Source organism: Cupressus sempervirens, chromosome 6, assembly GCF_028749045.1.
Source record: "Cupressus sempervirens isolate cs-2001-9-10 chromosome 6, ASM2874904v1, whole genome shotgun sequence".
NCBI lineage: Eukaryota > Viridiplantae > Streptophyta > Pinopsida > Cupressales > Cupressaceae > Cupressus > Cupressus sempervirens.
The window spans coordinates 197,147,596-197,219,684 of record NC_143123.1 but is presented as its reverse complement, the minus strand read 5'-3'; the positions used below and the strand labels follow the sequence as shown (position 1 = coordinate 197,219,684).

General features: G+C 35.9%; 1 protein-coding gene across 1 annotated transcript; it reads right to left on the bottom strand.

The window, feature by feature from the left end:
• Nucleotides 1-14,073: 14,073 nt before the first annotated feature.
• Nucleotides 14,074-67,704, bottom strand: RPS9 (ribosomal protein S9). Its single transcript, XM_089787415.1, has 2 exons — nucleotides 67,317-67,704; nucleotides 14,074-14,764 (listed from the first exon to the last, which is right to left on the bottom strand). Exons 1-2 carry the CDS (start codon nucleotides 67,650-67,652, stop codon nucleotides 14,477-14,479), a joined length of 624 nt encoding a protein of 207 aa, XP_089643541.1. The 5' UTR covers nucleotides 67,653-67,704; the 3' UTR covers nucleotides 14,074-14,476.
• Nucleotides 67,705-72,089: the final 4,385 nt, after the last annotated feature.

Sequence of the window (72,089 nt, the reverse complement as noted above, 5' to 3'; positions counted from 1 at the left end):
TTCTACAAATGGTTTGACAGGTATTATTACTCGGCATCATGCTAATAAACTTACATAAGAAATTATAGCTGGTGTGGTTCAGAATGGGTGTAACATTGCTAATGTTTGTGGCTAAAGCAGCAAGCTGAATATGCTTGCGACAGGGTCGCTGTGGTGGTGACGGCAGTTGGTGTCGCAGCCACAGTGGCCTTGTCACAGTGCTTCCTTGGACATCACAATTGCGACGTCAGCGGCCCTTGGCATCGCCACCACAGCGGCGTCGTCGCACTGCTTGCCGAGGATGTCGCAATTACAACGTCAACGGCAAGCATTGCGGTGGACGTCGACATTGTCGATACAACGACCCCGTCGCCAACTGTCGTTGCGATCCTCATCGCAATTTTCCATGGACGTCATAATTGCAACATCCAGGGCAAGCATTGCGACGGATGTCAGCGTCGCCAATACAGCGACCTCGTCGCCAGCTGTCGTCATGATCATCGTCGCAATTACGATGTACGCCACAAGCATTGCGACAGGGTTCGTGCCATCATAAAGAGGTTTCATAGCGATGGATAGGTGTCATAATTGCAACAGTAGAGGGTAGACGTAGTAATTTGTGACTAAAAAACAATGACGTATAATACTATTGCAGTTGCGACACATTGCGATCGTAATTGCGACACTTAGCCGTCACAAATCGATGCCAAATGTATTATTGTTCCTTTGAAAATTTTCTCTTCCACACTTTTTTTGGGGGCTCTGGAAAGAAAGAAATAATAGATTATTTAGAGATAAAGAATGTCATGCTTGGGTGGTTGGCCACAAAATCCTTTGGGCTCTTAAAGAAAATTTCCTTAATCAAAACAACAATCATGGTAACTTTGACATTAATCACCCAATGAGATGCAAAGAAATTAAAGACAATACTAGTAGAGAGGGAGTGATATGGAAATCCCCTCCAAGTGGGTGGATTAAAGCTAATTTTGATCGATATGTTAAAGGTAACCTGGGGAGAGCTGGGTGTGGAGGAGTTCTCAAAGATCATAACTATAGAGTGGTGGATGTTGTGGTTGTTCCTATTAGTAAAGCTACTAGTCACAGGGTGGAAGTGGTAGTGTCTTTGTTTATTGTTCGCAAGGTTGTGGAAATTGGTATTCAAAAATTATGGTTGGAAGGGGACTCTTTGAATATTGCTAATATGCTTAATAATAATTATTCGGTCATGACTATTGAAGAAATCAAAAGTCTTCTTAATAATTTTGAAAAAGTTATTATCACCCATATTTATCATGAGGGTAATAGGGTTGCTAATTGGATTGCCAACAAAGCAGGGGGTACAGACAGATCACTCTTGTGGATGGATGACCTAAGAAAGGAAGTGAATTTAAAGGCAACCATTCAACTTGATGGGACAAATGAAATCAAATCTAAATTTAATGCAAACTTTAAGTTTTTTTCAAATATCAAAGGAAGTTGTAACTTTAATGATAGTGGTATTCTTTTTTCGAGGAGGTACCTCTTAATTATTAACTTCTTAGATTGGCACGTATTGTGGGTGATTTCAGAATGTAAAGAGAAAGACTTCTTCTTCTTTTTCTCTTGCAAAATCTTTCTTCATTACAGGAGTTTATTGATTGGCATGGGTTATAGAATGGGTGGTGAGTCGAGGAAGAAAGAGCTTGCTAACTGTAAGCATTGGAAGGAGAAAACAATAGTCAAGAAGGTTCTTCACAAATGTAAGGTTACTGATTACCTTAATAGATTGCATGGCTACAAACCCCATATTACTGAATATTTTTTTAGAAACTGGGAAGGGGAAATCATGACTTTGCATGGGGTTTTTGTGACTACCAAGAAACATTTTATTGCATAAATTATTGGACTCTTTGTTGGGGGAATAAAATTCAAGAAAGAGACTAAAATATTGAATGTTTCCCTAAAAAAATTTCAAAGAACCATGAAGAAAAAAGAAAATTGGTTAAGGAAGGGGACTTCTTCGATCTTGACCAGATTAAGGTCATGTGGCAAGATGTTCTATCTTGCATTCATGAGTATTTCATCCTTGATGGGAGGTCTAAAAGAGAGCATAATTTCCATTTTGTTTTTTTAAATCACTTTAGATATAAGGACAAGAATTATTTTTCGTTCTACTTGAAATATTCCTTGTTAAACAACCTTAGTGCACATAGGAAAAAACTCTAGGCCTATTCTCCATGAAGGACTGATCCTACTTATTGTGGAATATTGTAGAGAAAATGCTATGAAACTCTCTCCTTTTGCTAGAAAAAGAAAAAAGATATCTAGGAAGGAAATTATGGACAATTCTAGTGCTTAAAAAGTTAAAACACACAATGTTAAAATTGAGGAGATAAAGGACATGGATACTAAGTCAGATAGCGACTAGCCCAGTGAGAAGGAAAGTGCAAAAAAAAAAAAGAAATATAAGAAGGGTAAAGGTGAAGGTAAAAGTAAGATCAAACCTAAGGTTAGAGAAGATAGCTCAAGAGAAGAAAAGGGCACCACAGAAGCAGAGAATGAGGAAGAAGAGGACGGAGAAATGGAGATTAGAGATTTTAGCTCGAACAATGATGGGTACTTGGGTAGTCAAGATGATATTTTGGCTAAGTCTGGTGGTACATGGACTAATGTGGACTCTTTGAACCCTAGAATTAAGAACTTGGATGGTTCTTTGATCTCCTCAAATGAAAAAGATATTGAGGTGACAAATAATACACCTACCAATGAAGTTGTTGAGGAAGAGGGCTGCCAGATGGAAACCAAGAAGGATGATAATGCGATGCTTACTACCTATAAGCCAAATATTGTTGAAACTACCCAGATGATTGATAAGGAGGAAAAATATTTTGGTGGGGACATAGATTCTATGTCGGAAGAGGCCCATACTGACACTGTTCACCATGAGTTGAAGAGTGTGGATGAGGAGACTAGGGTGAAGAATATCAGAGGAAGGCTTTTGTTTCTTGATAAAGCTGAAATGAAGGTGGATGTGACTCTGCAGGCTGATACATGGCTATATAATGAAATCATTACCTTAAAGAAAAGTGTTAAAAGTTGCAAAAGAATCTAGATATTGAAGAAAATGAAAGAAGTAAGCTTGAAGGGAAAATCATGAACATTCCTAAGAAACTGATGGCCTATGAAGCTGGCCTGAAGCAATTGGTCAAGGATAAAAGACAATAGATGAACATGATCACTACCAGTTTATGTGCGGTGGTGGTTAGCTTGGGTAGGAGGAGCAATTAGGAAATTATTTCTCCTATGCATGCCTAAATGACTAGTGGTCCTAGCAAAAGGACAAGGTAGAGCACTAAAAGGGCCATTGAAGTTGCCCCTATTTCCAGTGCTGAGGATCTCCTTCAAGGGGTTGTTGATACTGCCAAATATTTGACTAAGGTTGTGGAGGAGCTCTAGTGACATTGCTTTTTCCTATTTTTCTTTACTTGGTCTTGGTAGCTGGTCTAGGTTTCTGGTTCTATATCTTTGTGCTGGTTGTCTTTTACTATAGTTTTTTCATTACAACTGATTTATATTTGTATGTTATTATTTAGGTTTCAGGTCCTTGTCAAACATGGTTTTTTGCTAATGTTACTATAGGTTCCAAGTCCTTGTTAAACTTTGTGGATACTATTTCGTAGATTTTTTGTATTTTTTTGTATGTAGTTTCAGGTCCCCTCAAAACTTGTATTTACCTTAATCTAAAATATTTGATATTTAATATTTATTTTTTATTTTTTATTTAATTTTAATTTTCTAATTTATAACTTTAAATTAAATCTTTTAAATTAACCACATCTTCAAATAATTCCAAAGAATTAAATATCATCTTTTTATAATAGTTTTCTCTTTTTAATCAAATAACATTTAATTATTCAAATATACCAAGCATCACCATAAAATCAATTACCAAGAAAAATTACAAAGTCAAAACCATATAAAAAAATATAAGGAAAACCAACCAAAGTGAAAGTCAAACAACATATGCAAGGAAAGACTTGCGGGTTTAGAAAGGGTAGACAATTAGATACGAGTCCTTTCAGGACAAGTATTTAGGCTATGGTTGGGATTGTATATGATCATTAACTTCACATTCTTACCATTGAGTTATTGCAATAGGGCATGATAATCCTAACAATTCAGGGAAGTCAATGCTCGATACTTGTAACTTGCATAAAAGACGAGCATGTACATTTGCATATATCTAAGCTAAATAGGCAATGGTAGGGAGTGATAAATTGTGTAGATCCTAACTAGCAAGTTACTGTGTCTCCCTCCCTTAATCACATCAAACACGTTAGACAGAAAGGTAAAAAATACGCACACCATACATATGCAAGTATAGGTAAGTATTATAATAAATCTTGAGTACAAATCATCACATATTCAAACATAACAACTCATTATCATTGATGTAAAATAATCATCATTTAGAGACTTATCATATGACATCATCATGCAAGTAATCACATTTACTAAGAATAATTACAACATCATTAATACACAAGTAATCATAATCATCAAATACAACTCATGAAATATAACCATCTAAGTAATTAGCACTGATATATAATCCAAGTCATGAAATAATGTCCTACCAAATATCTTTGAAACTAACACATGCATGAGAATAGGCCTAAAAGAATTTGGCAAAAAGAACATAAAAACAAACCATGAGTGGGCATACACAAGTCATGATGCAAAGTTATTTGGCACAGTATGTGACAACATTAGAGGAGATTTAGTGAATCTTGACTCTTGTGTCAAAGAGTTAAGAAGATGCCTGATAGAAGGGAAAACTTTGTATGGACAATGTGCCTTGTCACATGATTTTATCAAAAACATCATTGAAGCTCTAAAGGGTAAACAAGAGAAGTTGCAGAATATTGTAAATGAGCTACAATCACCCATGTACAGATTGAAGATCTAGAAAGTGCATTTGGCAAGGTAAATGATGACATTAGCTTGTTAGAGTTGAAGAGGGACAAGATAATGAAGAGATTTTCATTGTTGAGGAAACACCTCGCTCTAAAAATAATTCATATTCAGAAGTAGTTGGTGAATTTCTTAAGCCAAGGCATCATATGAAAAGTTTGTATACTCATATTTGAATACAATAGATGTAGCATCCCATGGGCTATGCACATTAATTAGTGTATCTAAGGTAGTCCAAGATTCATGGGATAAAAAGTTTACAAATTTAAAGACAAACTGTGTTGATTGTATCTCATTCCTGTCAAATCAGTCAGCTTAAAGACACGAAGGTAGAATTCTAAATTTTGATCTATAAATAGTTTTTGGCACTCACCTTTGTCATTGATGTCAAAGGGGAATAGTAGAATGGAAAATTGTATAAAGTATACTATAAGGGGGAGTATGTATGCAAAATGTAAAAGATGGTATATAAATAGAAATGATACATATTTTGAAATTTTTGGTATGGTCATGTGAAATACTTCATATTTTGTAATTTTAATTTTTTGGAGAAAGCCAATTTTTCCATATGTTGTCATCAATGCCAAAGGGGGAGATTGTTGGCAATTTGGCTAAGGAGATACTATGAGATTTTCATTTATGGAAACATATATGCTATATTAAGTGAACAAACTTTGGAGTTGTGCTCTGGAAAATATAACTTAGAAAATTGTCCAAGTGTTAGAAAGGTTAACTGTCAGCAAGGACACCTTTTTGGTTAGTGCACTTAACTAACAACATTTTGACATGTGCACACTTGATGGAAGATTGTACAAAGTATGAGGATTCTAAATCTCAAAGCACAAGTCATAATGAGTTGCAGGGATAGAAATATTAGTGATTTATCAATTATAGATTTGCACAAATAGAACAAGACATAATTGAGAAGAACGACTAATTGTGTTAAGGAACTCTTTTGGTTCACCAAAATAATTACTTAACTATTATGGGACAACATCCTAGATGTTAAGCTTAAGTGGAAAAAGGTTAATTTTTTATTTTGAGACACGTGTGAAGACTTGAAGGCTAACAAGACAAAATAGATGGGTATAAAGAAAAGATTTTTGGATGTGAAGTTATGTGATGACTATGTCATTATATTGTGTTGGTTATATGATGTGAACTTTATGTTATAGCAAAGAAAGGACACTACATTTGAAGTTTTGTGAAGAGAGCTACAAAGGACAAATCAAATATTGAAGATATTAACATTGTCAATTTTCTTATTGTATCTATACCTTTTGTATACAGAATATATTGTTGTATGTGCATGTATGAGCAATCGGCTCATCTTGCTACTTTTGTAATTGTAATGCCAACTCGTAACTAGGTTGAGGCTTCTAACAATGACAAAAACACTATACTTATGTAATAGAATCCTAAAAGGACAAGGTCAATGTTTTTCGTAAGATACTTTTGATTAGTGGATCATTTTGTGGGTACTATCCCGTCTACGATTTTGCTTTGGCTAGGAATTCTCTAGTTAACAAATAATGGTGTTATGACTTGCATTGTGTTGTTGTTATGTTTACTTTTCAGTTTAATCACATATACATGTCTAAAGATTGTTAATGATATCCATAGTTGGACAAAAGTTTGTGAAATATTGACTCACTCCCTCTTAGTATTACCTATTTCTAACAACTTATACTAACCAAAGAGAGTTAAATGAATGGCATGTGTTGCCTACAATGTGTTGGAATATTTTATCAATGTGTCCTTTATTTTGGTGTAATTTTATTAGTAAATTTCACATTTCACAAGGAGAAATATTGAAGAGTGCCATGAATTCATATCAGAGATTATGGCATAGATCTCTTTGTTAACATTGGCGACATTTATGAGGTAGTGATGTTCTTAGGAGCAAACAATGCATACATAGTGCAAATTGTGGTTGCAGCTGAGAACACAGTGTTCTATAGAGAATAAGTAGCAAAAATGTATTCTACAATCCCATGTGCCTTGATGTAGGCAAGTTGATATTCCTAGGTTTTATTTGTTATACTAGCAACAATGGGGTCCAACTAATGAGCAATTTTTTTCAGCTTATTGGTTTCTTTCATGTTTTTCTATTCACACTTTCTGTATTGTTGGATCCCTATGATCTTCTTTCATTGTGTGTGGATATCTACATATTTTGATGTGTTCTATGTTAGAGGTGTGCAAGCAAGCTCTAATAAATTAGATGTACATAGTATTCAAACTAAACATCTAGTGATTAAATGTTCTTTTTCTTTTTGAACAGGTGGTCATAGAGATCCTCTATGTATTATCCCAAACGGTTCTTTATGTTATTTTTGTCTATAGTATGATAGGTCTTGATTGGGCAGCCAGAAAATTCACTTGGTTCTCATTCATTTACTTCTTCTTTGTAACGTCTCGCTCAGGAACCCAAAAGAAATAAACCTAATATGTTACAAAGTTTATTGAACTATTTTTAAAAAAAGTTTAAACAACATCAAAGTAACAATGTAGAAGTAACATACACATACACAACATTTATACAAATGCAATTACAATATGGATTTCATTCCTAAAGGGTTCCTTTGCGTTGAGTCACATTTAAGAAAGTTTTATTAATAAGTTTAAGTCTCTATTACAATGTCCGTAATCATAAAATGAATAAACACATACATAGTCATATAAGCAAACGCATAAGTACCACTAATAATATGAAAGCACATATAATGAATAACATCTACTGCACATGTCAAAGGGTATGTGAAAATATATACAAGTACATCAATATACAATACAATCTCCCGTAGGATCTCGAAACACATGATATATAGATAGATCAAATGAATAGAAGTCTTCAAGATAAGAGGAAGAATGATAATGGTACCACTGTATCAAGAAGCATCCAACGTCTGTCAATCCGAGGGGAACCCAAATGGTAAGAAGACACTACCTCCTGATCGTGTGGTCACCTAATCAAGTTCTCACTCCCACCGTGCAGGAGAGATAATGTACAATTCACATAGATAATCAAATCATAAAACATTCTAGGCAAGAAATCCTAATAGCCAAATCTACCTCAAGGGTACACAAACTACTAAACAAGAAAGATAACCGAGTTGAAATAACACTCATCCAATACTAACATCTCATACTAAGTCAACACCTAGATACCAAATATAAATCAAGTATCAACACCCAAAAAGATAGAACCACCTCCAAACCAATGTCAAGTGTCACAAGCATAATAACCAACAAATAACAATTATCGTCAATAAAAGTAAACCACCAATTACTAACTCCAAAAATAAAACACCACCAATGAATAACTGTTCATTCATTAATAAAAGTCAACTATTAACAATAAATGACATCCAATCAATGAGTAAAAACTCACAATAAAAACACCATCAAAAGTACTATCCAACAAGTACACCATTAGAGGTAAATATTTAAAAAAATCATGAAGGAGACTTGGGCTACATACTATGGAGTGTCATCACATGAATCAACTTTAAGGTTACCCTGGCAGTCTCTCAAGACCCCGGCCTCCTAGTGACTCTATGCGAAACCAGGATACCCTCTCATGAAGATGAGAAAACTAGTCATACCTCTCAAGGTATCATCTTCATCTCACTATTAGTCTATACAAGCACTCAAGGCATAAACGAGGAAAAATCTCTAACTTATCTTTTTAATGTATCTTAAGGAAAGGGCTAGGCAAGATATTTTAATTACTATGTTATCACTTGTTACACAACTTACAATGAGTTACCCTAGTAGCCACTTTAGGCCCTGGCCCCCATTGCAAGCCACTCCCATAGACATGTACTTAGACTACCTTCCCAAAAATCACAAACTACGATAGTGTCTCATACCACAAGAGTAATATTGATCGAATTTGGTTCATTAACAAGCAACCCAAAAAATAACATTGATTCTTGAAAGCCAAGTGCTCATAAATGCTCAATAGCATAAAGTTCATAAAACATAAATCTCAATTCAAATCATAAATTTCATCATGGCATCCAGTCAAATAATCATAAAAGAAAATCTCAAAAACGCCTCTAGTGCACATCCTAACTTGACCAACTAAACAACTTACAAAGAAAAACTATCAAGAAAATAAACACCACAAGACTATAAATAGAATATTAGAAAACACATAGTTTTTAGCCACATGATTTAATTCCACTAATTGCTATTATTTAGTTTAGGTCATAAGGATGTGTTTAGAAATAAAGTAAGAATATACATATTAGTATTAATTGTTATGCTAATATACTTATTTAAAACAATAAGTATTTAAATATCCAATCTTTTTGTACATATAAAATATCATGCAATATTATCGTGTTATTAATTTAAATAATCTTAAATGATTAAATTAATTATATAAATGTATATTATTAGATTAAATACTAATATCAATTTTATTTTTAAAATATTAATCTGACTTCTATTTAAGTCTAATATTAACATATACTTTTCTTTTAATTCATAATGCAAGCAGAGATAAAATTATAAATTTAATTTAATTATTTATAATTTCTCTCATAATGTCTAATAGTTATTAACTAAATGATTACAAAGTGAACTCTACCACAAATTCTTTTAAAATATAATAAAATTCTAAATATTTATTTATTAACTTTCATCTTGCATTAATACTTATAAAATCATTTATATGCAACTAAGAGTTTAATTAGACTTAAATAATCACTAATACTCACATTTACTTTATAACTAAATGAATAATATTTATTTAATTTTAAAAATTAATAAATTATTTTTTATTTTAAAAAAATTAAAAATTAAAATAATATAAAATAAAAATACACATGCAATTAGTATTTGCACACGTCTTTGATCTCTTAAATCATGCAACCATACTAAGTTTTATATTTTTAGCATATTTGTTTTCACATGCATGTCACCATACTATACTTAGCTTTATATTTTTAGCATCTTTGTTTTCACATGCATGTAACCATACTATACTTAGTTTCTATTTTTAGTATATTTGTTTTCACATGCATGTAACCATACTATACTTAGCTTATACTTAGTTTTCTATTTTTATCATATTTATTTTCACATATATGTAACCATACCATACTTAGTTTCTATTTTTAGTGTATTTGTTTTCACATGCATGTAACCATACTATACTTAGTTTTCTATTCTTAACATATTTGTTTTTACATGCATGTAACCATACTATACTTAGTTTCCCTCTGAATTAATCTTTTTATTTTTTCAATAAATATTGCAATTAAATTATTTTAGATATAAGAATATTATTTATCTATATTTAGAAAATTTAGGATAATCTCATGATTTTAATGAGAAATTTAAAGTTAGAAACCTAACTGTTCAATTTGTTATTTTCTTCCAATTTTCTGTAATTGAATTTTTCCTATATTAAAAAAGGGGTTTAAAAGAATACTATCATAATAATTTTTTACAGTTTTTCTATAATTTTCTTCAGTCAATTTTTCTTAATTAATAAGTTTTTCCTTTCCAAAATCTACAACATAATTCTTTACTCAACAATCACTACAAAAAATAAATAAGCAATATGCAAACACTCAGGCAGAGACAAAGTAAATAGATCTTTCAATAGAATTCTAAGTTTTCAAACCCTACCTCAAAACCACAGTTTAAATCTAAGACAATCTGTAAACGCTGCAAATTTTGACCCCTTGAAACTTTCAACAATTCTTTTGATCCAATTCCGAATTTTGCTCCCCAGAACCTGTGTGTAGAAATGAGCTTAAATCTCCTAATAAAGAGTTAACTCTACTTAGGGTTTCTGATTTTGTACATGCAAAAGACCTCTTCTTAAAATAAATTTTTATTATTTAATCCTTTCATGCACACTTAAAGAACTTTTAAATAAAAATATTCTTTTATATTTTATTTTCCTCTAAATTATTAATTAGAATAAGCACTAATTAAAGCATGGTTTATTATTTAAATTAATAATAATAATCAAAACTCATTGTTTAAATATAATTCTAATTTAATTATTATTAAATAAACAATTATAATAAAACAACATTAAATCTTTAATATTTTAATATTTTAATTCTTTTTTTGTCCAACTTCTCAAATTAGACTTTTAAATTAAATCATTTAAACTGAAGTACATTTATAATTAATTAATAATTAATAATTAGTTAACTAAATATTATCATATTCTAATTTCTCTTTAACCAATTTTTTAAATTAAGACCTTTAAATTAAAGCACATATTTAATTAATTAAATATTCTCATGCTTTAATATTTTCTTTTTAATCAAATAATATTTAATTATATGATTAATCCAAATATTATAATTTAATCATTTACCAAATAAATCACATAGTCAAATCCACATAAAAGCAACATTACTAAAACAAACCAAAACTCAAAATCAAACAACACAAACAAAGATAAACTCGGGTTTAAAAAGGGTGGAAAGTCAAATACATGGTTGAGATTGGACCTGAACATTATTTCCTCATTCTTACCATTGAGTTAGTGATAAGACACGCTTATCTTGACAATTCAGAGAAGTCAATGCCTGGTACCTGCAATCCTGCATAAAATTCAAACATGTACATATATATATATATATAAACAAAATATGCAATGGTAGGGAGTGGTACATCATGTAGATCTCGATTGTTAGGTGACTACAACTCCCTTAACCACATCAGACATGTCAAATATAAAATTAAAGCAAACACGCACACCATACATATACAAGTATGGGGTAAGTACTATAATAAGTCTTGAGTACAAATCATCACATATTCAAATACTAAAAACTCATCATTCTGAAAATAAAATACTCATCATTTGATATCATTTAGAAAATAATCATATTTACAAATTAAAAACTATTAATGCATCATTAATGTGCCAGTAATCATAATCATCAATCAACATGTGAAATATAATCAATTAAATTATTCTTTATTTATATACATGTAATTCAAGTTAAAAAATATTTTTATAATTATAAATCCAATACCTTTGAAACTAACACATGCATGAAATAGGTCTAAAAAGAGTTTAGTAATTATAATGGAAAAGCAAACTATGGTTGAACGTTAAATCCTTCATTTACTTCTCCATATTCCTCTGATTTAGTATCTCAATAACACCAAAGCAGAGATGGCTGCAATTGTAGCATCGTCCTTTATGTCATATTCAATCTCTTTTCAGGATTCTTCATCCCAAAACCTGTATGCTATTAATGATTTTTCAGTTTTTGATAGGGTTTTCTTAGAGAGGAAACTGACTGAACTAAACATTGATTTTTTATAATCCAACAATCTTTAATATGAATATGAAGGTAATTGTTAACTTCGTATGTTGTAAATTGTGATGCAGAAATTTCCGAAACGGTGGCTTTGGTACTACTGGATCTATCCAGTTATTTGAACAGTTTACGGCCTCATCATAACACAATACGCAGACCTCACTAACCCAATTATGGTAAACAGACAACGGGGCATGCCATTAAATAAACACGTGGAGGAAAATTTTGGTTCAACAAGATTTTTTAGGCGCAGTTTCTGTAGTTTTCAAAGGTTTTGGAGTTTTACTTGCATTTATGTTTAGTATATGCATCAAGGTATCGAATTTCCCAGAAAAGATGAGCCATTGGTTTGCAATTTGTTTAAATCTTCACCTGGGAAGTAATGGTAACGGTTGAGCTAGAAAATGTTTCTTCCTCTTGCTGATAAAACAATGGCCTATCAGAGTCATTTCAGGGAGTAATACAAATTTTTCATTTTTAAATTGAGACTGAGCTATATCATTATGTAGTAGCTGTATATGTTTCCTGGCCATTACAGTAAAGGTTAAATATATTCAATTTCTTTGATCTTGCACACAGTTTTTGATACTAATAATTATGATAATGATTTTCAAGTTGATTCTTTATAATCATGGATCTGACTTACATGCTATGGAAGATACAATCATCAAGAACATATGAAAGTAGGTTACATTTATTTATTATCCTCAAAAAAAAGCAAATTCTATATTTTCTACATAAGATTGTTAGGGTTTTCATAAATTAAGGAATATTATGTATTTTTTCCTTATTCCCAACCCTTAATTCACTTTTTAACACTGCTGATGTTAAGGATTGTGGCATCCGAGTGTGTATAAAAAAATAAAATTTGAACCAGCTCCTTATCTATCCTGAAAATTGAATGCATTGATACAAAAGAACATAAATGCAGAGAACAAAGTAAAGATTACAAGCACTACAGCAGCGGGACCTGTGAAATCCATAATGCAAAAGTTTCTTAAACATACTGGTTTAGTGGCAGCCCTGATTTCTACCCATCTACTTCTCTCAGATCAGTTATGCCTCCATACTGAGAAATAATGCGTACATATACTGACTGCATTTTGGATTTTCTACATCAGTAGGAAAACAATTAATCTCTGTCCCTTGGTTGTAAATGTACGGCCTGCAGAGACGTGGCCAGGAGAGGAAGCTCAGCAACAATAAAATTCCCGTCACATGCGAGTGAGAGTACAATTGCATAAAAATTGTTTACTGTTTGCATGTTTTGGACATTCACATCAGCAAACCAGGTGCATACTGTTTTCACCATTTGGGCATGAGTCCAAAATGTAGGCGGTCCATATGAGAGCGAGGTTGCAGGGGAAGCCTATCTGCTAATTATAAGATAGTGCTAATGCAGAGTTGTTCGACTATACAACAAATATAATTATGAGATGGAGCCAATGTTCACATTTTAAACAATCAAGCACAGCTACTAACTCAGCGAAGGAAACATTCATAGAATATTTTAACTATGCAAAATTCAAAGCTGTCAACAATGAAGATTTAATGAGTTACAAAAGAGCCTTCAAGTACTTGAGCAAGTAGAATTAGAAAACATCTTCTCAATCAAAGAGAGCTTAAAATTCCAAAAGTTGATTATGGCATAACAAGCATTAACAAGGGAAATTCAAATGATGATGCAACTAAAGCAATCAGTGAAAAGAATGTTTCTGTATCAGGAATTAATAATTATCTTCTGATTCTGAACATTCACTTTTCTTTGATAAACAACATTGTAGCTGATGAGCACAAATTAAAAACATAATGGAGAACTTCTAAGCAAAAGTGATTTTAAATTTTTTGTCATCATTATTGGAATTTTGAGCATTCAGTGTGTTTTATTAACCAACATCCCCAAAACAAATACATACTGCAATACAATAGCAATTTTATCTCTTGAGAGCTACAACAATGTCAGAGAGGAACATAATGACTAATTTTAGAAAACAACAATTCTAACATCTTGGAACAATGCTCACATCATTCTTCTTGTCTTGAATCCGAGATCTAACCACACACCATCCATTAAATACAACCTCAGATAAGTTCTGACCATCAGAAGGGTGCTAGAGATCAGAATTTATTCTGAGTACTTACATGGCTATTCAAACATAATACAAAAGCCAATGCACAACCTTCCACGAAGATATTTTTTTTTGGTTGAAAAAAGAAATTCTATGTGGATGTACTCAACGTTTTGAGTACTGTGGAGCTTTGCGAGCTTTGTGTAAACCAACTTTCTTTCTTTCAACCGTTCTCGAATCTCTTGTCAAAAGCCCCTGCTTCCTAAGAGGGTCCCTGTTGTCTGGATTTGCAGCACATAAAGCTCGGGCAATTCCTAGTAAAATGGCCTGAGCCTGGCCAGACAGCCCACCTCCTTGTGCCCTGACAAATACATCAAATTTTTTTTCATAGCCTAGCAATGCAAGTGGATGTTTAAGATACTGGAGCCAGAGTGGATTTCCTTGCAGATAGTCCTGGACATCATAAACCAACAAACCAGACAATGTTTAGGTTTTATGTCATGTCAAAAACATTAACAATTTTATATTGAAAACAATAATTTTTCTATGCATTCTTAGACCATACGACAACTGACACATTTGACACACATAAATCTCTAATTAATTGATGCAAATAGATGTCACATGAAAATGGCACAGCTGCCCTACTCCATTTATGAAACTCTATTTAACCAATGTTTGTTCCAGTCTCTCAAAGTAAATTGACAGCAAGACTAATGAACCTACTATTGTAACTACAGGTAATGGAGGATAAGCCTTAGACAACCAGTAGAATTGAGTTACATATGACAAGGTAAGGAACAAAGAAATGCATTTAGGCCCCGTTTGGTTGCAGGAATTTGGGTGGAATAAGAAATTCCCAATTCATGCATTCACCAATATCATGTTTGTTTGCAATCCACCAAATCAGAATTAGAATTGGACTCTCCTCATTTGACCTCAAATTGGGCAGAGTGGGATTCCTAAAAAAACATGGAATAAGAATAGGCTATGCTTATTCCATATTTTTATAAAGTCAATTGAATTTCTTATCGGGTCTGTGATTTTGGTTCTTGTTCCTGCTCAAAGCTGTTTGGGGCTTTTTTCATTTCATTGGTCAAGCATTCAGCTTTCACCATGTTTCACCTTTCCGATCAAAATAAATTTTTATTTGCTAATGTGGAAAGAGGGTTCGCATCACTGAAGATAGCAATTTAAGTAGATCATAATAATCCAAAGTGCATGATTTTCTTGCGAAAAGCTTTGCAATCGATGTATTTTTGTAGTATGGCTAACAAATCAAAAAAGAGAAGAAACGTCTTCTACTTCAATGCTTGCTGCTGCTAATTTGTAAAAGATAATGGTTTTTAAATATTTATAAATATAATCAATGTAGTCTATCAATAGTTAATTGAGGTCTGTCTTTTGTTTTTTAAATGTGATGTATAAAATTTCCATTCGATGTACTAACATTGGATTGAATGATATTTAGAATAGAGTGCTTTCAATGTGATGGATACTGAAACTTAATATTTATAAAAGATATATGATAGAAAAAAATTAAACTAAATGTAATGTTTATTGTAAATATTTTTTAATAAATTCATTTTAAGATTTAAAAAAAAAACTTATTTTAATTCTTATTTTTGTTGATGCAACCAAACAAGGAATAATCATCTATCAATTCATCTTCCAGGATAACCAAACAACTCTAAATGATATTCCTGAATTTATTTTTAGAATGTGCAATTCTAAAAGAGAGCTTATTCCAGCATAGTTGAATTCTGCATTGAGCAATCCTTGCAACCAAACAGGCCCTTGCTGGAATAGGAATAGAAAATTTGGAATACATTTTCTATTTTCCGTTTGGTTCATCAGTTGGAATAGGGAATAGGAATACATATTCCTATTTTGCCTCGAAAAAGAGTTTATACCCATTCCAAAAAAATAGCTGTTATTGGAATAGCCATTCCTATTTTCACTATTGCATTCCTATTCTCCATTCCTATGCCTGAAACCAAACGGGTTAAAGTGATTAAAGATTAAAAATAAAAACATTGTATCTAGAAAAGGGAGTTCCATTTGTGGGTAAGTTATAGCTCAGAACCTGCCATTTCTATGGAAGATAGAGAAAAGGATAAGGCATGGCAACGATTGTGTCAAGTTGATTTAACTATTATAAAAGATACAAGTTAGAATTTATAAAACAAATGATCGGAAGTTGAAGCTTATTTTAAAGTAGGTTTCAAATGTTATTGGCAAAAAGTATAACAAAGCCGACGGGATTAGTTAGTACTCGAAAGATTGCATGATTGTTGAGTTGCCCCTTCAGAATATATATGTATATCATCCTATTGAACTATGGATCATCATTATCGTTGTAATTGTTACTGTATGTTCTGCTTATATGAATACAATACTATCTTGTGCTGTGTTATATTCTAGTCTCTAAATGCAATAAATCTTCGTTTACCCTATGTGGTGAACATTTGGTATCGTTGCCTATTGAACCTGGTATCAAAGATGTAATCTGAAGATTGATGCTGAATTTACTTAATAAGGATCGAAATAAAAGAAAATAAAATGATGATGTATGCACAACACATGAAACATTAATTTGCACACAAGCAGCGAAACGAAGGTATAGACTTCAACATCTTGCCGACGGGTACCGAGGGGGTGTCATTGAAGGTGACCATGGTGCCACAGGAGCACTGACCGAAGGAGTGCATTTGCCTAACCGTCCACGAGAGGACTTGATAGAAGAAACAAGGGATTAGTTCCAAAGACTGAGGTTTATCGAAGAATCAAGGGAGGAATTCCTAAAGTTGTATACGCCAAGGGTAAAGAATCCAAACGAAAGAGAAGGAACCAACACAACTCGAGGTGTCGAAGGGGCACGACCGTGGGGTGAACTCTTCGTTTCCAATACACCAAAGGAATGGATACAACTTGATAATCAAACAATTCGGCTTTTAGAAAAACCTATCACACTAGCACATACCAATGCAGTTGTGCAGAGTAACACGATTGTGCAAAACAACACAAGTACACAGAACAACGCATGTGCACAAAACAAAGTAGGAACACGGCAGAAGCTAACAATGGCAAGGCCGAAGGAGAAATTGTCTAAATTTACTGGCGACAAGATAGTCAACCCAATTCTACACTGTAAAACGTGTGAAATGATATGGACTGCGAATGGTGTAACAGATGAGGATGATTGGATTCGTTAGTTTCTAGCTACCGTAAGAGGCGTAGCAATCGAATGGTTTTCAAACATTGACCAAAAGAAGGTGGCCACATGAGCGGAACTAAAGGAAGAATTTACAGTAGAATTTTGACTACTAAGGGATGACAATGAGATCGTAGCAGAAATCTACAGTACAAAGCAAGGGAAGAATGAGACCGTCCGCGGATATACAAGGAGATTGAAGGGTTGGTGGGGAACATGGAAATCCCACCAGTTGACGGCTTGAAAAACGATGGTTTGTCAAAGAGTTCCGACCAGCACTTCGAAAGAAGATGAAAATAGTACCTCTGTCATCGTATCTAGAGGCATATAACTAAGCAATGGACTTAGAAAGTGAACACAAAACAGGTAAAAAGAAGAACAAATCTTCTGACTCAAAAGACTCATCCTCTGAAAGTAGCGATGAAGAATTGAATAAAAAGATTCGAGCATTACAAAAAGATATGTTGCGCATGATGAAAGAATTCAAAAGCAGGAAGAACCCTTGCCAAAACACAGAAGGGGAACTATGGTATACCAACTACAAAGAGGAAGGCCACAGAAAGGGCTCTTGCCCCAAGAACACGTTTTGCGATATCTACTAGATTGCCAGACATTCCACCAAAGAATGTCCATTCAATACGAAAAAAAAAGGTCACCAGCAAGTACTATTGACACAAGAAGTGTCCACCTTGGGAGCTACGGGAACAAACACAAATAACGACAGGACAACTTCAGGAGGGTATCAAAACAACAACTGCAGTGGAAGAGGAGGCAACAACAATAATAGGGGCCGCAATCGAATACGATATGATCTTAATCGGATGGCCAATGATACAATGTCACGCGTGCAACCTATGGGGCCACTTCGCCAGAGATCGTACCACTAAGGGAACACCGCAACTATTGTGCAGATGGTGTGGTCCTGGAGACCGTGATGACTCGAAATGTCGTAAGCCCGAGTTGAACTTATTGATTATAGAAAGAAGCGAGGAAGAAGTATTAGCAATCACCCTCGCATAAGCGAAAATGGTGACATACCCAGATCTTGAAGAGGAGAAGAGAAGGATGCACCAGGTAAAAGTAGAAATAGAAAAGGAGATGATGGCCAAAAGAATGCAAATGAATGACACTACGAGTACCTCAAGGACGACCCAGGCAGAACAAAACATTATACGGCAGGTAATGCAAGCTAAGGTTTCTATGAAATTAAATGACCTTGCAATGCCACAACTAAGAACAACAATCCTAGATATGACACCATCCCCAAAGACGACGGATGGGTCAAGGAAGAACACCCACAGGGGGAAGCAAAACCCCCACAACAGACCCAATGTTACTTGCACCAAACATAGGAAGACACCCTGCTGTGGTAGAGATGAGTATCCTTGGAACCATCCCGACAGACACCATTGTGGACAGAGGATATGGCATAAATGTATTATTTGAGGAAATGTGGAAGAAGTTAGGACAACCAACCCTATGGCCGCCTATATTCCAACTACTTAGCGTCGACCAACATGGAATCAAACCCCTCGGGACTTTAATGGTGCAAACTATAAAAATCAGGACACAAAACCTTCCTACTCAACTTTGTGGTCAATCCACTGAAAAAAGGGTTACGATGCCATCCTCGAAAGGGGTTGGCTAGTACAAGCAAAAGTGAAACATGACTAGAAAAGGAATACTCTTTTGATGGAAAGGGGGGGTCATAGGTTCATAATTGACCTACACACCCAGATGGTGGGAGAAGACGTGGCGTCCTCGTCGAACTCTGAAGACGAAGAGGGAGACGACGAAGGAAAGAAAAGGATGGAACTTGACGAAGAAGGAATCCTGAAACGAGGAGGATCCAATGACAACAACTTGGACTCATTGAATAGCCTACTCCATTGGCAAATGGTCTATGAACTCTTCCCAAGTTGTCACATGTTAGGGGTGGAAGAAGGAAATAAGGAGGATGAAAAGAATGAGTTCCCGACAAAATACAGAGAATTCAAGGAAGGGAAGGCACCGATAGATGAAACACCTGCACACACATTCAGCGAAGAGAAACCCATTAAATATGAAGAACCTATGGTGAAGATTGTGAACTTAGGGGACAAGGTCAACCCAAAAAACATTTTTGTGGGAGATGACTGGAATCTTGTACTAAAAGCAACAGCATTCAAAATATTCATGGAGTACAAGGATGTTTTTGCATGGATGTACAAAGACCTAAAGGAGTGCCACCAGAATTGTGTCTCCACTGAATCCCACTGATACAAGAAGCGGTGCCCATACGAAAGAGACCATACTGGATGAATAAAAACCATGTTGCATGGATCAAGGATGAGATTAACCAAATGCTCGATGCAGGCATTATCTTTCAAGTACTGACAAGTGAGTGGGTGTCTCCTAATCTCACTAAAAAAGGATACCAGTCAAATAAGAATATGCATGAATTTATGTTGTTTGAACGCAGTGACAATTAAGGATCCATTCCCAAAACCATTCACTGATAGTGTTTTGGAAGAAGCTGTCGAGCGAGAAATATACTCATTTATGGATGGATTCTTTGGCTACAATTAGATATCCATTGCCGAGGAGGACAAGCTGAAAACAACCTTTGTGGTGGAAGATAGAGTCTACGCCTAGAACTAGATGTTGTTCAGTTTGTGCAACGCCCCGACAACATTTCAAAGGATCATCCTGCACATCTTTGACAAGATGTCAGTAGGCAACTTCAAGGCTTTTTTGGATGATTGGCCAATTTTCAACGCAGAGGACAAATACCTGACCGCACTCAAGGAATGTATGGAGAGATGCAAACACACACGACTAGCACTAAATCCTATGAAGTGCAGATTCATGGTGCCTCAAGGAAAACTATCGGAACACATCATGTGCAAGGTAGGCTTGAAGACGAACCTGGACAAGGTCCGAGTGATATTGGAAATGCCACCTTCAACGGTCGTGACTGAAGTGGAATTATTCCAAGGACACATTCGGTACTACAAGAGGCTCATTAAAAAATTTGCCGAAGTGTCTTACCCTCTCGACAAACTGACTTGCAAGGGGGAACCCTACAAGTGGGAAGCAGAACAAGATGAAGCCTTTTAGGAGTTGAAAACAAGACTGATCATAGTACCTATTTTGGCTTACCCAAACTAGGACAAGGAGTTTCACGTACATGTTGATGCATCAAATTTCGCACTCGGAGCAACACTCACACAGACAAGTGATCATGGATTAGACCACTCGGTTTACTTTGTGAGTAGACTCTTATTGAAACATAAAAGAACTATAGCATGACTGAGAGGGAAGCTCTCAGGAGTCGGAATGGTGTATGTTGTATAGAAGTTCAGGCACTACTTACTAGCAACCCTATTCGTGTTCTACATAGACCATCAAACTTTGCTATACTTAGTGAATAAACCAATCATTCAAGGGCCGATAAGTAAACAGTTACTTCTACAAGAATTCACATCTAAGATCACAATACACCCTGAAAAAAGCCATGTGAGCGCAAACCACCTCTCTAGAATCAAGTCAGGGGAACCACTTGAGGGAGTCAATGATGACTTTCCAGATGCGCAATTATTTCAGATCATCGTACTTCTATCTTGGTACGCGAGTATTGGAGAGTATCTTTCAATGGGTCAATTCCCTTGAGAAATGCAACCAAACGAGAGATGGAAACTCGTACTAAGAAGTCGAACATTCTAGTTGATCAATGGGCTACTATACAAGATAGGACCTAACCAATTCCTACGGCGATGTGTTCTCGAAGAAGAAATATCGAGAGTATTAAAAGAGGCACACGAAGGGCCCACAGGCGGACATATGGGGCTAGACACAATTGCGCGGAAGATACTTCCTGCAGGGCTATGGTGGCCTACTGTGTACAATGATGCCATGGAGTGGGTTGTTGGATGTGATACATGCCAGAGGATCGGGAAGCCACTGAAGAGGGATTTTATGTCTCTGAAACCCTCACAAGCGCAGGAACTTTTCGAACGGTGGGGACTAGACTTTGTCAAACCCTTGAAGGTGAGCAGAGCTCGTAGATGTCGATATATCGTCATAGCAACAAAGTACCTCACAAAGTGGGTAGAGGCACGGGCCTTACCAGACAACTCCGCTCTGAGTATGGTGAAATTCATTTATGAACAAATCATTACAAGGTATGACATCCCAATCCAACTAACAAGCGACCATGGAGGACACTCTGTCAACCATGTCATCAAACTACTTACAACAAAATTTAAAATCTATCATTCCCTTTCGAGCCCATACTACCCTATAGAGAAAATGGGCAGGCAGAATCAACGAACAAAATCTTCATTTCAGTGATTTATAAATCTTGCGGTGTTTAAGGCAAAGATTGGGAAGAGAAGTTTCTATCGGCACTATGGGCTTACTGTACCTCCTACAAGGCCACCACGGGACACACCCTATTCCAGTTAATTTATGGTCAGGAGGCCATAGTACTAGCAGAGTTCATGATACCAAGCTTGCGAATAGCAATGGAGAACAAGTTGGGAGACATGGCGAGTCTCAGGGAGAGGCTATACAACCTAAGTAAGCTCAACAAACGAAGACCACAAGCACAATGGGCGACAGAGATTTCATAGCTTAGGCGCAAGGTCTAGTAGGACAAGCATCTGAAACTAAACAAATTCATGTTAGGCCAACTAGTATTGAAATATAATGGGTGTAATGAGATCAAACCCAATAAATTCAAGGTGAAGTGGGGTCAGGCCATATAAGATTCGTGAAGTTGGCGATAGCAGAGCGATCAAGGAAGTGGCCGACCCAGTAAATGGTTCAAAGTTAAAAAATTATCATTAGAGAAATGAAGCCCGGGGAAATATTGACATCCAAATGAACGATTCAGGTAGAATGTGAATATTAATTAATAATAATAAATAAATATATAAATAAGAATAATAATGATCCTAAGAGAGAATTATATGAAGTCAGCATGCAAAGAGAATGAGAAAAAGATAGAAGTACAAAGGGGAGTATAAAGGATTCAAATTATTTCTATCTAATATCTATTAAGAATGAGACAAATAATAAGAGTTGGAAAAAAGAGATGAGGGAAAAATAGATACTGTACAAACACGAAGACACCTAACTAGTCACAAACATTTACACCGTACGACCACCTGTAAGGCATCCTAAAGAGCACACCGTAAACAAACAAATATTGTGAAGCAAAACACACCGTACATCACAACATAGACATTGTACAAACAAGAGATATAGGCGAGTGCATCACTGTACGATCTAGCAACACAAACAAAGCGTTATAATAACTCCGCACAACATTGTGGGAAGTTATCCCGAAGGTGGAGTACTATGGCCAACGCAGGAAGACACCCCACACAATATACCATATGGCAATGAATAAAGGCACACTGTACCGCACAGCGACCAAAGCACGAGGACAGCGGATACGGTTTGTTACACAGCAACAGAACACCATAGACTTGTATGGACGGTAAAGCAAATACTTTCTAAATATATTCTCTGACGGTTTTGCAATAGAAAGTGTCGAGCATCTACATTGGCATAGGCATACGGACTTTGAGAGCAAAATAGTCACCGTACTTTGGCAAAGAAGGCACCGTATTTTTTTAAGCACTCAATTGTTTAGTTTCAGGAGCCGTACAGGCCTTGCAATCAAGTAGCCTTGAACCCTAACAGTTTCGCTAAACCATTAATTGGAAATAAGAAGAATCATGCAATCGACTGGGAAAAGAGCCTAGAAAAAGAAATTGGAAGAGGATTCGGCTAATAGTAAGAGGATGAATAAGAATGTGCAGACATTACCATCAGGCGTTTGTGTTGCAGTAGGCACTAGCTTAGGCAAAAAGAAGGTCAAACTGCAAACAATTGCAACAATGCATCTCATGCCTCATAACATACCCTTCGAAGGTTTGAATGGTTTGGAATGCAGGAAATGGTGGCAAGATACCCGGATGATCACGTGGGAAAAACCAAAATAAGGAAGGCACAAGTAGAATGGGCAATCCGAATGTCGGTCTTCTGCTTAGGAAGTACGAGAGTTTCTTACGAACAATGATAGACTTATAAAAGGTTTTTTAGAACAAGCTCATTTTCCAATTTGGGACAGGACTTGGTAATTTCTTTCAGGGAAGTAGACTTTACGAGGATATTTGGCATACCCGAACATGTACAGGGAGGCAAGAAGATTGATGTAAAATCCAAGAAATTGAGTTGGGAGGCGAAGGCGTCCCTGATAGAGTTGGTTTGCAGCAAACTATCTCAAACAGAGAAAGATGTGTTGATGGACACTTCTAAAGGCACAGGATTGAAAAAATCCAACATTCAGAAAGGAGAGTGGCACTGTTTGATGGACTTGGTTAAGAGTAGGCTCACAGGATCAAGCCGCGTGTCAAATATTTCTTTTTGTTACATCCAAATTTTTGCCCTAAATTTTAAATTGAACATAGTGGTTGGTTAAAATGAATTATGATCATGTGAAGCAAGTTAGTTAATTATAGCCATTGTATCAATTTATATCTCCTGATCATGTGAAGCGAGTTAGTTAATTATAGCCGTTGTATCAATTTATTTCTTCCTGATCATGTGAAGCGAGTTAGTTAATTATAGCCATTGTATCAATTTATTTCTTCCTGATCATGTGAAGCATATATGTGGTATTAACTGATAACGAGATATTATCATGATCATGTGAAATGAATTAGTTCTTTAGACATTGATGAAATGATCGGCAATGGTTTGAAATTAACAACTAATATATATCTTGAACTAGTGTCTTGGCAAGAATGTATGTTTGAGTGAGTGCAGAAAGAAGACTGAAGAGAGGGGAAGCATTGCTAAATGGTGTCATCGAAAGGGGATGGTCGAATGGTCCAGTCATCAGAATCGACAGGTTTGACCTAAGACTATCTTGGCAAGGTTACTAGGACTTGACAACATGTTACATGGCGAAACTGCATGAGCTATAAAAGGAACGTTATAATAAATGATGTAAAATAACATAAATTCTTACCTTTAAATAATTATCAAAGAATTTATTATTTAATCATTATTATACATTCTTAAATACGAACATATGTATATATAAAATTAAGGTGACACCAATACATTATAAATAATAATCTAATGATGCCACCTTATCAATACGTACACATGAACGTAGATAAGAATATATAATAATAAACAAATAATAATAACCCTTTAACTTCTTTTTTTTCTTTTTTTTCTTTCCCTCTTCTTTTCTTTTTAATCAATTTGAATGGTTTTCAAATAAATTCTTGTAACTGAAGGGAGCCGTAGAGTCAAGCATCTTCCTTTTAATAGAACCCCATAATCGTATCAAATATATTCATTTTTCCTTTGAACTCTCTGCTACTGGTGTCTCTCAAACAACAGAGCTCAATTTCCGATTGATATACTGCCCATACCATTCTTTCTTTCATACCTTGCCGCGAGTTTCAGAACAGGAATTGAAGTCCTTCCTCCCAAGCGCAAAGCATTCTGGATTTCATTAGAGGAGTCACGTAAGGCATCTGCCGTAACATGAACCTATTTTATGTTCTTTTTATGCTGAGTCTGATGCATTTCAAATAGAATATAACTCATATACCACTGGTTCCTTTTGCATTTTCTTTCCTTAGTACAGCACCAGTAGTATAACAATTGTGCCATTGAATCATAAAATCCATAACTTGATGTCTATTGTTCCAAACCGAATTCAAGGGATAATAAATAGATTTATTCTGCAATATATAATATTGATGTTTTCTTTGCCATGAAAGTACATCAATCATGTAAAATCAATCATCTCAGCTCAGATTTAATTACATCCATTTATATCTCACAGAGGTGAAAATGATATCATGAAACTAGAACACCGAGGAATTCACCAGGCAATGATGCCAGTATAGGTGAAGAAGGTGTAAAGTAATGCTGTGAATATAAACTTGAAAGCACCTAGGAATCACCGGCTTGGTAGCCTAAAAAAGATGAGGTGTAGAAAATCTGCACAATAAGAAATGACATCAGATTTAATAAATAATAAGTTAAAAACTACAATAGCTCATGCATGTTTCTAGTTATGTAAAAAGTTGTCAAGTCGAGTGGTGAAGATCGGGTTTGTTGACCCAATTTGAAATCCTTGGCTAGGGTAGAATTAGGCAAATGTGTCAAACATGTGATCTTTGTTGAATGTCCAGACGCTTCAGTTATTTTGGAGAATAACTGTTGGGACTTCAACCCACCCGATTACTCTAATGGCTGAGCTTATGAACATCCCAAGCCTGATCTCGAGGTAGGGAGGGTCGTTCTAATAAATTAGAAGATGTGGGGATAAGTAATGGTCCGCGGTTGGGAGGTTAAGCCTATGTCAATGCTTCTCCTTTCATCAATGTCGAAGCTTGGACAACGAGTTAAAGAAATTCTTCATTTATACTGTATGTTTCTTTCACTTTTAACCCCTAAATGAATAGATGGTTATTTTCATTTCAAGATAGAGGAAACATTTACTTTATGTTAATAAGTTTTCCAATTGATATAATTAGCCGTTACTTTATTTTTAGTTAAATATTTAGTAGTTAAAATGTTAGCAATACTTAAATATCTCTTTTGTTTCTCATAAATATGTAAGATAGATTGAAAAGAGTTTCTTTCAGTTATAATCAGATGGTATAAATCAATGTCAGGTGAAATGAATTCAGTTACTTGTAAAATTAGTTTAATTTGAGATCATATAATTTGGATAAGAAAATTGTTATGTTTCATATGGTATCAGAGCACTAGGTTCGACACTGAACCTAGGGCACCCTACCTTCTTAAACTTGATAGAAATTTGAATTGACTACAGGATGTTAGTACGTAAAACTCCCCGCAAGAAAACTTGGCATCGTATCTTTTCATATCTCATTAGAAACATGACTAAATATGACCACCTGTTGTTCTGTACCCTGAGATAATGAAACCCTAAATCAAGCAATTCAGTGGATGAAGAAGGAAAGAGTCAGGTGGACTCTTGCTAGAAAGGCAACATATAGAAACAAGCTGATACAAAGCTAGAATGCTCAGCAGAGCAGCCCCCTTTTACAGTTTCATAGATCCGGGATGGTACGAGATATGTACCAATCTAAACCAAAATGTAATGCTGCAAAGCAAGATTAAAAATGCTATGTGAATGTAGACTTCCTCAATAGAGAAAATTTTGTAAATAAGATTGCTTAGTTGAGCAATGAAAATAAAATTAAGTTATTTGAAAATATGTGTTGTAAGACTTTTTCACTTATAAATTTCTTCTTTTCGCATAATAACACAATTGCAAATTAACAGGTGGGAATCCTAAACATAAAAAATGAACAGCAACGAGAATATTGTAAATCAAGATCTAATGCGTGAGAACCCTCAATCTCTTAATGAACTGCTACTCCAAATCTTGCAAGAAACACAATTAAAATTAGAAACCATCGAAAGAAGGATGAGTGAAATGGCAGCCCAGATGGCGTAGAACTGTTTGGAAGTGCAAACCACATCCACTTTTACAGCAAAGACAGAAGTCTCTGAACGTAACAAAACCCCCTCTCCCAAATGATTAGAAAAACAGAAGAAGAAAGAGATAGTGGCTGATTTATTAGCAGACAAAGAAAATAAAACCACCTAAGTTTTTCGGTTTTAAGTCCGGAAAAGAAGCAGAAGCATGGTTAACTGAGATGGAGCAATATTTCGAGATTAGGAATTTCTCTGAAACCTCAAAGGCAGTTTGGGGAATATACCATTTCACGGAGAAGCTGCAACCTGGTGGGGAAACACTAAGGTCGAGCAAAACATTAGAACCACTGAAATCACCTGGGAGAAATTTGTGAGCATATTTCGGAGACGTTGGCTGCCTCAAACCTTCTATGATCAGAAGCTTTTAGATTTTCAGAACTTAAAACAAGGAGACATGTCAATACATAAGTACTGGGAGAGGTTCACACGATTACTTAAATGCGTGCTACCTTATCAGCAAGACACTAATCTGAAGGTGAGGAAATTTATTATGGGGTTGAACAATAGGATAGGAGGAGCTATTGATGTTCTTGCTCCCCGAACCATGGAAGAGGCCCTAGAAAAAGTTGTTCGACAAGAACACAAGATCAGAAAGGAAGATTCCATCTAAGACAACAAAAGGAAAACTACCTGGAATTCAAAAGGTGCTGACTATGGACTACAAAAAAAGCAATTTAAGGATTATAAGAATAATAAACCTGAACTTAAAAGCGATGGAGCCAGGGATGTCAAAAGCAATTTTTATGCGAATAAGAACGACAGGAATAATGAGAAGGGGGGATCACCAGGAGGATGTTTTAACTGCGGAGGGAATCATTATATGAGGTAGTGCCCCAATAAACCCAACATCAGCCAGCCACAGCGTTCACCTCTGTCGCAGCAACAACAAGCCTTTCAACAAAGGATGCATACAGCCTTGGATAATAGACAAGCAGAGTAGCAGATAGGCCCCATTGAAACTCCGAGTAAGATTTATGGGAACCTTGTGTCCATATTAATTGATATTGGAGCATCTGAATGTTTTATATCACCTAGACTGTTAAGTAGGTTCCTGAAAAGATCTAGTTAAATGGCAAAACCGTGGATAGTCGAGTATGCTAACCAATCAAGGGCCAAGGTGGAGCAATGCCTATCTGAAGCTCGGGTTGACTTTCTGAATTTCTCTACGGAATTGAACTTATATGTAGCACTGTTGGGGTCGTACAACATTATCATAGGACTTAATTGGCTCAGCAAACATAAGGCCAAAGTAGATTGTCTTGCCAAAACTGTACACTGTATGGATGATCAAGGCAGACCAACAAGCATTTTAGGGATTAAACATGAGATTAGATCAAAACAAATTTCTGCAATGCAACTTAAGAGATATGGGAGGAAAGGCTGTGAAATTTTCACAGTTAGAATTGAGGATACAAGGGAGTCTAAAACAACCACATATGGCGATGATTACATTTATGAAGATGGAGAAATCAGGCAAAAGTTAAAAGAATCCTTCAAAGAAAAAATACCCCTATTAGAAGAATTATCAAAATGTGTTTCCTGAGGAACTTCTTGGACTACCCCCTTCCCGAGCATTTGATTTTACCATAGACTTGATACCAGGAGTGCAACCCATATCCAGAGCTTCATATAGAATGACAACTACAGAATTAATGGAGTTACAGATTCAACTACAGGATATGCTTCATAAGAAGATGATTCGGCCTAGCGTCTCACCATGGGGAGCCCCAGTACTGTTTGTAAGGAAGAAGGATGGAACGATGAGACTATGTATAGACTACAAAATGCTTAATAAAGTCACCATCAAAAACTGGTACCCATTGCCAAGGATAGATGATTTTTTTGACCGAATGAAGGGTGCGACTGTATTTTCAAAAATTGATTTAAGGTCAAGATATCATCAGCTGTGAATTAAAGATGAGGATATACATAAAACTGCATTCAGAACTAGGTATGGACATTATGAGTTTACAGTATTGCCTTTTGGATTACCTAATGCTCCAACAACTTTCATGAATTTAATGAACAGTATATTTCAAGATTGTTTGGATAAGTTTGTATTAGTCTTTATAGATGACATTTTAATATACTCTAAGAATGAAGAAGAACATCAGAGGCACTTAGAAATAGTTTTGCAAAGACTAAGAGAAAACAAGCTATATGGGAAACTATCTAAGTGTGCTTTTTACCAAAAGGAAATTCAATATCTAGGGCACATTATTTTAGCGCAAGGTATAGCAGTAGATCCATCTAAGATAAAAAGAGATTAAGGAATGGCCCGTACCTAGATATGTATCCGAAGTTAGGAGTTTCATGGGATTAGTTGGATTCTACAGAAAGTTTGTCAGAGATTTCTTGAGAATAGCCTATCCGATCACTTCACTTCAAAGAACGGGAAAAAAAATTATTTGGACAGAGAAGTGTCAATCAGCTTTCAAGTTTTTGAAAGAAAAATTGACTACTGCACCTATTATGAGGGTACCTGATCCACAAAAATAGTTCGTAGTTATAATCGATGCATCTGGAGAAAGTTTAGGGGGTGTGTTAATGCAAGATGAACAAGTCCTTACTTATGAGTCTAGGAAACTGAAAAATTATGAACAAAATTATGCACCTCATGATCTTGAATTAGCAGCAATTGTGCATGCCTTACAAATATGGAGACATTATTTAATTGGAAAACCTTTTGAGCTTAGATCTGATCACCAAAGTTTGAAATATATTTTCACCCAACAGAACCTTAATGCTAGACAAAGGAGATGGCTGGAATTTTTAGCAGATTATGAGTTCAACATAAGCTACATTAAAGGTAAAGAAAACAAGGTGGCTGATCCCCTAAGCTGGAGAAGGCACATCTCAACAATGACTATGGTAAACTTCAGGTTGAGAGACCAAATTTTACAACATCTGGAGCATGATGAGTTTTATACCGAAATCAGTTTAGCTCTTAGCAGAGACCCACAAGATCCTAAGTATTCAGAGTTTAGCCTAGAGGAAGATGGATTATTAAAATATCACCACCGAATCTATGTGCCCAACGACCCTAAACTTCAAAGACGGATTCTAGCTGAATTTCACTCAGCCCCGTATTCAGGACATCCAGGAGTAAAGAAAATGTTATTTGATATAAAACCTTTATATTTCTGGAAGGGGATGAAAAGAGAAATAATTGAGTTTGTGGCAGGATGCTTAGAATATCAGAGAATAAAGGCAGAACATCGGTACCCAGCAGGTCTGTTACACCCAAATGAAGTACCCGAGTGGAAGTGGCAGGTAATATCCATAGATTTTGTACAAGGGTTACCTATGACTCGGAATCGACACAACACTATCTTGGTCATGGTTGACAAATTGACTAAGGTTGCTCATTTCATACCATGGAATTTATCTGATGGAGCACCCGAAATTGCTCATAAGTACATAAAGGAGATTTTCAGGTTACACGGAATTCTAGAGAAAATTATTTCAGATAGGGATGCTAGGATAACTTCCAAATTCTAACAAACATTATTTACAACTTTGGGCACCAAATTGAATATTAGTTCAGCCTATCATTCTGAGACAGATGGTTAGACAAAACGAGTAAATCAAGTATTAGAGGATCTCCTAAGAGTATAGTATATGGACCAACAGTACCAATGGGAAACATACTTACCCCTGGTAGAATTTGCATATAATAACTCTTATCAGTCCACCATTAGAATGGCTCCTTTTGAGGCTTTGTATGGTCGTAAGTGCAGAACTCCAGTAAGTTGGAATTGATTGGAAGATAGAATCATTGTCGAGCCTGAAATGCTTCAGGAGATGGAAGAACAGGTACTCCAGATTCGTCAGAGGTTGAAGGAAGCAAACGACAGACAAAAGAGTTATGTTGATACTAAAAGAACACCCAGAGAATTCTCAATAGGGGACAAGGTGTTACTAAGGGTTAAACCTCAGAAAAGCACTATCAAGTTTGGCAAGAATGCTAAGTTAGCCTCGAGATATGTAAGACTCTTTGAAGTTTTGGAGGTAGTTAACCTAGTGGCATACAGGATTGCTTTACCACCAGCCCTTGCTAGGATGCATGACGTCTTCCATGTGTCTTATCTTAAAAAGTATATTACTCACCATGAACATATGATTGATTGGAAATTATTGTAGGTGTGAGAGTTAGGACTGGTAGAGGTGAGACCGCTCAAAATACTCGAGGTACGTAAGCTACGCTTATGAAATCGAGAAGTAACGCAATGCAAGGTCCAGTGGGACCAGTATACTGAAGATAATGCCACCTAAGAGGATTATCATGATATTTTTCAAAGATATCCCTATTTTTTCTCTGAAATTGAAAAATGAATATTTCTTTTCTTTTCATATAACTAAGTACTACTTAAATTTGCTATTATTTTCATTGAGGACGATGAAAAATCTAAGGGGGTGGGTATGTTACATCCAAAATTTTTGCCCTAAATTTTAAATTGAACATAGTCGTTGGTTAAAACGAATTATGATCATGTGAAGCAAGTTAGTTAATTATAGCCGTTGTATCAATTTATATCTCCTGATCATGTGAAGCGAATTAGTTAATTATAGTCGTTGTATCAATTTATTTCTTCCTAATCATGTGAAGCAAGTTAGTTAATTATAGCCGTTGTATCAATTTATTTCTTCTTGATCATGTGAAGCATATATACGGTATTAACTGATAACAAGATATTTTCATGATCATGTGAAATGAGTTAGTTATTTAGACATTGATGAAATCGACCGGTTTGACCTAAGATGGTGGAATCGCATGAGCTATAAAAGGAACGTTATAATAAATAATATAAAATAACATAAATTCTTACCTTTAAATAATTATCAAAAAAATTATTATTTAATCATTATTATACATTCTTAAATACAAACATATGAATATAAAAATAAGGTGACACCAATACATTATAAATAATAATCTAATGATGCCACCTTATCAATACGTACACATGAACGTAGATAAGAATATATAATAATAATAAAATAATAATAACCCTTTAACTTCTTATTTTCCTTTCTTTTCTTTCCCTCATTTTCTTTTCTTTTTAATCAATTTGAATGGTTTTCGAATAAATTCTTGTAACTGAAGGGAGCCGTAGAGTCAAGCATCTTCCTTTTAATAGAACCCCATAATCGTATCAAATGTATTCATTCTTCCTTCGAACTCTTCGCTACCGATGTCTCTCAAACAGAGCTCAATTTCCGATTGATATACTGCCCATACCATTCTTTCTTTCATACCTTGCCGCGAGTTTCAGAATAGGAATTGAAGTCCTTCCTCCTAAGCGCAAAGCATTCCAAATTTCATTAGAGGAGTCACGTAAGGCATCTGTCGTAACATGAACTTATGTTCTTTTTATGCTGAGTCTGATGCATTTCGAATAGAATATAACTCATATACCGCCGGTTCCTTCTGCATTTTCTTTCCTTAGTATAGCACCAGTAGTATAGCAATTGTGCCATCAAATCATAAAATCCATAACTTGATGTCTATTGTTCCAAATTGAATTCAAGGGATAATAAATAGATTTATTCTGCAATATATAATATTGATGTCTTCTTTGCCATGAAAGTATATCGATCATGCAAAATCTATCATCTCATCTCAGATTTAATTACATCCATTTATATCTCACAGAGGTGAAAATGATATCATGAAACCAGAACACTGAGGAATTCACCAAGCAATGATGCCAGTATAGGTGAAGAAGGTGTAAAGCAATGTTGTGAATATAAACTTGAAAGCACCTAGGAATCACCAGCTTAGTAGCCTGAGAAAGGTGAGGAAGTGTAGAAAATCTACACAATAAGAAATGACATCAGATTTAATAAATAATAAGTTAAAAACTACAATAGCTCATGCATGTTTCCAATTATGTAAAAAATTGTCGAGTCGAGTGGTGGAGATCCGGTTTGTTGACCCAATTTGAAATCCTTGGCCAGGGTAGAATTAGGCAGATGTGTCGAACATGTGATCTTTGTTGAATGTCTAGACGCTTCAATTATTTTGGAGAATAACTGTTGGGACTTCAACCCACCCGATTACTCTGATGGCTGGGCTTATGAACATCCCAAGCCCGACCCTGAGGTAGGGAGGGTCGTTCTAATAAATTAGAAGATGTGGGAATAAGTAATGGTCCGTAGTTGGGAGTTCAAGCCTATGTCAATGCTTCTCCTCTCACCAATGCCAAGGCTTGGACAAGAAGTTAAAAAAATTCTTTCATTTATACTGTATGTTTCTTTCACTTTTAACCCTTGAATGAATAGATGGTTATTTTCATTTCAAGATAGAGGAAACATTTACTTTATGTTAATAAGTTTTTCAATTGATATAATTAGTCATTACTTTATTTTCAGTTGAATATTTAGTAGTTAAAATGTTAGCAATACTTAAATATCTCTTTTGTTTCTCGTAAATATGTAAGATAGATTGAAAAGAGTTTCTTTCAGTTATAATCAGATGGTATAAATCAATGTCAGGTGAAATGAATTCAGTGACTTGTGAAATTAGTTTAATTTGAGATTGTATAATTTGGATAAGAAAATTGTAATGTTTCACTTTCTCGCAGATAGCGATGATGAACGGAATCATGAATGGGAAGGTGTATGATTGGGTAGCAGTACTTGCAAAATGCATCTATGAATTCATGATGTTGCAGCACAAGACATTTTATATGCCCCATTACGCCATTGGACTGTTCCTTGATGCTACGGCACGAATGATCCCCATTGAGAGGCTCGAGGTCAAGGCTAGCCCACTCACTCCAGGTGAGCACCCCATTATGCAGTGGAAGCATTTGCACACCAGGCGGGTAGAAGACCATAGTCGGATAGAAGCAAATAAGACAGAGTTAGACGAAGGCTCATAACACAGGAACATAGATACCGGCAAGCAAGACACGTCATCCGAAGATACCAGTGAGATGGATGAGGAGGAAGAAGATAGCATGCAAATGGAGGATGATGAGGAGGTCGAAGTAATCACCGTGACACCGCTAATATTTCCATGGCCTACCCTCTCTGCAACATTTGATTTGGCTCTTGTAGGTGCGTACATTCCTGGCTTCAGACAGTTTAGGCAGCCCATAGTCATGACTCTCATTACAGTAGCAACCCAGCCAATACCCACAGGGATTTCGGAGCCTACAGTCGTCACAGAGGCAATGGTTACATCACAAATATAGTCTCATACATCGCCACCTACAGCCTTACTAGAAGAGTTGATAGAGACACATGAGGGGGTGTTGGATATACTTGCACAGGAGGCACTTGAGAGTCTGAGGGCACCACAGGTTCGACTGGACGTAATTGGTTCAGCCACTGTGGTGTAGATGTTGCATTATTAGCAAGGCCAGCCAATGAGGATACTAGTAGGGCGAGTACAACACAGGACTTGAATGTGTATCTGAGTCGGAGGTTTAACATCAGGCCAGTAGCGGGAGTATCCAGTATTCTCTTGCCAATGAGGGAAATGCCCCAAGAGGTGGACCCTATAGTTCCGCAGAGGGAGGAGAGTCACCCCACTAGTATAGATGAGCTACCACCTCTAACAGATAGCACTACTGAGATGATGCTAGAAGCAATTGAGACAGCGATACGTACACAAGAACAGCCCACATCGGGATCATCAACAGACATTGGGGAGGATGTAAAGCAATACTTAGCTGATATGGTGACTCGAGGTCGCCAAGTGGTGATTTTTGCGCAGGCACGTGCATTAAAGACAGTTGTGCAGGAGCTAGAGCATGTTCTATCCTTCATGCGAGTTGGTTGCCTGATTGCCTTTACAGTATGCTTTGAGGCACAAGGGTGGCCTAATACAGAGACTCCAGAGATGCGACAAGAGTGGATTGCTAAAGAGCTAGTAGTAGAGAGCCGAGTGGAGAACCTTAACTGAGAGATAGTGCAGGTGTATCTAGACGCCTACTATGCTCTACGGAGGAGTGAGGCAGATCAGGTAGCAACAGAGAGGACTTGGGTGGAGATAGCTACCCGATTAGTCGCAATAGAAGCAAGTTTGGCTACACAACAATCAACTTGGGAGTCAGAGCGAGCAGCACTCACTGCCTAGTTGGAGGTAGTTAAGCAGGAGAAGGAATCGGAGAGGACAACATTCTTATCTCAGCTTGAAGAAGTGAAGCAAGAAAAGAGTCGGTTACAGAAGGAGTACGAAGAAAAAGAGCTGGAGTTCGGGAATATAGCAAAGATGATGAAGACAGCAATAGAGATTCAGATGCAGGATGAGGTGGATCTGAAAACACGGAGGTAGGTGCACGAGTTACGAGCACAATTGCACCCACCTACCTGGTCATGTTCTGATGTACTTAGTGGTCTCCATTTTGTTGTTCAGAGACTACTCTTCTTTTTGCGGGGGATGATATTATCGGCAAAATATAACAAAGCCGATGGGATTAGTTAGTACCCGAAAGGTTGCATGACGGTTGAGTCACCCCTTCAGAATATATATGTATATCGTCCTATTGAACTATGGATCATCATTATCGTTGTAATCGTTACTGTATATTCTGCTTATATGAATACAATACTATCTTATGTTGTGTTATATTCTAGTCTCTAAATGCAATAAATCTCCATTTACCCTGTGCGGTGACCATCAAATAATCCACAACAGAAGACACAGCTTCCAACTTCTGAAGTTTGGAACACATGCAATGCAAGTGATGCAAAATGAATACATTTTTTGTTGTCGGATTAGTTCTAATTTAAAAAGCTTTTTGGGTACTTTTTTAATGAATATGTAATAGCATATGCAAAGCTTTGGAACCATTTACAGACAGAAGTTAAGAGTTTACTCATTACATTTATGAATTATATGTTGTTCACAGTCCTTGTTATTATTAAAAATTTGCAGATAAATATGTAGACACAGGAGACATATCCTCATACAATGGCAGACCCAATGTTAAACATGGTATACTTGAAGCTGTACCCTGGAAACTATGTTGAGCACATTTCTAGCTACAACCCTACAAGCCTCCTTGGGATGTAGTAGCTACCCAGATTACCAAAGGATCTCAAATCTAATTTCCACTGTCCCTAATAAGTTAGAATTCGGCTAAGACAGTTGTCTGGTTAATTGAGTTCGAAATTGCAGATTGTTTGGTATTTATTTTTTAATATTAACACTAGACGATACACACACATCTGAAAATGTTGTTTCCTTCGACTAAAATGCACTTTTATACTCGTGTGATTGATTTATACTTGTTTATGTGATCAAAGTAGCTTCTATTTGATAGTTCAATGCGTTATAAAAGTTTATTTACAAAATGGTGCAAGATACAACTTTTATTTCCCCTATAAATCTCTATATTTCATGGTTTTTTCCATTCACTGTGTGTGGACAGCAAGGCTGAGCCATATCAAGAATCAGCTTGCTGCATCTGCACCGAGTTTGAATCTTGTAACTAAACTTTTAAAACAACTCTTTGTTTATGGATGAGAATTAGGTAGCACAGCAAACAATATCTTGGCATTCTTACATTTAAGGTCAGCTTCAAAATCAATGCCTAACCAATTCATCCTTCACCATCCAATAAACCCTATTCTTACAGCCCTAAAAGGATCTCTACTATATAGAAAAGTCATCAACAGCTACATGTTGCTGTTAGATATCCTTTTAAGAAGATTGCAGAAAATTTATAACTCTAAATGTTATAAATGGGTATTGATATGGGATGACACAAAACACTTGACAGGACTAAAAGTTTCTATAGCTAATATACAGCACATAGAAGCACAATTTTGCTAAGAAAAAAACTTGATTCAAACAATTTGCGTACTCCAACATGTATCTGGGTGTGTATGCTTGCACATGCAATGAAAATATTTCATGTGACTACATTCCTGTTTGTCCCTTAACATGTCTAAAACAAAAGTTTATAAAAAAAGGGAAGCTAAAAAACCTTATTCTCAAAGGAGGGTTTACGATGATGGATTTGAGGAACAGTACATAGAAGCACTAATTTAACATAGCAGTGTTTGCTGAGAAAAAATTAATTCAAACAATTTGCCTACTCCAACACGTGTCTGCTGTGTATGCATTGCACATGCAATGAAAATATTTCATGTAACCAAATTCTTGACTGTTCCTTAACATGTCTGAAACAAAAATAAGAAAAAATGTAAGCCAAAAATCTCATTCTCAAAGGAGGAGCTACGATGATGGAAGTAATCAATGTCTACCTAAAAGATTGGGTGCCAAATTTTGATCACCTGAATTGTGCCCTTGGGAAAACCTAGTTTGGTTCTGACTATATAATTTTCTTTTGCAATGTTAGGAGGAATATCTTACAAAAATATGAGCAGTTAAGTAGATTTTCTTGGATTTTGATGAAAATGACAAGTTGAGTCACTCTGGTATGCTTGCATATGTGTCAAGATGGATCTAAACCATTCCAAACTTATATCAACTTCCAATCTCCCTCTTACCTCCATTTTCAAAAGATTGAAATTACAGATATTTAACTAAAATGCATTGTGTGTCAATAGTCTAGTCACATGAAGGCCTTTTTCCAAAGGAAACAGCAAATATCACCACAAATAAGACCACAAAGCTCAAGAAACATCTCCTACAATTGCACTTGAGGTGATCAATCAATATGACGAGTTCAAGCTAGATGTAATCGACCCTAACAACCCCAATGGTCATAGAGGCATAGGAAGAAGGTTAATTGTTCGATTCTCATAGTCAATTACTGGGCAAGGCACCTACCCAACACCATGGTAACCACCTCTTCCATTTTTCCTCATTTGCTTTCCTTTAATATGGGTTGTCTATAATAGTCTTTAGTTGACACATGCACCATGTAAGGAAGTAAGAATATGAGTTTGGTAATTCAATTTGAATTGCAGGATTTCTATATGGAGTTGAGGCAAGGGGAATTAGAGGATATTGAAAAGAAAATGGACCTCTTCATCCCTAAAGCATTAACTATGTCCAAATCAGAATACCAAATAATATAAACTAGTTACAAATCTAAAGGAAAGCAAGGTAGAAAATCAGGGAAATCAAGCTTTAGCAAAAAACGCAGAAGGTTGCCACAACACATACTTTTGTGTAATAAAACTCCCCCACTGTGGAAGTGATGCATCTCCTATCTTAGAATATTAAGGGCCTTAATGCCTCTAACAAAAGACGCTCTTAAGCATAATCTAACATAGCTGAAGACAGATGTTATCTTATGGCCATAGATGAAAATGAAGGATCAAGCCAAGAACTTTAACAGTTCTGTCTTGGAATCAATGGAGAGGCGTCTTTATTAAAGTAACTAGAGCATCTAGTAGGCTCAGGATGGCCCCGTCAACGAATGTATCCTTAGCAGGTTTCAGTAACAATGGGATGCTTCCCAAGTCAAAATCTTTTTAATTGACTTGTCTTTCTTTATCATCCAATACGACGTATGCTCAAGATAAGGCTCCAAGACGAAACATGAAGGGAAATCTTTGTAAGAGCAACTAGAGTCTCTCAAAGCTTGAGCATTCGGATGGCCCAATCAATGGATGTGTCCTTAGTGGGTTTAGGTAACAATTGCATGCTTCCTCAAGTTTAAAGCTTTTCCTTTGACTTTTCTTTCTTTATCGTCAATATTTATCACCAAATGAGCCATGTGTTCAAAAAACGGCTGCAAGAGGAATTGTTCTCCATCTTTAAACCTCTTCAAAGAAAGAAAGGCATCTTTGTAAGAGCAACTATAGCCTCTAGCAGTCTCAAGATCCTTTAAATGGCCCCAATTAATGGATGAGTCCTTAAGTAGGTTTTGGAAACAATTGGATGCTTGCTCAAATAAAAAGCTTTTCAATTGACTTGTCTTTCTTTACTTTCAATATTTAGCACCCAATGGGACATATGCTCAAGAAAAGGCTCCAAGAGGAATTCCTCTCTATCTTTGAACCTCTTCAGGGGGAACTTGTTCTATTAGGGAGGAACATGAATGCTATTCTTTTGAATCGTGATAAGAAGGGAGGAATTGTTTGGACAACATCGTCTCGAGAAGACTTCCTATAATGTAATTTTTTTTAGTTGCAGACATAACACCAAAAAATGTGAATTTCACTTGGGTAAATAGGTGTCTTATTTTTCCACATTTTGAAAAGACTTTCCCACTTTCTAATATCCTGTGGACCTGTAGCAAGTGGATTTTGGAACCCAAAATCTTCCAATTTTTTGTTCTGATCACTTTCAATTATTGAAGATGCTCACATATATTAAAGGTTGTGTGAAGGATTCCCTCCAATAATATATTTGCTACAAAGGCTAGAGTAGAAGCAGATTTATCTATTACCAAACTTGTTAGAAATGTTGGGATGGACACAGAAGCCTATAACAGAGTAAAAGCACTTTTGGTTAAATTATAGGATCTAGAACAGAGAGAATTCTGGAAACACGAGTCAAGGTTGGCATGGCTTGAGATGGGAAAAGACAACAAATTCTTTCAGAACTTGAATTAAGGCTAGACATAGCATAAACGTAATTTCCTCAATCTCTGCCAGCAACAGAGAATATTGGATTGGATCTCAATAAAATAAAATTGGAAGAGTCAGCTTTTCCAAAATTTTGCTTGGCTGCAATGACCCCACCAATTTGAGTGACCAAAACAGACATTTCACATTCATTCTTCAACTAGTATCAGGGATTTGATGGCTCCCTTTACAGGATCTGAAATAAAGTCTTCCCTCTTCCAATGCAACAGGATAGAACTTCAGAATTTGACGGCTTCCTTGCCACTTTCTTTCAAATTTTCCAGCCAGATGTTCAGGAAAGATTCTAAAGGACTTCGATGTGCTCTTATTGCTCTCATTCCTAAATTACAAGCTCCTGACTCCTTTGCAGATTTTCCCACATTGCCCATTCCAATACACAGTACAAAATCATCTCCAAAGCAGTCCTCCCCAACCTGATCTCTCTCAGGCGAAGCATGTCTGTTATTGCCAGACATAACAGAAGGCATCATCATCTCCCATCAAGTTATTAATTCTGTCAACAGAATAATATGAAAAGTATACTGATCAAGTTTGATATCAGCAAGGCATATGACAAGGGCATTTGGAAATTTCGAATGAAAAATCCACAAAAGAATATTTCAGCAAGGAATGGACTGTATGAAATTACAGTTGCATTCAAGTCTTCATTTTTCTATCTTGCTCAATGATAGTCCCTCAAAATCTTTTTTATTCAACTAGAGGACTGAGGTAGAGTGATCCACCATGCCTACATTTTTAGTCATACTACCTGAGGCATTGAGAAGAAAGGGGACTAAGCTCAATGGTTGCATAAGAGGACACAGAGGCATGGATGAATTAGAACCTTTCCCCCCACCAATAGTTTATAGATTACACCTTATGGTTTAGCAACGATTATACAACAGAAATCGCCGCCATCAAATAATTCTTACTCAGTTGCATCTTTAAAATTTCCTGATGGTTGAAAGTCAGAATAGAAAATCTTTTAAATGTCAAACTAGGTGACCTTTTAAGTAAATACTTGAGGGTCCATTGTAAATCATGGTGCCAACTGTTGACAGAACTTGGTGGTGCCTTCCAGGCCTCACTTAGCTCTTGAAAGGGGCAGTGGCTAAAGTAATGAGGCAGAATCCTTCTAATAAATCAGTACAGATGATAATCCAATCTACCCTATGGAACTACCTTAAGCCTCCTACTGGTATCACTATTATACGATGTTATGAGAAGATAGTGAGATAGTTTCTTTAGCAAACGACTGAGAACCAAAGGAAATTTTAGAATCCCTTTGATAGCATGTGATTGAGTTTTCTCACCAAAGAGTGAAGGGGTAGCTGCATCAAATGCTTGGAAACTATAATTTGGCCTTGTAGAGCAGTTCTTGTTCAGAGTCTTCCACAAAATGATGCCAACATCTGCAAAAGAAATCCCTTGACAATGATAACCCCACGAGGGTTTTCTCAGTCACCAATCAAGATTGTTGGGTAAACAATCTTGTTTTCAACTAAGATGGTCAATGTCAATGAGAATCTTATTCCCAAGGAGGTACCACTTAGCCACTGCATGTCGATGCAGACATGCACTTCTCTGTATCATTCAAATACCTACTTTCAAATGCAATGAGTTTGTTACACTGTGACAATACTACAATGAGCTCAAAACCCAAAAGCATCCCATTCAAGTACAGAAGGTTACGGAAAATCTATGGTGATCAAAACAAGGCCCATTTTAGTTATTAAAATGATACCTGTTCCCTTTCTAAATAAAACAAAGAGTATCCTTTGGGCAAGGTCACTTAAGTGCCGAGCTATCGATAATAAGTTCCTCAAACTTTTTATAGAAAATTGCTAATCCTAAGAATCCTTGAAGTTGAGAGTCTTAGGTGGAGGCCAATTACATATGCCATTGATGTTTGTGGGGCCAATGCACACCCTTTGCTAAACTTTAGGAGTTAAATTGTTAACTCCCCACATACCAAGATTCCCTACAAAATAAAATTATAGAAATGAGCTTCCACAAGAGAGAATATGGCAAGAATAGTTAGCTTGATTATGGATGTTTGAATGATGATAATGTGCATAGGGAGGCTTGCTTATATAGGCAAGGATGGATAAGATTAGACAAGATTGTCACATGTGTTTCAATTCTACATTATGACAAAACTAACTTGACAATAATTGAATGACCTAGGGAACAAATATTAAATGCCACAAGATAAGACCTTATGACAACTAAAACATTCTAGAAAGATTCCCTAAGACCTAAGTTGAATGTGTGAATAGGTCCCCACTAAGGAGCTACTTTTGTACAAGACCTCATTCACACCAACATAAACCGCTATGGGCAAGTTATTCTGGATAAGACTTTAAAAAATCACACTTTGAATCCTTAGCATGTATTTTCCCTTCCTAAAGTTGAAATAGCACTCAAATGCTCAATACGCTCTTCTAATGTTTTGTCATAAACAAGAATATCATCAAAAGGCACAAGGACAAATTTGCAAAGAACTGAATACCACCTTCATTGATGCATGGAATGTAGTGGGAGCATTGCAAAGACTGAAAGACACTACTTCAAAATGGAGATTCCTTTGGTAAGTCCAAAATACAAACTTTTCCTAATCTTGAAGCCAAATTGGGATCTAATAAATACTTTAGTCAGCCATCAGTCTAGGAGAAATGCCTAGCTGTGTGCAACTCATCTAGTAAATCATCAATCCTAGGCATTGGGAATATGTTCTTTATGGTCATTTCATTGAGTGCTCTATGGTCTATGCACAACTGGTGTGGTGATCTTCGCTAGGTATATTGATTCTAAATTCTAGTAAATACTGCACAAGCCTCTCAACTTGAGATTTTCAAAAATGACCATGCCTAAAGGAATGACACCTTTAGGTCCATTAATTGAGTCAATATCACTGACATGCTCAATTCCCCTTTTAGAAGCTGCTTTGAAAAGTCCTAGAAAACAACTTAATTCATATAAAGCTCAAATTTGTTCTTTTTGGCTAGACAGGTCAATATCCATGCAATCCAATTAGGCCATGAAGCCAAAATACCCATTCTTCAAGATATTTTCCATCTGAATAGAATTGACTACCTTTAACTCTTTGAAAGGTAGGACTTGACAGTGTACAAACAATTGGTTGCTTGAACATAAGGAACCTATTATAACAATTTTTGGAATGTCCCAAGTGAATACAATGCCTCCAACACTTGCCCCATAAAAACATTGAGAGTGTAAAACCCAATTGTGAATTCCAAGTTATTCACCACACCTAAGTATCATATAATTAAGTAACATGTGACTATAATGGAAAGGGTTTCAATGAAATAAACCAAACTTACTTCTTGCAAATCTAACAAAAAATTTAGTTGTACAATAGCTTCAATGATCATATTGCATAAACATGACTTCAATTAAACTCAATCTACCAAAACATTTTTAAATAAAAGAAAATGACACAATAGTTCTCAAATACGATTTGAAAAGTCTATCTCGTCCAGATTCGAGTAAAAATAACCAGACATTATTTTAACATGATCACCAAGAGTTTACGCTGTTGTGCAACCAGATAGAAGGCCCATTGGCCCTGGTTATGTAGATCGCCGATTGAAGTCTGCAACTTGGAAGTGGTGCATTCATAGCTACCAGCCACTCCTCTAGAAGCATGACTTTTGCCGTGTTTCACATAGATTTCCATTGTAATGGTAAGCTCAAACAATATGCCTTCCTCCTTATAAATTCTGATGTAACTCAGACACCTTATATTATTTTCTGCTGATGGGTGCTCAGAAACAAGCATGATAATGACGAAAGAGACAAAGCCAGGGCCAATGCCCTACCTGGGTGTTTCCTTTTAAGGGTTTTGTCCCAACAGACCTGGGACTTGGGAAATGCACTTGCAAAGAATAACACTTCGATAATTTCCTTCACCCAACTGCTTGTACAAATATCAATCTACCTCAAGTCGGTCTGGGAAGGAAAATGGCCTTCTACAAGTTAAGCAAGTTGGTCATTGAAACCAAAACAAAAAGTATTTAATGATTTCCACAAATAATCAAAGTCAGCCTGAAACAAATTATTTAATAGTTTTATAATCAACTTTTATTTATTAATAATATTATTTATTATTCATTTAATTAAATACTCAAATGGCCAACACAGCCATAAATCAAGGACATCACAGTACTTTCGTCCCAAAATTGTGTTCCTCAGCAATTCGCTCTTGTATACCAAACAATCTGCCTTTTGCACTTGCTTGTGCAAAACAAAATACTACAATCCCATATCAATCTCAAAATCACCACGACACCACTCCATTGTGCTACTCTAGTATAACTGTTGTTGGCACCACTGCCCTTTTGCTGCATCTTATGAAGCTCTCCATCAATCATTCAAATCCCAAAGTAGACATATTCTTCCAGCATGTTCCATTGAAGAATATTGCAACATGTCCTTGATAGGAGATAAACATCTCTCATCCAGACTACATCAACAATCTTATCAATCTTGGAATTAAAAAGTTCGGATGTTTCTTTTCCTGCCTCCACATAATTGGTGTGTATAATCACAGGGTTTTCTAGATAAACCAGCAATTTATCTTCATGGCACAGCCTCAAATAAACCAATCTTCAAAACATCACAACTAATATTTTACATGGCATCACATGGTCCAGTCGTTCTCATACACTATCAATCATCATTACATGATGCAATTATGTCTATTTGTACAATTTGAGTTGATGTTACCTGGACATTACTATCTTCTGACATTGAGGAGTCCCCTTGTTTGACAACTTGAGACTGATCTTTCTTTCCGCTCTACTGTCACCACTTCTTTCTTAACCTCCTATTGTGCTTATCTACTTTTTACCATTTCAGGTTCCACTTCTGTTGCCTTTGAATACTTCTCCTCTTTTCTCATTCGTCTTATGTAGTCACAAAGTCTCTTTTCACTTGGATTACTCCAATCCCTATATGTCAAATAATCATCAAAAGGAAATATAGATCTACTTTTATCAGACGTCCCTAAGTATTCATCAAAGATTTTGGTGATTTCAAATGTGTAACCTTTCCTACTCCCATTGTTCATTTTCAAATTATCCTTGTGGGACTGCTCCCAATATCTTCTTCTCCTTCATCCCTTCATTTGAATCTCAAAATACTCAATAAAGGTTATATCTCAACAGATGACTGGACCTAACATCATATATTCAGCGTGATGTCACTTTGTCAACAGAATCTTCTGGTTGTCTTTCTTCCTTTAGGGATTTTGTATCCTGTCCTCCTGGAAGTTTTGCTTTGAATATCAAAAATAATGGCTTTGAACCCATAGCCTCCCTTTGAAATTACTCAATTGCCTATTTTCATGAACCAAACACTTACAGGCTAACAGAAAAATGGGCTCTGATACCACTGAAATAAACCCAAAAAAAATTCTTTCAGATCTAATAATAAATTTAGTTGTACAGTAAATCCAATAATCAAATTTCATAAACAGAACTCAACTTCAACCACACATAATCTGCCCACAAAGTCTTTAATAAAAGAAATGACAAAGTAGTTCTCACATATAATTTCAAAAGTCTATCTTGTTTGGATTCAGTTCAAAATAACCAGACATACTATTTAGCATATGAACATCGGGAGTTTATACTGTTGTGCAACCAGCAAGGTTATGTAGATGACCCAATTGAAATCTGTGCACCTCAGAAGTGTTGCAATCACAGCTACCAGCGAAATGCAAAGACTGCTGCCACAACTTGCCACTCCTCCTGAAGCATAATTTCACTGCAATTCACATAGATTCCCTTTGAGATGGTAAGCTCAGACAATATCCATTGCTCCTTATGAACTCTGATGTAGTTCAGATGCCTTATATTATTTACTGCTGATGGGAGCTCAGAAGCAAGCAAAATAATGTCGAAAGAAGACACAAGTAGGGTGGACGTCCTACCTGGGTGATCCCTTCCAGGGGTTTCATCGCAAAAGACCTTACCTTCATGAAATCCACTTGCAAATACTAATAGTTTGATGATTTCATTCACCCCACTACCTGTAAAAGTAACAATCTACCTCAAGTCGGCCTAGGTAGGAAAAGGGCCTTCCACACGCAATGCTGGTTGGCCCTTGAAACTATAATAAGAATTATTTAATGATATTCATTTCCACTCATTATCAAAGTCAGCCTCCCAAAGTTGGACACAAACAAATAATATAATTGTTTCATTTATTGATAGTTTTATTTATTATTTATTTAATTGTAGTACTGAGCTGGCCAGCCGAGCCTTAAATCTAGTAGAATATTATTATTTTATTACTTTAATGGCCATCTTTTGTATATAATGTAATTTATTTAGTTAAGATCAATTACTCAATCTTCTTAACTTTCTTATTAGAAACTTTCTATTTTGTACATTTGTATAATTCTTTATAACGGTCTATTTGATCATTTGTTAATACATCAAATATTTTACCAATTACTTAGTGTAATATGGCATCAGAGCCTCATCTATTTTTTTTGAAAATTTAATTTTCTCACCATTATTATCTGTTCAAAATTTTTGAAATAACTGTGTATTCCTTGCAGAAGTAAAAATCCGACTAGAGTTTCTTTTTTCTGATCAGTAATATTTGGTCACCATTGCTTCTGTAAATCCTGTGCATGGTTTCTGCTTTTTACGTGGCTCTTTTTCGAGGGTTTTCGTGGCCATTCTTCAGCAAATAGCGACACAGCGATTCCCGTGATTTTTTGCTGCAACTCGGGCATCTCTCCTGCTGCAACCCGTGCATCATTCTTTGATGGGGTGTTGTTTTTTGTTGCAGAGTTTTTTCTTCTGCAAATGACGGTTTTCTGCTCACACTCTTAGACATTGGTAAAAAAACAATAATTTACACAGTTTCACAGCCGCCTGAGGGTTCTTTCGACCTTCAACTATATCTGCGGCTAGAGCATCTGGTTTTTCACAATTCATTTTGGAATAATCCACCATTTTTAGCTCATCTTCAGATGGCTAGAGATTCATTTGAAACTCTCTTTCTTCGTGCCTGTTTGAAAAGCTAATTGCACATTCTTGGTGAGGTTTTTTCGATCTCAACTGGATCGTTGTCAATTTTTCATAGTAGATAATTTTCCGTGACTTGAACTTTGTGACAACAGAATTTTATAAATTTATTCTAATTTCAGGTTCCTTTTGGTTTTTTGAAATCTCTTTTGGGTCTTTGTTGGATTTTTCTGGGTCAGTAGGTTTTCTTTTCAAAATTCGTGATCATCATACTTCATGTTTTTTTGAAGTTTGTACTTGCATTTGCCTCTATTTTTTGCATTGGGATTTGTGTTTGTAAATCTGTGCTATTGCATGTTCTTTATTTCTCATTTTCCGTGCATTGAGAAACATGCAAGATGGCGTCACCGACCAACTTAATGTTGGAGGGCAATCAGAGATTCAACGGCAAAATTTATAACACCTACAAGCAACCCATGCTGACTATCTTTGAATATCGCTGCCTTGACATAATTGTTTCAGGCATGAAGACCCGTCCTACCACAATCCAAGCAAACCAAAACAAGTTTGATGACCAAAAGTGAGATTCTCAAGCTCTCTGTTATATATGATCAGATGCCTTAGATTCCTTCCGACAAGTCTGCAACAGACATCTAGAAGCATTTGAAGGAGTTGTTAGCATGTATACTGATGCTATGGGGGAGTATTGCAGAACATTGTTATGATGTATTTATAACTGTGTTTGTCATTGATGACAACATAGTAATAAGTTTGTGAAAGGCTAACTGAGCAGCAGACTATGATTTTTATATTGAGGACAATACATTGTGTATCTGCTCATGTGCAATTACCAGCATATACTACGGTATGTATGTGATATGTGGGCAAGTGCGCAAAACCTGAATCAACAGCGTACGGAAGTTATTAATGATTTACAGAGAACCGCACGGAAACAGAGCATTGGGAAAACAGTTTCTATTGTAGGATCAATATAGCACATTGTATTTGGAATGAAGGGTTGCGCAGTTAACCAGAGGTAGTACACTGACCACTGATGACATTAGCGAGTGCACAGGTACAAAAGTCGCACGTGTGGAAGATTGTGTATAACTATGAGCCAACAACATTAAGTAAATATGTATTTCATTTAATTAACCTATAATAAAGTATGGAGCTGACTCAAGGAATTAATATTGAGTATGGTATAAAGGAAAGATGATTTCCGAGTTTTAGACATCATCATTTGGAAATTAAGAAGCAGAGAAGACTTGCGAATTGCGAAGTAAAGGAGCAAAGTAATCTGCTAATGCATGACCTCAAAGGTTACTGATGGGTTCAGAGTTCTAGATCTGATTGCACAATCTGAAGGTGAAGAATGTCAACATATTGGACAGAGCAAGAAGCAAAAGATTATTTCACATCTATTATTCTGAAAGGAATAGTACCGAGATCAATTGGACAGTGGGTTCGTTGATCTGATCCTGAAGTTGTTTGGATAGTGGCTTCAGCTGCCTTCTACAACTCCTAATAGGGTCGGAATCTCCTAACAGGGATTCAAAGTCTCCTAATAGGGACTCTTGTACTAAGTATTGTAACAAACTCCTAACAGGGTCCATCTCCTAACAAGTAATATTCAGATTAGTACATTATTTTGTGGGCGTCATTCCCATCGGGGTTTTCCCTTTGATCAAGGGTTTCCCTAGTCAACATATATGGTGTTATTGTGTATGCGCATTTCTTTATGATTGTTGTTTACTTGGTTGAATATTTAAGAATTGCCCAAGATTAATATAAAACTGATTCACCCCCCCTCTCAGTTATATTGGTGATCTATTATTTTTAACAATTGGTATCAGAGCTTCAGGTCCTTAAAGGGAAGTTTAACAACTTTGGTACATCCATGGCGAATTTGTTCAGAAAGGAAAGTCCTAGATTCGATGGCACAAACTATGATAGTTGGAAGAATAAAATGAAGATTCATCTCTTATGCATGGGTCCAGGATATTGGCTTGTAACCAAGACATCTAAAAATATTGTAGAAGAAGACAATCTTGAAACCTATACCGAGGAGCAAAGATAAGTATTTATGTGCAACATAAGGGCAAGAGAAGCAATACTGTTAGCGTTACTTGAAAGTGAGTACAGTCAAGTTAAACTACTCAAAACATCTCATGAAATTTGGAAAACTTTAGAAATATTGTAGAAGAAGACAATCTTGAAACTTGTACCGAGGAGCAGAGATAAGTATTTATGTGCAACATAAGGGCAAGAGAAGCAATACTGTTAGCGTTACTTGAAAGTGAGTAGAGTCAAGTAAAACTACTCAAAACATCTCATGAAATTTGGAAAACTTCAGAGGCTAGTTATGAGGGTGATACACATGCAAAAAGGGTTAGATTGCAAAATCTGTATTGCACTTCCCAAGATGCTAAAATGATGGGAGATGAATCTGTAAGAAGCTATGTTGGGAGAATCTCTGAGATTGTTGCAGGAATCACATCTCTTAATGGAAAGAAATCTGATGATGAAGTAATTTGGAAGATTTTGAAAAGTCTGACACCACCTTTCAAGATAGTAGCACAAATGATTCAGCTGATGATACCCTGTACTACTAATTTCACCAAAGAGACATTGCTTGGTAGATTGGAAGCTGCAGAATTTGATTTGAAACAATCTGGAGAATTGACAAAAGTTGAGACAGCATTCAATGCACTAAACATCAAACCTGGTTTAGCAAGGAGCACAAAAGCACAAGGAGACATTGCTAGCAGCAGCAAGACCACTGAAGAAAAGATTCAAGAGGGAGTAGCTCTTCTTGTGGAAAGAGAAAAAGATGGTACGAATATCTTCAAATGTTGGACACATAATGAATATGGTCATTATGCATCTAAGTGTCCTAAAAGAGAAAGAAAGTATAAGGGAAGGTTTTAAGTCTAGAAGACCTAGAAATTGTTTGTATGCTAATGAAGAAGAAGAAGAAGAGGAATCTGATCAAAACATGTGTGAAGACGAATTACAATTCGTCACTATAAAGGAGGATGATCTTCACAGAGAAATCAGAGAAGAAAGTGCGCTGATCTCACAAGTTGAAAAGAAAGATTGGATCATTGATAGTGGTTGTTCACATCACATGACTGGTGATATGAACAAGTTTGTCAAATTCAGAAGCCATGATGGAGGAATTGTCAGAGTAGAGAACAATGCAGCCTATCACATTACAAGAATTGGATCTATCACACTTGATGGCAAAACATACACTGATGATGTTTACTTTGTTGATGGATTGAAGCATCACCTGCTGAGCGTTGGACAACTTATGGACAACAGTTACCAATTGCAGTTTGGTAATAACACATGCATTATCAAAAACAAGGAAAACTTCTTGGTACTAGCACAAGAACCAGAGGTAATGTATTTCAGTTAAACTCCATTGAAATAACATGTTTGATAGCTAAGATTGTCAACAGTTGGCTGTGGCATAGAAGATTTTGTCATATTAACTTTGATAACATTGTGAAGGCCAATAATACACTTGCTGTAAGAGATTTACCTAAGATCACTAAGCCCACTAATATTATTTGTAGGGAATGTATTTTGGCTGAGCAGAAGAGAGTCTCATTTTCTAGCAAGCAGTTTTGTACTACACAAAAGCTAGAACTGATTCATACAGATCTGAGTGGTCCTACAAGAACAAGAGGATACTATAGAGAAAGGTAATTTATGATTTTTGTTGATGATTTCACTAGAATGATGTGGGTAGCTTCTCTTAAAGAAAAATCAGAAACATTTGAGAAATTCAAGATATTTAAGAACAAAGTTGAGAATGAATCTCGAGTCAAAATCAAGAGCTTAAGGTCAAATAGAGGAGGAGAATTCACCTCTAGAGAATTCAATATCTATTGTGAAGAGCATGGTATCAGGAGACAACTATCTTAACCCCATACACCTGAGCAGAATGGGATTGCTGAGAGAAAAAACAAATCAATTGCTGAAGCAACAAGGGCTATGTTGTTTGAGAATGATGTACCAAAGACCTTCTGGAGAGAAGCAGTCAATACAACAATATACACACTGAACAGAGTGCAGATTAGGAAAGGTATGGACAAAACACCTTATGAGTTATGGTTTGGTCACTCACCATCAGTCAAGTACTTTAGGATATTTGGAAGCAAATGTTACATCAAAAGAAATGATGATATCGGTAAGTTTGATTCAAGGAGTGATGAAGGTATGTTTCTTGGCTATTCATTAAAAAGTAAAGCTTACAGATGTTTCAAATATAGAACAAAAACTATAGTAGAGAGTGCAAATGTTAAAATTGATGAAAAATTTGGCACCAAGGATAATGGATTATAACTCTGATGGAGATGATTACTCTGGAATGACTAACAAAAGTAATGAATTATTTCTCAAGACTGACCATAACTTGTAGAATAATGTGCAAATTGAAGATGTAGGAGAAGAATAGAGCATAGTGCTTGAAATAAGAATTGAAGCAGCAACTCCTACTCCAAATAAGAACATGATAAGACATCATCTTGCTGACCAGTAATAGGAAGTAAAGAAAAAGGAGTAATGACAAGGAGCAAAATTAATGAAGAACTATGTTTGATATCTCAAGTAGAACCAAGAAGTGCAAATGAAGCAATCAAAGATGATCATTGGATAAGAGCAATGGAGGAAGAACTCCAGCAGATAATTAAAAATGACACATGGGAATTGGTTCCTAGACCCAAGGACAAAAATGTGAGTGGCGCAAAATGGGTATCCAGAAATAAAATGAATGAACAAGGAGAAGTAATAAGGAATAAAGCAAGACTTGTATGCAAAGGCTACTCTCAGCAAGAAGGAATTGATTGTGAGGAAACATATGCACCTGTAGCACGGATGGAAGCAGTCAGAATGTTCCTAGCTATGCAACAAACAAGAATTTTAAGGTATATCAGATGGATGTTAAATCAGCATTCTTGAATGGAGAACTAGAAGAAGTTTACATTGAACAACTAGAGGGTTTTCCTTTAATAGAAGAGAAGAATATGGTTTGCAGACTAAAGAAAGCATTGTATGGATTATAGTAAACACCAAGAACTTGGTATGCAAGGTTGGACAAATACTTAGCAAAGCTTGGATTTGCTAAAGGAACAGCAGATAGTAAATTGTACTTGAAGAAAATAGGAGATGATTTGTTAATAATCATTGTATTTGTTGATGACATTATTTTTGGTAGAAATGATGAAGCTAGTAACAAATTCTCAACAGACATGAAAAATGAATTTGAGATGAGCATGATAGGGGAAATGAAATTCTACTTAGGATTGCAGATTGTTCAGAACAAAGAAGGTATTTTTATCTCTCAAACCAAGTACTTAAAAGATTTGCTGAAAAGATTTGGTCTAGAAAATTGTAAACCTATTGAAACTCCTATGGTAACCAATCACAAGTTATCAAGCAAGGATGAGACACCTACTGTTGAACAAAAGAAGTACAAATCTATGATTGGAGGATTGCAGTATCTGACTCATAGCAGACCAAATATAGCCAATGCAGTCGGAATTGTGGCCAGATTTCAAGTTGATCTTAAAGAGTATCACTATGCAGCAATAAAAAGGATATTCAAATATCTGAAAGGAACATCAGATTATGGCATTAGGTATGATAGAAGCAATGACTTTACTCTTTGTACTTATATAGATGCTGATTGGGCTGGAGATAGGGATGACAGAAAAAGCACTAGTAGAGGAGCATTTTTCCTTGGAGGAAGACTAGTTTTTTGGCTCAACAAGAAGCAAAATTGTAGCTCACAAAGTACTGCAAAGGCAGAATATGTTGCAGCAGCAAACAACTATAATCAAGTCATATGGATGAAGCAGATGATGAAGGATATTGGAATTACATTCACACAACCTGTTATCATTAACTGTGATAACACAAGTACTATTAACATGTCTAAGAATCTTATTTTGCATTCTAAGACTAAACACATTGCCATAAAATATCACGTGATAAGAGAGAAAGTTGCTGAGAAAGAAATCAGACTGGAGTACATTAATACTAAGGAGCAAATTGCAAACATTTTCACAAAGGCCTTGCCAAAAGATACATTTGAGTCCCTGAGAGGTATGCTTGGGGTTATGTCCCTACCTAGCTCAGAATCGAAGATGCAAAAAGTGCATCAATCTAGGGTATATAGCACCATTGTTAGACTGGACTGTATGTTGATGCTTCCTCAATGGGGGAGTATCTATGATGAACAGAGTCAGTCAAGGACTCTTGGAAATAGGTAATTGGTGTGCAACAATGCCTTTAGACACTTGTGTTGTTTATAGAACTATATGCAAAAGTTGTAAAGCAACAGACCGGCTTGTAGTCGTGCTAATAGATTGTTGTATGCTCTGTTTTTTGTACAATCTTTGACATTGATGTCAATGAGGGAGAGAGTGACATGAAAAACATTAGAGAAAGTTTGTACTATGGGGGAGAAGTGTTGCAATAAAAGATTTGCATGAAGAAATTTGAGTGATGAAAAAACTTGTTGGTATTCTTGGAACTAGATGTTTTTCATCTATGTTGCCATCAATGCCAAAGGGGGAGATTGTTAGCATGTATGTTGATGCTATGGGGGAGTATTGCAAAACATTGTTATCATGTATCTATAACTGTGTTTGTCATTGATGACAACATAGTAATAAGTTTGTGAAAGGTTGACTGAGCAATAGACTGTGATTTTTATATTGAGGACAATACATTGCGTTTCTGCTCATGCGCAGTTACCAGCATATACTACAGTATGTATATCACAGGTGGGCAAGTGCGCAGAACCTGAATCGACAGCGTACGGAAGTTATTAATGATTTATAGAGAACCGTGGGGAAACAGAGCATTGGGAAAACAGTTTCTATTGTATGATCGATATAGCACATTGTATTTGGAATGAAGGGTTACACAGTTAACCAAAGGTAGTACACTGACCACTGATGACGTCAGCGAGTGCACAGGTACAGAAGTCGCACGTGTGGAAGATTGTGTATAACTGTGATTCGATAGCATTAAGTAAATATGTATTTCATTTAATTAACCTATAATAAAGTATGGAATCGACTCAAGGAATTAATATTGACTATGGTATAAAGGAAAGATGATTTCCGAGTTTTAGACATCATCATTTGGAAATCAAGAAGCAAAGAAGACTTGTGAATTGCGAAGTAAAGGAGCAGAGTAATCTGCTAATCCGTGACCTCTAAGGTTACTGATGGGTTCAGAGTTCCAGATCTGATTGCATGATCTGAAGGTGAAGAAGTCCGACGTACTGGACAAAGGAAGAAGCAAAAGATTTTTTCACATCTATTATTCTGAAAGGAATAGTACCGAGATCAATTGGACAGTGGATTCGTTGATCTGATTCAGACGCTGTTTGGACAGTGGGTTCAACTACCTTCTACAACTCCTAAGAGGGTTGGAATCTCCTATGGATTCAAAGTCTCCTAACAGAGACTCTTGTACTAAGTATTGTAACAGATTCCTAACAGGGTCCATCCTCTAACAAGGAATATTCAGATTAGTACATTATTTTGTGGGCATCGTTCCCACCAGGGTTTTCCCTTTGATCAAGGGTTTCCGTAGTCAACATATCTGGTGTTATTGTGTATGTGCATTTCTTTACGATTGTTGTTTACTTGGTTGAATATTTAAGAATTGCCCAAGATTAATATATAACTAATACACCCCCCCCCCTTTCACTTATATTGGTGATCTATTATTTCTAACAGGAGTTGCATGAGACATCCGATAAAAGTCGGGTGTTCTTTCTAAAGAACTAGCTGTTCTCCATAATGATGGATGAATTCATGTCCTTAGAATTCGAGATCAACTCAAAGCTATTGATCAAAAAATGGAGGAAGAAAATATGATAGTCATCACCTTGAAGAGTCTACCAAATCCTTATGAGCACTTTATAGAGACTCTCAACATTGATTCTCTTGAGCATGCCTTTGCAACAAAATCATCTTCTATTAGCTGTCTCTGGCATCAGTGATATGGTCACCTAAACATTCACCTCTTTCTCAACTTGTTTGGGATGAATTAGTACTTGGTCTACCTAAAATTCAAACTCAAAATCAGAAAGTTTGTGGAGCTTGTCAAGCTGGAAAGTAGCATAGGACATCATTCAAGGATGCTGACTCACAACGAGCCTCTTAGGTACTTCAATTGGTCCATGTTGATGTATGTGGTCCAATGAATACTCGTTCTGCTATTGGGTGCAAGTATTTCTTACTTTTTGTTGATGATTTAGTAGAAAAATGTGGGTGTACTTTCTTAAAACAGAAATAAGTTGTGTTTATTGTATTTCAAAAATTTAAGGCCTTAAAGAAAAAGAGTATGGTGGTTCTATTACATCTCTTAGGTCTAATAATGAGAGGGAGTTTTGTTCTACTTCTTTCTCCACTCTTTGTGATACACATGCCATTAACCTTAGTTAACCACACAATACACCCCTCAACAAAATGGCTTTGTAGAACGTTGCAACCACACCATTACGGAAATGGCCAAGTTTATGATGGAACATAGGATGTTCCAAAGAAATATTGGGTATAAGCAATGTTTACTTCAATCTATCTCCTAAATAGGTCTTTAACACATGCTTTTAAGGGGAAGACTCTTGAGGAAGCCTTGACTGGTCACATAGGATCAGCCATTTGAAAGTTTTTGGCTCTTTAGCATATGTTTGGATTCTAAATGGCCAGCGTTCTAGGTTGGATTCCAAGAGTCGAAAGCTCGTGTTTACAAGATATAGTGACAACCATAAGGCTTATCGCCTGATTGATGTAGATATTGGTTGTCTTATCTTCAGTTGAGATGCTGGCTTTGATGAAGAACAAGGACCATTTCTCTCTTCCTCGTCCGAGCTGAATTATGAGGATTGGCCTTTAACGGCCTCTAATTTGGGTGTATACCTTTTATTAATGGAAAGGATGATGCAAAATCTGAATTTAATCATGCACTACCTTACTTTCCTTCGGATGATGCTAATCTTCCACCTATCACAAATTCTATTCCACCTCCAACTCCAGTTATTCCTCCTCCTAATGTCAGCACATCTACTCTCCGGCCTAAATGGTGGGCTAAAACGATCAATGATCTTCGTCCTAATGAGCTTATTAAGGGTAAATCTTGTAGAAATAAGGGCAAGCAACAAAATACAATTAACTTTGCTATCATGGTCAACCTTCACAATATTTATGAGCCTCATACATTTAAAGAGGCAAAAGAGATTCAAGAGTGGGAATAGGTTATGGATGCGGAATATCAAAGTCTAATGAAGAACAAGACCTAGGTTCTCTTTGATCTTCGCCCATTAGCTGTAAATGGGTGTATAAGATCAAGTATCATGCAAACGATACCTTAGATAAATACAAGGTCAAATTAGTTGCTTGAGGGTTCACACAACAAGAGGGCAATGATTTTGAGGAGACTCTTACTCCTACTACCAAGATGAGTACAATTCGTCTTCTTCAAGCCATTGCAGCTCAATTTAGATGGAAAGTCCATCAAATGGATGTTAGAAGTGCCTTCCTCAACAATGGGTTGCAAGGAGAAGTCTACATGACGCAATCTCCTGGTTTTAAGGTTGTCAGCAAAGAACACCAAGGTTGTAGACCCAAGAAAGCACTCTATAAACTCAAATAGGCCCCTTGTGCATGGTACATCAAAATTGATTAGTATTTGGTTGCTCACAATTTTCAGTATTGCCCTTCTGACAATAATCTGTATATAAAATGCTCTGGGGATGATATTCTCTTCCTTGTTGTCTATGTGGATCACTTGATCATTATTGCTAGTTCAACACATTTGATTGCAGAAATCAAACAAGACCTATGCAAGGCTTTTGATATGATAGATTTGGGGCTTCTCCATTATTGTTTAGGTGTTGAGGATTGGCAAATTGATGGTAGCATCTATATCGCTCAATCTAAGTATACTAGGAACTTGCTTGACATATTTCGTATGCAAGATTGTAAACCTACTTCCACATTTATGGATAAAGGACTAAAGTTGTCATCCAAGTTGAATTCTCCTCCTATTGACAAAGTCACTTACAGGCAACTAGTGGACAGTCTCATCTATATAATTGCTACTAGACCTGATCTTAGTTTTGCAGTGAGCTATATTTCACACTTCATGACAATTCCCGAGGTTGATCGTTGGGTAGCAGCGAAGCATGTGCTGCGTTATATGAAGGGCACTTCTGATTATGGACTCCTTCACACTAGGAGTCATGGTTCTAGACTTAATGGGTTCACAAATTCAAATTGGGTAGGTTTGTTTGATGATAAGGCATCAACTTCTGGATATGTGTTTAGTTTGGTATCTGGTGCATACCTGGACTAGTCAGAAGTAGCATGTAGTCTCTCTCCTCCGCAGAAGTCGAGTATTGAGGAGTTGTTAAGGCAGTCTGGCTTTGTTAGAGGCAGATATGCGTTTATCTCAAGTAGGTCTAACTCTCTTGCTCTCTGATAATTAAAGTGTGCTCAAACTTGCCAAAAACCTGGTCTTCCATGAAAAAAACAAACATGTGAATGTTCATTGTCATTACATTTGGTAGTAGGTTGAAGATGGGACAATTCACTTATAGTATATTCCAACATCGAATCAAACTGCAGACATTCTCACCAAGCCTCTTGGTCCAAATAAGTTTGTTAAAATTAGGGGACAACTTGGTGTTGTGGACAGATTGACCATTAAGAGAGGATATTAGAATATTATTAGTTTATTACTTCAATGGTCATCTTTTGTATATAGTGTAATTTAGTTAGATAAGATTAATTACTCAATCTTCTTAAGTCTCTTATAAAAACTTTCTATTTTGTACTTTTGTAAAATTCTTTATAATGATCTATTCGATCATTTGTTAATTCATTGAATATTTAACCAATTACTAAGCATAATAAAATCGGGGCATCACATTCATAGGCATCCATATGTAGGCCTAGCTTGTAGATTTGTTTCTTGCCTAGGATACTGAGGGTGCTTCCTAGATCCACCATGACCAAAATGCAATTATTTTGATTATTTTAAAATGGACAAAAACTAGAACATATGAAGGCAATCTAAACCAATCATAGCTGCCCATGATACTGATGATTCCCTTTCTCTACAATAGGTGCAGACTGATCTTCAGGTTCATGTCCTAGAAGAAGCACTAAGAGATGGGTTTGATTGGCAACTAAGGGTTACCAAAAAAGACTCAATTCTTCTTTCTTCCCTGCCCTTCCTTTCAAATGAAAACAATTTCATAGCACATCCTACAACTCTCTTTCTAAGATTTAAACATGTTTTTCAGCCCTTCTAGCTACAATAAATAACTCAAATAATCTTACCTTGGTTCAAACATTTGTTTAAATACTGGACACATATCTTTCATGCCAAATTCAATTGATAACTTAAACCTTGACTCTAAAAATTTGAAATTTTTACATATATTCTTCCACATGCATAACTTTCTAAATAGGTACATTAAGTATCATACAGCTCATCCCAGTCAGAATCTCCTTTCTTAGTTATAGCATTAACAAAATCAGAAAAGTCACCTTCAGGACTTATTAAATACTAAAAATTAAAACCCATCTCTTTCTCCATGAGTAGGCAGCACCATCCAAATGTTGTACAGAAACATTTAGCTTATTATGATACCTTTTTATTGTTTGTACACTAAAAGGCCAGCCTAAATTTGCTCAGCAATGTATGGACCTTCCCTACAACTTCAAAGTAATACTATGGAATTTGTATCTGCAGTTTTAACGAGGGTCATTGCAAGCGCTTTCCTTCTTCCTCATCGCCGACTGGAGGAAGAGTATCAATATCACCCCAAGGATCGCCATTATCCTCTTTCAAAATGGTGCTTTAGTGGTTTGGATGTTCTGAATCTGGTTAACTTGGTTGTTTCTCTAAGGATTGAATCTCAAAATGAAACTCTTCGACAAATTCAGTCGATAAACATTTCAGCTCATTGAATCTCGAAATGAAAGTCTTCAACAAATTCAGTCAATAAACACTTCAGCTCGTTCTTCATTATTAACTTTAAGTTATTTCTTAGGACACATCCCTGTCATGTTGGTAACAACAACTAAAAAACATCAACTGAAGTTCTGATCGGGCACACATTTGGCAAACTGTATGCTACAGTCCTCAATGCTATGTTATCTAGAGAGCTTGACAGGAAAGGTTGTAGAGCTAGAGGGCAGGCTGGTTTCCGGGCTCACTAACAGACCATGGATCACATTTTCACTTTACGGGCTATTATTGAGGAGGCTAGACACAAATCGGCGAAAGTTTACTGCTGCTTTGTTGATTTTCGCAAAACTTTTGATTTTGTTCCTAGGATGGCTCTATTTCAGAGGCTTTGGGTGATTGGGATTTCGGAGATGTTGCTAATTGTTATCATGAGATTATATGAAACTGTGGTGGGTAGATTCAGGATTCTCGAGGGCTTCTCAATTCTGATCCATAGCACCATTGGGGTTAAACAAGGCTGTCCTCTCTCCCCCACTTTGTTCGGTTTGTATATTGATGAGCTTGAGGACTTTGAAGTCCTCGCTCCCAGGTGATGGTTTCTACTTACACCAGGTTTTGATCTTCATTCTTCTTTTCGCGGATGATGTGGTTCTTCTTGCTTCTTCTCCAGAGAGTTTATAGAGGCTTTTGGATGGTTTGGCTTCCTTTAGTGATCAGAGATAGCTTGTGGTTAACCTGGGTAAGACTCTAGTTATGGTCTTTAATTGCTTAAAGACTTCTCATCTTCACTTCTTTTTTCAGGGACGGGAGATTGAAATCACTTCTTCTTATATGTATCTGGGAGTGAAGTTTTCTGGACCACGCTTCAATATGAGACTGGCGATACAGTCCAAAGTTAGTAAGGGTATGGGTTCTCTTGCTATGCTTGAGAAACAATGTTTCAAACACCATTTCCAAGATACCTCGTCCAAGTTATCCCTCTTGGACTCCCTTGTTTGGCCTACTATTCTTTATGGCTCAGTGGTTTGGGGGCCTTCTCTCCTTGGTTTTGATTGGGCCTCGATTGAATGGGTTCAAACATTGCTTTTACGGCGCATCATTAGATGTCACAGGTTCACTCTTCGTAGTATCATTCTTGCTGAGTTCGATGCTCATCCCTTCAGTCTTGCGGCCATATTTTATCTGATTTGGTTCCTTCATCGCCTGCGTGGTTTTGCGGATTGGGTTGGTGAACGTGATTGATACTCCTACCTGGCGTATTGTTCTTTTGTTGCTACTACAAGTTCTGATACTAGCTCTCAAGCTCGCTACTGGTATGCATAGGCATCTTCTCTACTGAGCTCGATTGGGATTGATATTGATTTTCTCCCTGCTTATCAATTCTTGTTGAATGTCGCTGCTCATCTCCTTCCCTCTCGACAGGAGTTAAATGAGCATGTCAAACTAGATATCTACAGACTGTACATTATCACTACCTGGACTAAACCTCCTAGTGGCTTACATCCGAGTATGGCCTTCTATGCAAAGCACTTTCTGGAGATCAGTGATGGGATTATTGTTCGTCCTAGTTACCTATCTCGACGGTAGTGTCATGCTCTACGTATCTCTCTAAGATCTTTCAAAGTTGGTTCTCACCATCTTCGGGCTCAGACTGACCATCATATTGATAGTAGAGAACGAATCTGTAAGCTGTGTACTTTAGCAAAGGTTGAGACAGAGACTCACTTTATTTTCCGTTGCCCTATCTTTTATGAGATCAAAGGGAGATTTTATTGTCTGTTCCAGGACTGTGTCTCTTTCAGCTTTCTTCAGTTATTGCGACTAGTGATGTCTTGCGCTCTATCTTCAGGAGGCCACCCTACTCCCTGATAGTACTTTACAGTCACTGATTCCTCACCGGCATACCTCTGATCACCTTATTACTGCCTTTTTCTCAACCTTATCTCCTTTAAGGGGTGTGAAAAGGCCACCTAGTTCTGCCAGTTCTACTGGTCATTCCAAATCTGTCAAACCCCGTAGCGGTTTCTTACGTTAGCGGCACTCCTCCATGAGCTCACAAAGACAAATCAAGGCTCCCGTCCACTCACAATCTTATCCTTTTGTGACTGATTTTTTTTTGCCAAGGAAGGACTCCTAATCTTTGCCTTGGCTTCTCTTTGCACCTCTCTCTTCTTCTTCTTGTGTTTTGTTGTTTTTTTTTCTTGGACACCATTTGGTGCCCCTGTTGTTGTCAGCAATCTTGTTGTAAACTCTCAGTCCCATAGACCTTTTGTGGTCTTTTGTTGGACATTAATATTATTATCTTATCTTATCTTATCTGATACCAATTGTTGTTTCCTTAAAAAAAATCATAGAAAAAAGAATGCAGAACTAAGTTGCTCGTTCGGGTTTGGGAACGGATTCGGGCTCGAGAATCCAATTCGTGAATTTTCTTTCCAATTGTCAAACTAAATCATTTCATGGAATGAATCTATGATGCTTGATCATTGATTGATGCTAAATGTCAAAGATAAACATTGTGATTCAAAATAAAATCATCACATCAAATTACTGAATTACAAAATGAAAATTCAAAATATACTTATAGTTCATTAATGTCTGAAAGATGATTCAATATTCACCTCACTTCAAACTTGCAAGATGGAGAGAGCAAAACAGTGATCAAATGTGTTTGTGAAGACCAAATAGGGGACATTTTAGGGTTAGAGCAGAAAAAAAAATCAAAAAATTGGGTTTTCCAAGTTTTTGGCCCACATCTTATGTTTTGCCCCGTGGGTCCGTGGGGATTCTCAACCGGTCTGGTCTGGGCCAGATCCATGCAGGATCAGGATTTGACCCTGTAGGTCCACCTAGATTCATGGACTACAAATCTGGACAGACCCACAAGATCAAATCTTGACCTTACATGGCCCATGACATACCCATTCGCGAATCCAGTAGCGTAGATGCATAAATATATTGAGCAGAAAACATTATGCAAAGATAGGAAGCACCTGTAAATCCTTAAGTAAAAAGTCATAGGCACTCACACAACCAACAGTTGTATTTCAATGTTTGATTAACAAATACGTGTGATAGATATAAGTCATACATCATGTTGGTTCCCAAAACCACAGATTGGAATCCTACGAGCCTTGCCTGCTCGATGCTGGGATATCCAACCGGTTGAAGCCAACTTAACAAGATTGATCAATGTGGTCTAAATCCCCTGCGCTTCCGGCTCTGCAAGACTGAGGCGGGTGTCCCTGATCCTGGACGAAACACTTAAAGGCCAAGATGCTTAAAGCAAATCAATTAGAACATGAATACAATAAAAGTTTTCTAAATGGCAAGAAATATAGGAAAACTTTAAACTTGTAATTTATGAACTGAGAAGAAAAGTAAATGATTGAATTAATGTTTAATTAAAGAATAAATATAGATTAATACAACATATGAATATATTAATTCCTCTAATGGAAAGAAATGAAACAATTGCCAGCATATGGATTATGAATCAGGAGTAAAAGATTAGTGCCTAATTAAATGGGCAATCAGAGTCAACATTATAAGCTGAGACATACAACTTTATAAAGTTCAATATATTAAACTATACACAATTTTAATAATTCAAATGTGATGGATCAATTATATAAACGCAATTTTAAATAACTCTAAAATGCAGTTTAACTCCTGTGGAGACAAATTAGACATAAATACGGAAACAATAATATATTTCACAATATTTACGTTTATCAAATTCAAAATGCAATAATGATCCAATCCACTTATCCGAATATTAAAATATTTATAGAAAACAAATAAAAAACATTTACAAAGGACACAACTTAATAATAATTTAAAACTCTGAAATATAAAATAAATAATAATGCCGAAAATAAAATCACAATAGAGACATTCCTTACAGAAGATCCATCTATTGCGAACATATCCGGATCGCACAAAATCCACTCACTAACTCAAATCCACAGGCTTAGTTCAAAAATCCATTTCTCCGCCAATTGGAAAAATATAATATATCATAAAGCATAGGCAAGGAAAAAAGTTTTAAAATATGAATGTGTGAATATGGATTCTCTCATAAGTCTCTTGTATGAATTGATCATATATTTATAGACTATGAAAAACTATGAAAAGGTGTGAATGAAAGGATACAACCACTCGGGCACCTAATCCCTATAACTACCCTATAATGTAAAAGAATTAAGGATATAAAATGTCCTTAATATAATTTTACAAGTAAGATAAAAAGGGCATACGATATATCATATAAGCGATGATGACACCTGTATATCTCTTCTTCGAATTCAACGTTTTCCTCATACGCTTCAGACATTGAACTATATCATCCATCTGCTACATATTCAAGAAAATATCCCGCGGGTATGCACTCTCCTTTCGTCCTCCTGATTTCTTATGCGAATACCATGCTGCTAGTTCACTGTGAGCTTTCGGGATTGTGTCTTTCGGCTGGTGTTGCATCTTTTTAGCATCATATCATAGACCTGCTGTTTACAGGAACCACTCCAGGACTCTCCTCCATGCACGCATTCATGCCCTCATCCGCACAGACAGCACCCTTCACACCTGCAAGAAACAACAATAACGTTAGATTCAAAATCCTTGCTTGGAAAGCTGCATGAACGATGTATTTGGCGGAAGACACACTTCAAATCGATATTGCCATTGCTCTATTTCATTAACCTATATAATATCGACTTTGTTTTTCCCTGCACAATGTCATCAGTATTTAAACATTTCCGCCTCGTGAATGCTTTAAAAAATCTCAACGTTGGTATTCTATTGCCATGGGTATACGATTGCTTTGGATTTAGATCCTGATCATCTTAGACATCTTCCTTTTGTCTTCAAATCTTTAGCAAGTTGCTTTTGTTAATATTTTTAATCGCTTCTACTCATGTGCATAAATGTTATATGAACCTGGGTAGAAATCCCTCGTGCTGCATGATTCATTTGTTGTCCAGTAGTCATGCTGACATCTTTTGGGCCACACATCTGTCCATGGTAGTGAGCTCATAGGTTTCATAGCTTGTCTGTAACTTCCAATCCTTTCAGTTTCAGACATTGAATCATTATTGACGGATGTAATCAAATGATACTTTCTTTATTCCTGACTTGCAACTGTTCTATATCTTTCTGTCATCTTGACCTGATCTGAAACAAGTATATCCATCTCCAGTCATAGAAAAGTAATACACAAGAAATACCAGTGTCATGATATTTTCTTTTAAAATTCATGAATTTGACATCACTAAATCCATTTTAGTCACCATTTTATAAATATATCTTTACTATATATCATCCTTTGTTTATTTTGATGTTGTGGTTGTCAACATCCATCATTAATAGAAAGGCTATCCCAAAGAATCATATTTTTGATTGCTGTGTGGATATGTTAGGGTTATAAATGGTTGTCTCAAACTCAAAATATCCTTGATAAATGATACCATGAACCAATGTTTTTGGATATTGCACAGTCATCACGTGTTAGTAAGATTTTTCTTCAGCCTGAACATTAAAATCACAATGTCTCCTCCATCCGACTGCAAGTACCATAAACTAACAGATTCTTCATTTCGCAGTCAAGCATAGTATTACCTTATGCCATGCTTATATCTGCTTATTTCAAAAGGCAAGAAATCAACCATACTGTAGCCATTGATCAGTTCTGCTTGTGACTTATTTAATTTTGCTGAGTGTGAAGCCATATTTTGATCGAGTTCTGACAGCAATAACCTTGTACCTTGTTATGTCTGAAACAAACTGTGAGTCAAGCAAATATACAGCACAAACATTGAAGCTCCAATGCTTGAGTCGGTCAACAAAAGTTCAGAATAAAGGAACATGTGAATAAAGCTTTATTTGACCCAGATATTCGAACACAAGACAATTATCATCTAATATCCTTCCAACTGCTGTGCAAGCTAATCATCTATATTCTCCTCCAGATGTTCCAAACAGTAGACAAGACCTCCATTTGAAACCTGCTGCTGTCTTTTTGAATGAATGTATGTTGCTCAAGCAAGTCATAATGAATATATATAGTTGCTTGTATCAGTGATTTATATTTACATATGTTTTCAAATAATATCTGGTGAATCTTAGCATAATGAAACCATGGTAAAATTACATATCAGGTGAGATATTTATATTCCTTCTCTAAACAAGAACAGATGAAGAGGATGCTGCATATAAAACCTTCAACTGTAAGTAACTTGACTCTGATATATGAGATTCTGACAGGTAGACTAGTTGATATGTTCAACCACAATCTAATGCCTTCCCAGCATATCCCATCCTCTCTGATAAAAAACATTGCCTTTATATATGCTGCTACCGAACCACATAATTGTTGCTCAATTAATCCTAATTGTGAATCAACAAAAAAATATATAACTGCATTCTGATGAATGCATCCAGTATTGATTTTCCTGAAAAAAATGAATGATGACTTCAACTTCCTCCACATTATTACTCATTCCCAAGATCTTCACGGAAATTTTAGTTGCAAAATTTTGGAGCTCCATCACATCATTTAGGTGTTGCCCTTACTATATACTCAATTGGAAAGGAAACTCTAACTAAGCCAAGTCTAACCCATGAACTAATTATTCGCACAACTCAGGTGGACAAGATGTTACTTGAATAGTAACTAAGCAAAGGGCTAGGATACATGCTAAAACATAAGTACATGTTAATTAGGTACACAACAAACGTTGGGCATTTCTAGAAGCTATTTTTTTCATCAAAAAAATCCTATGCTGACAGGTCTGGCTTGTGCCCACTTCAATGATCTGCGGAAGAATAAAGGCACTGTCAACTCATCAAAAGCTGAGGTAGGAGGTGTATTTCTCAGAGTTTAGCAACTTAGTTGTATCAACAACAGAAATGAAAAGTGTTTAGATGGACAATTACAATGGATCCATGACTCTTTATCTCTCTAAATTGAAAGCAGTAGCTTACAGTCTGCCTTTACAAGAATAAAATTGAGAAAGTCTCTTTTATAAATATTTTTAACCAAATTTATACATGTTTTAAACCAGTTGTTTTCAGGTGTTCAATGTCTAGTGCCGGTGGCCTAATAGATATCTTATCTAGCTTGCGATCATGGATTTTTGGTTTCGATTCCCATTAGGAGAGCAAGTGCAATCAAGCATTGTATGCATTGCCTCCATTAACATTTCCTACATTAAACTTTCCTTAACATTTATACATCTTGGTGTAAATGGATTAGCAAGGCCTAGAGAGCTCTTGAACCTGATCTGAGTTTGAATCTAAGAGGTATGCAATTTGAACATTATATATAAAACCTGCATTAACATGTGTAACTTTGGTTTATGTGGATTGGCAAGGCCTGGTGTTCTCCCAAGTCCCAAGCTTGGCTTGAGTGTGATACCCAAGAGGCATAAACTTTGAACAGCGTATATAAGATACTGTGAAAATAATTCCCTAGGTGTATTGGCTACATTTACAAAATCAAACAACATTTATAAGGTAGACACAAAAAACAACTCTAGGGTCTAATATGTCAACATCCTGCCAAGTTTGTGACCTAAAACAATCACTCATATCTGCTATGCAATAAGAACGACATAATCTAATTCGTTCTCAAGTCAGGGTGAATGTTATGAAAACAGCCAAGCTAAATGGTATTCTAAGCTGCATAGCACATTCCAACTTATAGTATTATACCAATTAAAAAAAAAACACTAAGGTTGTTCTTAGGTTACAGTGAAGCCAAATGCCGATTTCGCATATAAGACCCCCTTCCGAAAGCCCACAAGGTTGCCTCTTTCAATCTACCTCAAATGTTGTCAAAATTGTGTACCCTTGGATTTAGATTTCATGACATCGCTCAAGTTTCAGGTTTACCCATTCACCTAGACCTTGAGTAAACGTTCAGCAGATATAATGAATCTAAGTAAATTTTATATAAAAAACTGGCTATTACTTAAGACTTATAATCCAATCGTAATGGTTGTGATGTAATGGTTGTGCAGGACAATTGTGAGAGTATGACCCATATTCCTAACCCCCACTGTAAGATGGGCTTGTAGTATAAGCACTACGAAATGCCAAGGAAAATGCATAACTTTCACCAAAAACTAGTTAAAAATACCAACTGAAAAAATCAACTTACAGGGAAAGCGCAAGTAACTTAAGACTCAATCAAATACTAATGTTCTCTCTCGGTTCTGCTTCACCGTAGCATTTAGTGTCAAATGGGATAAATTCAATTAGTAAAGTGTAGGTGTAGGTACTTAATAACAGAGCAATAAGTTCAAATCTGCATAGCATTTAAAGCCAAATGCAATGAGAAACCCAGAAGAAAAGGTATGGAGATCAAATCCCCGGCAACATAACAAAGTATTGAAATGGGATAATAAACTATATCCATCTCGATAAGTTGACGCACAATGACACGCGCAAGAACATGGGCCGTGCAACACAATGAGATACAGCTCCCTCTTAAAAACTACGGATAAGGCCAAGTGCATGTCCCCGTGTTCTCAGACAAGAGATGCATCAGATGGAATTTACCAAAATACTAATAAAATGAGCAAGTTCAATTGAAGAATTGGGCTAATGCCCAATCTTAATTGTCAGGAATTTGCTTTAAACTACTAATTAACAGAAGTTAGCTCACTAGACTTAAATTTGGAAAATCACAAATGCTCATAGCAAGAGAAATTAGAACAACAGTGACCTTGGCATTGCGGTTATTGATGATGATCTGACCGGTGCCTTCGAGCAAAACAACGCGTGCAATAGCAGACTTTCTTCGACCCGTACCCATTATTCTCTGCGCTGCGAAGCCTCCCAGCAGCTTCGACTTCACATATTTTGAGAGGTCCTCTTCCTCAGCTGAACACACTGTCACTGGAACTGCTTTCCATGTCAATCCCCTTGATTTCTTTTTCTCGTTACAGAGCTTCAGTTTTGGAACGTTGAGGGGCATTCCCAGCAGTGATTTACGTTGGAGGGTCTGTGACAACGATATAGAGGCGAAGCTTGCTGTTAGAGAACCCACTGCCATGGCCATGTCTGCCCCCCACTATGAAATTTCTGGATAGGCTCTGTATCCGTGCGGAGATGATAATTGCGGTTTCTTTTGCCCAAGTTATTACTATTTCTTGCGATATTATTATTATTATATTATTGTTATGCATATATATTATTTTTTATGTCTATAAGGCTAAGGATAGCGTTTGACACACTTAACATAGCCTTCTGATTTTTCTCCCCAATTTATAAATCTTGTGCATATTTTAATTTTAATGTTTAAAAGGTAAAGATAGTGTTTGGGATACAATATATTGATTTGTGTATTTTTATATTTTTAAAAATTTAATGATGAGTGTTTTAATTAGTCTAATGTCTTCTTATTGAATGAATCAATTTAAAAGTTAGCTATGGAGATTATATGCTATTTTAAAGCTATTATGATCATTCTATAATGAAATGTCTTTCTACTTTTAGAAGTGCACAAACTTTCTTCCAAAGCTTCTTTGAGTCTTTTACATGTTTGATTTCGTAATAAAGTTTATGAGAATTGGTCCTTAACCTAGTATTAAGAATTTCAAATCATTAAAGCAACTTTAACTTTTCTTCTCAAAATCTTATGTATTTTACATGAAAAAATAAAATCACTCTTAATTGTCTATTGCACCTTTCTTGGTAAGTCCTCTACTTATAAGTAAGGTTTCAAGGTCACATCACCATTCTTTTTGTCAAATGTTAAGAAGGATAAAAAACTAAGTGAGACTAATACTTGTGCAGTAAGTCATTTTATTGTAGTATTGTTGTGGCATCAAATGATTTGTTGATTTCAACAAAATTATCACACGCATTGGATTGTGCTCAATTACAGACATTAAATCAACAAGTATTAATATTACTATTGAAATGTGCTCAACTTCTCAATCCTCTCCCCGAACATGGGAGGAAATACACCTCTACATAAAAGTGGAGGATAATTTAGGGTCTGTTTGGCAGCAGGAATATGAGTGGAATAGGCATATGTAAATTCTTAAAATTTCAAATTCTTTGTTTGGGTGCACCAGTCAGAATTGTGAATAGGAATATGTATTCCAATTTTGGCCCAAAAATTAGCATTTGCAATTCCACCTAAATAGTTGGAATTGGAATACGTGATCCTATTCTAGTTTTATTTATTTTAGAAAACAAAAAATTTTGGGTTCGTGAATTCCCCATCAAATTTCGATTGAACCAAACAAGAATAGGAATACATATTCTTATTTTCTATTCTAGAATAACAATTCCAGAATATGTATTCCTATTCCCATATTCTTATTCTCGCAGCCAAATGGACTCTCTGTTACATATGTTTTTATAACAAACAAGAATATGTGTTATTTAATGGCAAGTATTTCTTTGTAGTATTATAAATAAATAAAATTGGTTAGTAACATATGATATTTTATTAATATTAAGAAAGTATTACATATAAGGCCTATAATATAGTTCAGCCAATCCTCATTACAACAGTCACTTAGAAACATAAGACTTACTAACAACTTACACACACCTCCCACCCCCACCCTCACCCCTACCCTCACCCTCCCACATGACTATCCTTTGCCATATTAATGGCTATAAACATATGTGTGTGTGTGTTAGTAAATAGAATTGTCTTTTACAAAAATAACCTTAAAAATTACTCTCAAATGTCTGATCAAGAAGACAAGATTTTTTTACTAACAGTTGGGTCGCTTGCAATTAGAATATATAAGTGCCCTCTGAATTATCTGGGGTACAGCTCCCCGTACAAGATTTGCAACGAATTTACAAGACTAACTATTGAAATGCTTTTAACCTAAAAGAAAATAAGGTATACAAACATTTACCCATAAATACAAAATAGATATAAAAGACCTAAATACAAAGATAAATGAACACAAGAAATTGACACACAAATCACTTTCTCGCATTCACAAAATACAATGTCAAAGGGAAAACATGAAGAGTGCATATCCCTTTTAACAACCAGCTTAATATGGAAACTAAGTTCTAGAATCAATTGAACTTGCATTTGTCGATGGAATGGAAAATAATCATATTCAAAACACAATTCAATATAATCTAAAGGAGGCAATAACAAATTCACAAATTTAATAAAGCTCCCTTCATTTATTCAATACCAAAAAGAATGTGGGCTCATAGACTTAGAACTTCCATAGCAATTGCATAAAAAATTAATTTGCACTCTCCCTATTACAATAATATGTAGAAAAGTGTTTCCTCTCTTTTACAACACACAAGCCTTTTTACCAGAAGTGAAACCCTTCTCCTTGTCAAACTTTTACAATAAATAAGTTTCACAGGAGCATGATTCAGTTTTGATAACTGAATCTTGAAATAGAATATTATCCCCATATATTTTTGTCTCTTCATAACTTTATAATGTCATGAGCATATAAGGTGTGCCTTTATATATGTAACATGTGGGATATCTCCCTTGACATATACTATATTCTTTAAAATCACACATTATCTTAAAGTAGCAGGTGGCACATGTTGATGATGAGGTGTTGTTATCCTTTAATGATTGTCATCAACAGTTTTGATAGTGTTGCACATAGTCCTTCATATCTCACAAACCAAGTAGAATTTTGAAAATTACTTTGGTAAGGATTTAGCTAATTTGGTTTTTGAAAACATATCTGAAATTGATCAGAATCCAATGGTTGATTTGAAAGTTATGGCCCCCACAATATGATTGTATTGTATTTTCTAAGATAGTCATGCATTGCACTTCAGCAAATTTGTGTCTTTCTCTATTCAAAACACAGGCCACCATTTTGTAAATTTTTTTCCCAATTAATGCATGCTAGTTTGAAGAAGAACATATTCCATTTACCCAAAAATTTGGATCATTTGATGCAAGGGTGATATATTTTTTATATTGTCAATAGTAAATTAATACTCCTCTAATATTTTCTTTATATTGACAAAATTTATCTCCTTTTTTTTTTTTGCTTTAACTTTGCTTGAGTTATAAAGGTTAACCAACGTCTAACCATATGCCTCTCACCTAGTAGAAATTTTGGAGGAGCTTGTGAATCTAGGAAGTTGCTAAACCAATAGTATCAACTATACCATATTGAACCATTGAACTTGTGAACATGTTAGAATAGGTTCACATATGGATGAACCCAATTGTACCATTTTGAACCCTTTATACCTTGTCAAATTTATTTGAACCAATTCCTCTGAACTGATGAGTCAAGCATCTGAACTTGAAATCTGAACTTGATGAACCTCTAAACCTTTTGAACTAGTTTGAACCTTTTGAACTAGTTCAAGGGGTTCAACGACATGTGTTTGAACTTGATGAACTTGGTGAACCTTTTTGTGAAACCATATAAACACGAACACAATGATATCTGAAATGCTTCCCTTTGTAGAATATTTTTATGTAATGACACAAATTCAATCTCTGACCATTACAAATAGGAAGACTAATTGGATTTTGAAATTTTAAATTGGGGGGTCCATATGGAGAACTAACTTTGGCTCTACAGGGGGACTACTTTTCTTGCAAAAGTAAAGAACTCAAGTATTCTATGGTTAAAAGATTAGTGCCTAAAAACATTAGGAAATAGAGTCATAAAAGAGAGCACCTAGAGCTTCTTGAAGATGGGCAGAGGGGAGCAAGGCTAAGAAAACAAGCTAAAACAGAAAGCAAAGTGATGCAGGAGCATCATGGTGGTAAGAGAAATCTTGCATCACCCAAAAAATATTTCCTTTTTATTTCTTGAATAAGGGTTGTCTTAGTGCAAAGTTGTTGTTTCTACAAGCTTGCTACTTAGTAAGTCAGTCATACGAGCTCAGAATGTCCTAATTTCAGAGGTGGATGTTCATCTTGGATATATCAGCCTACTAATTGAGGCTCAATGCCATATCATGAGTATTCATAGATTTATTGTAGATTTTTGGTGTATAATTTTGGTATAAAAACTTCAAGCTCACCGTTGAAGGCGTAAACGTGCCCGAATGAGGCCCAAAAACTCAATGGATGGGATCTTGCACCAATCTAAGCCTGTAGATTAGAAGCTAAGGATTATGAAAAGTGGTTATAATAGCCAATCAGAGCAACAGTTCGAAAGTTGTGGCCTTCTAAAGTTGGGTTGACTAAAACTTTCAAATTAAATGTCAAAAATGTGTTTGGTAAACTCTATATGTACTGTTAGGGTTTGTTAGCCCTAGGTATTAAGTTTGAGTGTCAAGAACATTCCCAAGTGGAATAAAATTGCCTATTTAAGAAATGCTCATACATTATCTAGGACAACTCTAGGTGATAGTTCGCAGCTTTGTCTTGTAGATTACTATAATGAAGGCACCCATGTGGGTTAACATATTGTAATTTTGAATTTTGTAATTTTGCATTTGCAACGATAATAAGAAGCCCATATTTTGTTCTCACAAATTGTTGTTATTTCTTTGTTTATGTTATGTG

Bases quoted from the DNA above. Each gene is read 5' to 3' on its own strand.
- RPS9 (XM_089787415.1), bottom strand. From the start codon at position 67,652: ATGGCCATGGCAGTGGGTTCTCTAACAGCAAGCTTCGCCTCTATATCG. The intron at 14,765-67,316 runs GTCACTGTTGTT...TATGATGTCCAG, and splicing joins TCAATAACCGCAATGCCAAG to GACTATCTGCAAGGAAATCC.